General features: G+C 44.2%; 2 protein-coding genes across 3 annotated transcripts in view; both read right to left on the bottom strand.

Moving 5' to 3' along the window:
* Nucleotides 1-3,116: 3,116 nt before the first annotated feature.
* Nucleotides 3,117-49,497, bottom strand: DNAAF11 (dynein axonemal assembly factor 11). Of its 2 annotated transcripts, none has more exons than XM_054985220.1 (12): nucleotides 49,425-49,497; nucleotides 46,048-46,215; nucleotides 43,896-43,973; nucleotides 40,472-40,644; nucleotides 38,047-38,246; nucleotides 37,204-37,395; nucleotides 35,787-35,864; nucleotides 30,563-30,628; nucleotides 28,129-28,198; nucleotides 25,394-25,489; nucleotides 19,798-19,883; nucleotides 3,117-3,488 (listed from the first exon to the last, which is right to left on the bottom strand). In XM_054985220.1, the coding sequence occupies exons 1-12, from the start codon at nucleotides 49,432-49,434 to the stop codon at nucleotides 3,302-3,304; spliced, it is 1,404 nt and encodes a 467-aa protein (XP_054841195.1). In that variant the 5' UTR covers nucleotides 49,435-49,497; the 3' UTR covers nucleotides 3,117-3,301. The 2 variants fall into 2 exon arrangements, 1 of the variants encoding a protein (XP_054841195.1); XR_008597427.1 differs by lacking the exon at nucleotides 3,117-3,488 and adding an exon at nucleotides 22,598-22,683 and having other exon boundaries at nucleotides 19,807-19,883.
* A 9,514-nt stretch (nucleotides 49,498-59,011) lies between these two features.
* TMEM71 (transmembrane protein 71) overlaps nucleotides 59,012-64,635 on the bottom strand; it is a 14,097-nt gene continuing 8,473 nt past the window's right edge. The window contains exons 5-8 of the mRNA XM_054985906.1: nucleotides 62,769-62,864; nucleotides 61,315-61,390; nucleotides 59,681-59,742; nucleotides 59,012-59,112 (exon numbers count right to left, since the gene is read on the bottom strand). Of these exons, the coding sequence (XP_054841881.1) occupies nucleotides 59,012-59,112; nucleotides 59,681-59,742; nucleotides 61,315-61,390; nucleotides 62,769-62,864 (335 nt within the window). The remainder of the gene's footprint in view (nucleotides 59,113-59,680; nucleotides 59,743-61,314; nucleotides 61,391-62,768; nucleotides 62,865-64,635) is intronic.

The raw sequence follows: 64,635 nt of genomic DNA on the forward strand, positions 1-64,635 counted from the left end.
TGGACTGTATGTTTGGTCACCCCAGGCTTGAGGATACAGGATAAGCAAGGCTCCATAAATGGACGTTCCAGAGCATTTCTTAGGGGGTTGTGCCCCCCGCTGAAGAACCACAATTATTGCCCTCCTCTAAGCTGAGAGAGTCCTGCACAGAATGAAAGTGTATCCTAAAGGCCAAGGGCAGACCGGGAAGTAAAAAATGGTCGAAGAGCAAGCCAGAATGTGTGCCACCTGTCACACTACAAGCCAGTTTGGTAGAGGCCACACGGCTCAGCCATGGGTGAGAGCTCGCCCAATTTGCTGCAGCAGAGGAGGAGGAAACAGATCAGCCAATACCCATCGTGTGCCCTGCTGGCCAGGCCTAAGCTGAGGGGTCCCAATAGTGCTGGCAGAGCTGTTAGAGCTTGGCTGTTCCTGTTCCTGGCTGCCAATGAACCTTCAGACCAGCAATTCACCAAGAACTTTCCTTCTAAGTTAGATGTCCTGTCCACTCCTGGAAGGGACACCTTGCACAGTGCTGGGGCCCTACATGTGTCAGGTTGTCTTCTCACTTTGGTAGTCCCGCAGCCCCACCTGACAGGGAAGTGTATCCCAGAGCCCCCTGTGATGGCTTTCCTTTCGGTGGGCCCTTTTAACCAGGTGTTCTTGCCAGTGGCCGGGGCTGATCGTGAACTGAGGGGGGGACAACCTGAGGGATGGGAGTCCCTGCAGCAGGGGCACAGCTGGGCCATAAGCAGCACAGATTTTTCTCCCAATTCTGTGGCTCTCTGTCTAAACCATGACCGTTTATGTTCAATTGCAAAGGTAGTTATTTTAAGTGAAGAATAGTTCAAAGCAAATGTGGACACAATATTGAAATCAAAGCATTGACCCCTGCTTGATCTCGACAGCCAACAGCTGCTTCTCAGCAGGGGTTCTGAGGGAGACTGATGCCAAGGTTATATTTGGGCAGATTCTTACAATTCATTAACAAACAAGGAGCAGTTTGTGGCTGACGGGCCTCACTCCCGAGAGAGCCTTCCTTAGCCTGTGCAAACAGCAGGTACCGGGCATCCCAAAATGAAGATGGTGTCCACAAAAACACATAAAAAACACTGAATGGGTTATAAATGGAACAATTTTTTTTGTTATTATAGAACAAAAAGTTATCTGAGACATATTTGGCAGTTTTTGCCCTAAAAAACTGCCAATATTCCAGAAAACAACAAGATGCAAAGATATAATAGTGATGAGATACCTTCAGTGCCAGCTTGTACTCTTGTAATTTACTGTATGAAGGCCAAACCACGCATTATGTCACACATCTTTGAGTAGTGTACCCTGTGGGCATAGGATGACTGCTTGAATTGGCATTAGAAAACTTTCTGCTTCATTGAGGCTGAAAACCAAGAGCGACTCTTGAGCGGGACTGTCATTCTTTGCAAAGAGGCACCTGGCTACCGCTAATAAGAGATGGCTTTGAGGCTTGCAGTGGGGTTTGGATGCAGTGTGTGTGAATGAACAGAGACGTAGAAATACTAGAATATCAAACTTTGGCCTCCAGTTTTGAGTTGGGAAATCTGTGGACCTCTGCCTGATCTGCCAGCTGGGCACAGCTGATCCTGCTTCAAGCAGCAAAAATAAAAATGACACGGTATCACTGGTGGAGCCAGTGATGATTGGTGGTGCACATTGTAAACTAGGTAGTGCAAGGTCACGAATATTATCTGCCTATGGATCTCTCAACATGGGATCTGGCACACAACAGACAGGGGGCTTAACCCATCCTCTTAATAGCCCTCCTGGGGTGCTTTGGTAAATTAAAAAAGACAGGCACTCATACTGTGCCTGTCTTTTCCCCAGACTGAGGCATAAAACATCCTGGGAAGGGGGGCATTTCAGATTAGGAAAACGGTGCAAGCATTTTCCAGTTAGAGGATTCCAACATCACATGGAATTTGACCCTTTAGTGCATGCATCTCCAGATGTAGTGGTTAAGAGCAGCAGGACTCTAATCTGGAGAACCGGGGTTTGATTCCCCACTCCTCTGCTTGAAGCCAGCTGGGCCGTTTCCACACTACTTACCTTCATCTGGAACGCTGCGGAACGTCGCGAAAAAAATGTGGAAGATAGCGTCTTCTCGCACGAGTTTTGCGCAACATCGTGCAAAACTCGCAAAAGAAGACACTATCTTCCAGGTTTTCTTCGCAACGTTCTGCAGCGTTCCGGATGAAGGTAAGTAGTGTGGAAATGGCCCTGGGTGACCTTGGATCAGTCATAGCTCTCTCAAAGCTCTCTCAGCCCTACCCACCTCACAGGGTGATTGTTGTTGTGGGGATAACAACAACATACTTTGTAAACCGCTCTGAGTGGGAGTTAAGTTGTCCTGAAGGGTGGTATATAAATCAATTATTATTATTATTATTATTAAAAAATGAAACTTGCCATCTGAGCTAGTAAACCTGTGTCTGGCCTATATCATTTTAGGCTGCAGCTGAAGGTTAATGTGACTGCATGCTCCTTTACACAAAAACACTCCTTGCACATAGAAAACTAGTTCATCAGGGAGAACTCTTTTATCTGACATAGGCTGATTCCGCACACATTGGATAATGCACTTTCAATGCACTTTATCAATCGTTTGAGGTGGATTTTTTATTCCGCCCACAAAAAAATCCATTCCAAATGACCTATAAAGAGGATTGGAAGTGCATTATCCAATGTGTGCGGAATCACTCATTGTCTTTTTCTCTGACAATGAGAATCCTATAAAAATATTATTTTTCTTCTAAGAGCCAAGCTACAAATGATGAATTACACGAGGACTGCACATGAAGGGAGTCGCGATGTTACCTGGGAAGCTTGAGTTTTAAAAGACAGATCAGAAGGCTTTGTCAATTTCCCCTCTATATGCTCCTCAGAGGGTTTGTTAATTTCCTCTTCACCTCCTAGAACCCCAGGTGAAAGGGACAGAGTCTTCCGGAGGAAATTAACAAACCCTCTGAGGAGCAATCTCAGTCTCTGTAGAGAGGGGAAACTGACAAAGCCTTTCGATCTTTCTTAAAACTCAGCTTCCCGGCTAACATTGTGACTCCTTTCACGTGCAGTCCTCGGGTAATTTGTCATTTGTAGCTTGGCTCACAGTTACAGGGGACCTCCATCATGCTAGGGATTCAATGATTACCCAAGAAAATTAAGGTTTGTAGGAAAACATTTTTTGTTCTTTATCCAACTGAACATGGCAATGTGGTCATAGGCAAGATATAGATTCTTAGAACCCATCAACAATCTTCAGAAAGTCAATTAACACATATACATTGGTACATCAAATTAAAGGTGGGACCTCCGGGTCATCATCAAAGACTTCTGATGTGCTCTTGGTATCCACAACTCTTTGCCGCTGAAGTTTAATAGGTCCTTGTCCAATGCGCTGTTTTTCCTGGACAATGTTTGTCACATCTGGGAATGAGTACGTACTGGGGTCCACTTCCAGCTTCTCTGTTAGCACGTTCCTGTAATCAGAAATGAACAAGTGATGGCTATGTGCAGCATGTCGCTTTAATACAAAACAGCACAGGGGAATCTTCGTCGGAAAAACACTGGAAGGTTTATCTCTGCTGGCAGGATATCAGAAGGCATCCAAGACAGATGCTCATTAGTGCCGTTTTCACGACTCCCGAGAAGTTTCATAAATCAACCACAAGTCAGGAGAGTTTCCAGTAGCCAACTTGCTGGCACTTGAGCGCCTCACTCATTCCTTCTGCCAAATCGTGGTCATTCCTCTTTTTAGACTGTTCTTTTACATTGGAGACAGATGGCAGGGTTTTTAAGAGCAGTCTCAAGGAGGGATTTATTGACCATGACATGTACTTTCATGTGGGTTTCACAGGTTTTGGTAGTCTCCCAAAAGCGTGTAATGTTTGGTCGGAGGTAACAGAAGGGCATGGGTCTATGAAAAAAATGCTCCAAACTAGTGCCAGCTCCCAAACACAGAGGTGACTATGGCCTTCAAGAAGGGAAGGAGCTTATAGATAGATATTCTTTTTTAAGGGTTTTTGTAAGAATGTAGAAATTCCTTTTTCATAGGACTAGAGATAGTCACAAATTTATAAGCCCTACTAAATATTGCACTGTTGCTAATTGTATTACTCAGTTGTTTGATCTGGCTTCTAGTATCTTTTGAAAAACTAAGCAGTCGTTATACTGCTGGTATAACTTATCTATCAAGTTTAATAGGAACTGATCACTAATATTGTACTATCACAAAATTAATAATCTGTTATTTTTACTGCGTTCACTGTTTAATATGTTGTTTGTTTATGAAAAATTAATAAAAATAATTAAAAAAAAAGAAGGGAAGGAGCTCAGAGGATAGTGGTTTGGAGGTATCTAAAACGGGAGATAGGCCACTCTCCTGCCTTAGATACTCCAAAACTACTATTCAGCTCTGTGCTCCCATTTTTGCTTCCTGAAAGCTACCACCGGTGGTTCAACCAGACAGCTGCCCAGGAGCATGATGCTGATGTGCAACGGACCTCATAGCGCTTCACAGGACTTGAGAGCTAATGTGGTCTAGTGGCTGGCCTAGGGACGGGGAGCCCCAGATTCAAATGCTGATTTGTCTGTGAGGCTCACCTGGGCAGTTTCCAGACGGCTTACCTGGCTCCGGAACGTTGCGCCATCTTGCGGGGAAAACGCGAAATATCGCGTTTTCTCGCGCGAGTTTTGCGCGACATCGCAAAACTCGCGCGAGAAAACGCGATATTTCGCGTTTTCCCCACAAGATGGCGCAATGTTCCGGAGCCAGGTAAGCCGTCTGGAAACGGCCCTGGTATCTTTGGGACAATCACTCTCTCTCTCAGCCTAACTTAACTCTCTGAGCTGTTCTGAAGATAACATTGCAAGGGATCGGATTTTCAATTTTTTTTAAAAAAAACCTTCCCCGGGCCCAATTTGTGTTCTTTGCAAGGAATGCCTTCTTTAAAAAAAAGGTAAGAGGAAAGCCCAAATGGGCTCAAAATGCCATCAGAAGGGGAGGAAGAGCGCCTGTCTTCACTCGCATGTGAAAACAATGCACATTTCGGCTGCTTCGTTTGCACATTCCATGTGAAGCAGCAAAAGTGGGGAAAACTCCCCATGGTGTTTTGGTGTGGGAAAAGAGTTGCGGGAGAGACAGGAGCCCTGCATCGTCCCGCTGCAGCATTACGAGCCCATTCGGGCTCTCCTTTTGTTTAGAAGCCATTCCCTGCAGCAGCTGCGTGGCTGCACAGAACACAATTTGGGTCCAGGGAACCAGACGCAAATGGTTAAAAACACGAATGTGTGCCCTCGGTTCTGTGTGCCATTACTCAAGCATCAAGTTTTTCAAACATTCTGTCAGCTTTGTTGCTCACCCCTGCTGTTTCTCCCCAAATTTGCTGACCTCATCATGGCACGCATAGGTGCTAAATCAAAAAGAAACACAGACACGGAGGCAAGGCAAAGCCTTTGTTCAGATTTCTTTTTAATCCCCAGAAGGCCTGCAAAATACAGATTTTTTAGCTTATGCTGAATAATTTTCAACCAGCAATTTACTTTGCACCAAAAACATGCGTCAAGGTATAACTTGTTATGTGCTGAAGTGGCACGCTTTACCTACTGTCTCCACTGCAGATTTAGCTCTGCTGCCTCTTTTTTTACTATTTTCAATATATTATCTTAATTACACCAAATCGCTCCAAAGCAAAGAGGAAAAAAAAACACCTTTTGTTAGCAAACAAACAAACAGACAAACATTTGTTGCAATTTAAATAGATGAGTGTGTTTTACGTCGGATTATGTTGATACTATTTCTTTTAAATGTATTTTTAGTAGTACAATGAAATATAAAGCCACATCTCCCACGAATTTCCACCTGTACTTCTGTCTACCCCCCCATCCCGACTAAACAGAAAAAAAAAATTACAGTTAAACCTGGAGCCATTGTTGGGAATACCTCTGTGATGCCTTCTTCTTCTCTCCCTTCAAATCCCATCTTATTTAGCAAAACCCATTCACGCCCCTCCCATACTGAAGTTTAAGTCACCCCCTGCGTCTACTCCAGTGGAACTTCCTCTGACACAAGATAGCATAACAGGAAGTAGGAGGGCCATTTCATCCCATTCTCCCCCCTCCTGCATTGAGGTCCCTGTGCCATGCACCTTTCCCCCCCACAAAGACCTCCCAACCGCCAGCTTGCCTTGGGCCAAGTTTTAGGCCATTTTTAAGAGAATCAGCCCCCAGCACAAGCTGTCACTTCCACGTTGCATCAGAAATTATGTGATATCTTTCGAAACAGCAAGTCATGGTTTGTAACAAAGTGGAAATCTTATACTTCCTTTGATATTTCAAAAAGGCCCCTTTATTGAGGTTTCTATAATATGCCAACCACATTTCACTAAGAGTGTGTATTGTGCCATCAAGTCATTTCCGACTTATGGTGACCCTATGAATTAATGACCTCCAAATCGTCCTATCATTGACAGCCCTGCTGAAGTCTTCCAAGCTAAGGCTGTGGCTTCTGCTGTAGAGTCGATCCAACTCATGTTGTGTCCTTCCTCTTTTCCTACTGCCCTCAACTTTTCCTAGCATTATCGTCTTTTTTAGGGAGTCTTGTCTAATCAGGATGATTAGCTCAGCTATAATAATTAATAAAAAATTGTATGCTGATGGACCTAATAGAAGCAGTGATTTCTTATGTTTGCTATAAGCAGTTCACAATTGCTTAGTAACTTTGAAAAACGGTGTTCAGTTACACTGTGTATTGAAAGCAAGAATTCAGAGCTTTGTCTCAGAAAATAATGGTATAATGGCATTGTTTGTTTGCCAGATACTTTCAGCCAGAGTGTAATTCTTAAAAGGTAACATACTCAAGACAATGGCTTATTCTGTAGTGTCACACATGCGCAAATGGGACATGAGCTGACTTTGCACTAAAAGGTGACATGCATACTGAAATTTTTAACTGCAACATATACTATGAACCAATTATATTGTAATTAAGTACACTGATATTGTGATGTCAAAAACTCTATAAAAATGGCTGCTCAAGGGAGGAGACAGAAGGAAAATGGGGGGGGGCGCTTCTAATGCCTGGTTTTCCTCCCACTGTTGCAACAACAAAATAAATCTAACCCTCTTCTTACTCCAGGCCTCCAGTGTTTTATTGGGTGGGGCACTGGAGGAGATAGCCTTTTTCAGACATAACAAGGATATGACCAAAGTACGACAGCCTCTGATTAGTTATTTTAGCTTCTAGGGAGAATTCAGGCTTCTTTTGATCTAGAACCCACATATGTATCTTTTTGGCGATCTGATCACTAGTTAGAAAGCAAATTATGATTCGGCTAAAAAAACCTAAGTTGGCTGATGGCCTCCTTTTGTTTTAGTCCTTCTCAGACTGTCTCATTTTACTAGGAAATGTCTGACTGGGAGTCAACCCTCCTGAAAAGCATGAAGACTCCCAGAAATGGCAGCTTTTCAATCCCCCAACCTATGTATTTAATTTAGCTATTTTAAGCATTTATACCCTGCCTTTCCACATAGTTCAAGGCAGCTTACAAAATGATTGTAAACATTTCCAAATTAAAACGAAGATAAAATCTCTCCCTCCCTCCCTTAAAAAAAAACACCTGCCCTTCTCACGGCCTCAAAAGCCCTGATAAACAAGCAAGTCTTGCAGCAACTCTTAAATATCTCCAAGGAGATACTGGAGCCTGTACCACAAAGCAGGAAGCATTATGGAAAAGTCTCCAGCTCCGATGGGTGCCTGATGGGCCACCCTAATAGCCAACAAATTGCTGGTCGTAGTTGGCGCACTGGGATGTATGGAAGGAGACGGTCCTTCAAATATGTGAGTCCCAGGTCGTGAAGGGCTTTAAAGGTCAGGGCCAGCTCCTTGTATTGAACTCACAAAACCTGGTGGCTGATGTAGCTGTTCCAAAATCTGTACCGCACGTTCCAAGCAGCTACGCCTGACAACAGTCGGGCTTGCTGTATTCTGGACCAGCTGTAGTTTCCAGGTTGACTTCAGGGGCAGCCCCACGTAGAGCACACTGCAGTAATCCAATCGTGAGTAGAGATGGGCATGATTCGCATTACGATTGAAAAAAAACCATGATAACGGCGATCGTGCGATCGTGACCTGGCGGATCATGATCGTCCACGGCCAACAATCCAGCGATCGGGAGAGGCCTGGATCTTTGCGTTCGGGTTCGGATCGGGGATCCAGATACTCAGGCGCCAGCAATCTATTCCCCTGGCAACGGAGCCAGGGGAAAGCCTGAGCTCTGTTTGCCCTCCTTCTCTTGCCCTGGAAACCCAAATGGAAGCCCAGCTTTCCTTGATCAGCAGGGCTTCCTTCCAACCATGGAGCAGCAAAGCAGTCACAAGTTGGGAGAAGACACCCAGGGGAGGGAGGGGGAAGGGGGTGTTCTGTAGCCATGAGCACTCCAATCTCATCCCTGCAAACCCTGATAGGCAGCTCTGACGGCCAAACACAGACCTCCTGTGTTGCTGAATGGGACCTGAGGGGAGGCGGCTCGTCGCCGCCTCCCCGTGCCTGCCAGGCCCAGCGGCCGCCACCACCACCCACCTTCCCACATAGCTGGGAATAGCAGCGCAGCCTGCTTTGGCCTCCATGATCCACGGATCGGGAACGGGAGATGCTCGGTGTGGATCGTTAATTCGGGATCGTCGCTGGCACCGATCAACGATCAGCTGGATCGTTAATTTTTTTTGGATCATGTCCATCTCTAATCGTGAGGTTACAGGGGCATGGATCAGTATGGCCAGATTAGCTGAGTCTAGGTAGCGAGAGAGTTGGCGCACCAGATGCAGCTGATAAAAGAGGCTCTGGGCCATCATGCCAACCTGCTATTCGAAAGACTGTGCAGTAGGGCTTCACAATTACTTGTTCTCTCGATAGGGTTGGCAATTCATCAAACGAAAGTTCAGCAAGAAAGAGACCGAAACAGGGGAAGTTGGGGAGCTGCTGTCCCTTAGCGTTGCAACCTAAACCTGGGCAGTTAAAAGCAATTAGGAAGCAAGATCCTTGTCTGCCTCTGCTTTCTCTTCCTTGTTTCCTGGTCTTCCCATAGGCAGATTGAAGCAGTGCTGATTCTAGTGAGCTGTTGCACTTCCACTCTGGCTAAAGCAACGCATCAGCAGGAAAGCAGCTGGAGAACTAAGGGCCATCACACATTTTTTTAAGCCTTCAGCATCATATTCACATACAAAACTGCAATATACCAAGTTCTACCACTGGCTCATCTAGCTCAGTATTTTCTATTTTGACAGGCATTGGTTTTGGGGCGGCGGGGAGGGTCTCTCTGCAGAGAAAGGATTTTCCCAACACCTGCTTTGCGAGACCGATTTAACTGGAGATGCCAGAGACTAGACTGGAACCAGGGACTGTTGCTGGAGAAGTCAGCAACTGAAATTATGTGCCAAACAGACTGTCTGCCAAGGCTTTTTCCAACATGAACAGCTGGCTTCTCAGGAAAGCACCAAAAAAACCCAGAAGTGTTGTGTATATAGGGTGCAGCTATGTGACTTGCGCAGATGTTGCGAAGCACCCCAAAAGATAGGAAAGTCCAGTTCTTGGCTTCAATTATCTTTGTGTTAACCCTTCAGAGTTATCTAAAGACTAACAGATTCTGCATATATGTTGCAAGCCCAGACATGTGTTTCTGGCTGCTGCTGGAAATCTTGCCCAAGACAAATACAAATGACTAAAAAAAAATGGCAAAATTGAATTTCCTCAGACCCACCTTCCATCCCATAGTGGCCTGCACTGAGAGACAATCCCCTGACCGCAAATGACATCTTGGACTACTATTTTGAGCAAAATAGAAAAGAGTCCAGTAGCACCTTTAAGACTAACCGACTTTACTGTAGCATAAGCTTTCGAGAACCACAGCTCTCTTCGTCAGATACTATTTTGAGGTAATCTGTTGTGAGATTTCAGCTTTCTAGCTGGTCACATGGAGGCTGTTGCGGGAAGGGGAAAGTGGGGAAATTTTTGCTTCCGGGAGAGTGATGCTTCATGTACAAACTTTCTACATTTGGATTTTTCAAGCCACCAGACTGTGTTAACTACGTGTGTACCATATTTAGGTTCTGGACTATGTGGAAACAACTGTTTTTGTAACTCCTTGAGAATTGGTGAGTCAGTCAGTCTAAAGACTGCATACAGATATATCGGATTGTCTTTAGATACAGAGAATTAAGTATTTATTCAGCCAGGTAGATACAGATACGATATCGCAAATCTTTTTACAATGAGAGAAATATGCTCAAAATACCTTTCCCCCCTCTTTTTCGGCTTACTTGAGTTGTGCGGCTAGATCTTTCCTGTGATTAAACATTTTAATGACACTGCAGTGAATTTAATATTACAGCCAACGCACTAAAAATGGTCATCCTTGAGAGACAATAAACCCTTATCATCCTGGCTAATTGGCAAAAGAAAAGTCATGACTTTGAATCACATGATTAGGCACTTGGGGTGGGCTCCAAAGTCACTGCACTTATCATATAATCTAATATTCTTGGAGTTACCCCCACTCCCATCCTAAAATGAGCTAAAAGATAAGAGCATTTGTTAGCCCTGGCAACCGTCATTAAAATATATATATTCCCGTTTAATGATCCCACATAAATGATATCAGGCACTAAATTAGCAGAGCAAAAAAGGCCAGGCTTGGATTCCTTAAAGTAATGGAAATAATAGAAATACACGAGATTGACACAGGCTACAAATCTTTACCTTTTTAGGTAAGGAAGCTCAAGCGCAAATGGCCAAGGACTCTTCCTGAATCCAACCTGAAGCTGTCATAGGTCCTCTCTAAAAAAGTTATGCCTTTGTAGGGAAGCAAGCTTTCTTCACCGCCCTGTGTCTATGCAGACCTGACTTGGACCTCTGTTACTGGTAGTTTTGGGCTCTTGCAGTATTGCACATCATACCTTCAAGCTCATCCCTCTGTCAGATACTAGGACCTATGTCCAACATGCATTAACAGATCAAGTTGTTTGCATTGAGTCCAACACAGAAGCAGAGTCCAAGATGGAGATATCATCAGCATCTTCCTGTTGCAATTACTCGGGCTACTTCCAGATGGGTTCACTGGAGTGTGCAGAGAAGATGCTCAAGAATGAGGCCGCCAGTTACCAATTGCTGGGGGAGTGAGGGGCAAAAAGGCTATTGCTTTCAGCTGGTGGGCTTCCTGCAGGCATCTAGCCCCTTGCCCCTCCTAGCTAACTTAATCTGGTTAGCAGAGACTGGATGTGAGGACAGTGTCCATGAAGGGAAGGTAGTACACTCTCTTAAGGAAGCAATGACTTTTAGGCACAGAGCCAGTGTGGTGCCGTGGTTAGAGTGTAGGACTAGGATCTGGGAGACCCAGGTTCGAATCTCCACTCTGCCACGGAAGCACACTGGGTAACCTTGGACCAGTCACTCATTCTCAGAGTAACCTACTTCACAAGGTGAGGATAATAGGGAAGAGAGGAGAACAATGTCAGGCATACTGGGGAGAAAAGTGGAGTGTAAATGAAGTATGTAAATAAATAATGAGATGTATGCAAGGTTCCCCTTGAAGACTGTTCAGAAGCTGCAGTGGGTCCAAAATGCCATAATCTGCCTACAAAAACTGTCCTTTTTGTGCAGCGCTAGAACTAGTTTAACATTTGTATTCACACACCCTGGCAGCTGCCAATCAAGGTACTCAAGCCTTTTGTCTAACCCAGGAACTAACCGCTGGAGCCTTTGTTCTAACGGCTAGGTGGGCTCATCCACCTCAGGGCACATTTTACCTATAAAGGTAGATCTCTGGCCCCATTCAAATTGTTCACGCTTCTGGATCCATAAGCATTGTTCCCTTGAGGTTTGCCCAAGCCTCTTGCTCCCTTGGTCAAGGATGCTGGCGTTCGAAGCTACCCTCTTCTCCGCGGATTGGACCCCCCCCTCCAGGATGGGACCCCCCCCTCTCTATTCCCAATCTCTGGCTACATTTCCTAGGACTCTCTCTCTCTGTGTAATTATTTTCCCCAGTAATTTGTGTGTATGTGCATGAAGTTCTTGTGTTCAATAAAAGTTATTGTTTGATATTAAGCACCAGACTTGCTTGTTCTATTTCAGAAGCGACCTGGTATACACCAGTGATAGATCCCAGTTACCGCCTCTCACATTGCTGTCTTCCTTGCTTGCTAATTCCCCCACAAATCATATTTATTGCAAGGAGACCACTTCCGGTAACAGATCACCTGATAAGTGTTTGACCGGAAGGTTATTAGTTTGCTGAATAGCTTGATTAGCCTAAGTAGGTTAAGGGGAAGCATGGAAGGGCATTGATGGCATTAAGCTGGGAGACTCCTCAGCAAGCCTCGTTATCTCTACTTCTCTCCAGGAGATGGGGGCCATTCAGCCAGTCATTCTCCTGTGACTCATGTCTTGGTAACTTTCCAGTTTCCAGGCCAGCTGGCATCTACTCTACCTGGGGCCAGGCAGTGTCAGGGACTTCTGGCAAGGGGTTTATGATATTCCATACCAGTAAACTGCTTTTTTAGTATGAGGAAGCATCTGACTACTAACAGGGGGTCCTCCTTTGATTGGTGAAAGCAAGCTGGGGCCCATAGGACCTGCATGGACAAAAGCAACGTGGGACTCCAGGCCAGTAATTGGGTAAGAATAACCAAAAAAAGTTGGCTGAATCCAACCCCTTGAATCGAAAGCTGTAATTGTACCACCCTGGGAAGACACAATAAAATTAATTATTAACCCGTTTTGCCACCAGAAGCTGAATTCAGGAGTGTTGCCAACATATTAACACAGAAATAATTGTACTGTCAAAGGCTTTCACGGCCGGAGAACGATGGCTGTTGTGGATTTTCCGGGCTGTATAGCCGTGGTCTTGGCACTGTAGTTCCTGACATTTCGCCAGCAGCTGTGACTGGCATCTTCAGAGGTGTAGCACCAAAAGACAGAGATCTCTCAGTGTCACAGTGTGGAAAAGAAGTTGGCAGGTCAGAAGTTGGCCAGTCACAGCTGTTGGCGAAACGTCAGGAACTACAATGCCAAGACCACGGCTACACAGCCCGGAAAATCCACAACAACCACAGAAATAATTATTCAACCGTGTTTACTGTGGGCTCTCACATGCCTGGCAAATGAGCTTAAAAAGCCTCTGGAGCTTTGGCCATGGAGTCCCAGCAAATACCTCGTTTGGCCCTGAGAGAAGGTGGGCGTCAGGTGCTCGGTGCTATCATCTTAGCAAAGTGGGGATGCGTGATGCAGCAAAAGAACTGTCCCCGTTCGATTAGGGAAGGAAGCAGGAAATCCACATGTAGGACACAGCTACCAAAAGCCCTGGTATCCATCTTCTCTTTCTTTGCCTTCTGTCTCCCCCATCTCTGACACAGATGATAAAACAAGGTACATATATTCTGAAGTACAGCTGCAAAAGCTGTCTGCTATCTTCAGAAAAACTGAAAGCCTTTTAGCTGAAAATGCGAATGCAGGCCTAAGCAGAGATGATAATGCGTTTGGACCCTTGGGATCTTGAAATAACTTGACTGGTTATGTAGAAGGCCAGATCTGGGTGTTTCCCTGATGAATATAACAACATGAGTGTATGGTCAATCTTGTCCTTTCTGATCTGTTTTTCAGCCCTTTGTCTAGAAGGTGGCCCTAAACTCACTTCTGAGAGCCACCTGTGCCAGACAGAGAAATGCTGGTCTCATCTCCAAGATGGAGGAGAAGAAGGAATGGCCAACAAAGTGGAGGCTTGATAGGAACACTTGGTTAGGATAAGTGGGAGAAAGCTTTGTGAAAAACGAAGGCAGAAGAGTCAAGTTGACAGGCCAAAGAACTTTTCAATAGTGGCAGCAGCACAGGGTCGGCAACCTCCTGCAGCTGATCTCCAGACTACAGAGACTCTAACCCTGGAATGAAATGGTAACGTCGGAGGGTGGGCGCTATGGCATCCCGTTCCTGCTGAGCTCCATCCTTTCTCCAGACTCTGGCCTCTTTGGGCACTGTCTCCAAATCTCCAGGAATTTCCCAAGCCGAAGCTGACAACCCTACCGCAGCCAAACAAAAGCCACCCACCAACTTCTCTCTTTGCTCAATTCCTAATGACTGTTCAGTAACCCTGGAGCGGAAAAGACCCTCACTTCTAAATGCTGCTAAAAGGACTACAGCAACAAAAGAAATAGTACATTCTGTGCCACTTGAAAGTCGGGGAAATGGAATCGGGTTTTCACCTTGTTGTGCACTTGTTATGTTCACTCTCAGTAGACTCCCACCCTCTCTGCTATTAGCTAACATACTCTCTGCAGGCCTGGAGATACTAAATGTGCAGCACCTTCACAAAGCAGACAAGATGAAAAGCAAAAATGTTCATTACCAGCTGCAGTTCACAACTCCAGGCTCAAACACCTCTCTTCAAAAAGACTAGGGTTTTTTTTTTGCCAGATTTATGATGCTGTGACGTTCGGAGCAATATCATGCTATCATGCACTTTTTACAACATCTGGTGCAATGGGAAGATGATGTCTGGCAGAACTAAAACTTTACAACAAACAAGAAGTCTCATTTGAGAAATGTGGAGCCAGCCTTGCATAATCTTTCAACCACCCCCTTCCCGCCTCCCAGGAAAATTCTGGATACGAAAACACTCTAATAGAATTGCCTGGAGGTCTCACGGTGCAGACAGTCTGCTAAATGCCCGGCAGACAAAACTGGCAGGCGAACAGATGAAGATTACAAAAAACAGACAACAGTGCCGGCTCCTGAATTGCAATGCCACCTGAATCCACTGTAGACCTTGTCTGCTTTTAAACCAGCCTGAATTTCTTGCTGCTTTGCCAATGCTGACGGCCCACTGGAACAGCCAGTCTAACATCAGCACTTCGGAGGTGTTATACATCAAAGCACCCGGCACCTCTGAAAGTGCACGGTGTCTGTCTGTGCCAGGTATTTGGGGGCAACAAGCAAAGGCCTCAATAAACCTTTCCACGGAAGGAAACAAGCTGATCCCAAAAGTCTGAAACAAGCTTATACCGTAACCCTGTTTCAATTAGGTCAGACCACACATTTGGCTTCTGTTCCTATGTCTTTGGCATCTTTAGAAAGTATTTTACTACTATTCTCGCACATTCCTACCGTGGAGAAAAGCTGTGTGTGTTTTTTTTTAAAAGAAAGTTTGGGACTTTTTTTTGAGAAAAGAAAATCTCACTGACTCAGAGGAGTTTAAATATCATCTTGTAGCTCTACATTCAATGGTTCTACATCCCCCGTTCGCCCCTGTGAGAAGTCTGATGAAAATTCACTGAAGAAAACCAATTGCCCCCTCAATTTGGGCAGGGCATCCCCTACACCTCTTAGAGCTAAATGTTCTGAAATTAAGATTTTCTTTTTCATTACCATCCTGCAGATGAATGACAAATACGCTTGACTTTGTCTGGCCTGGAACATGGTGAGAATTTAGATATATCAGGAGAATGTTCTTGGCTGATCTTTGAGACTGATTGAACTTTTTTTTTAATGTTCTCTAAATACTGGCTTTGATCCAGTGATGAACAAGTGGAACATAAATGGACAGTTCCACCTGCGCAAGAGCTAGCAATTTCCTCCCTATATATTAGGGTGCTCAGAAATCGGGTGCACAAGACTGTGTGCAAGCAGAAGTGTGTGTGTGGGCGGGGGGGGGGGGATCAGTCTGAGCGCAAGTGGCTTTCATGGTCTTTTCCTTGCTTCTGCTTGTGCAAGGGCTCCAGCACAAACAGGAATTTCGCGCTGGAGCCAGCTTGATGTATCCCCTTCGGGTTGTTGTTGAAGCTCTGCTCCCATGTGCTTTCATTGGCTCACTGCTCTTCACCACGAGAAGTGTGTTGTTGAGCATCAGCGACAGCCTCTTCCTTCAGCAGTGCTATTATCTGAGTAGTGCTCCTTGTGACACTTTATGGCCAGTGGTCTGTTCAGATTTTCAGGTTATGCAGCCCCATTCATAACACCAAGAGCTCTGGAGTCACTCTCATTTGCCCTGATGCTGCAAGATAGTTGCCATTAAATGGCAGTGGTCGCATGACAACATAAAAAGACTATAAGCAAGTAGACCACGCATAAAAAGTTGGGTTCATTTCCAGACTTTATACACACAAAAGCATCCTCTTTCATAAGGGAAGGAACACTACATGGAACGAAGTGGATTAAAAAAAAACCCATTAAAACAAAACTAGAAACAAGCAGGAGGAGAAAAAGACACTCCCTTTTGCAAGATACGGAAGGGTTTTCGCTAATATATGATCTGTAAATCTGACTTCTGTCTTGGCCAGATGGGTGCCTACGATGACTGATGGTATTCCCAGGGATTTTTCAAGTTAATTGCACTGAGTGGGTTGCATCCTATTTCTCTGCTCAGCTCACAGTGGTGTGTTTCTCTGGCGAAAGGAGTCCTTCTCCAACGGGGGAGGATTCTGTCTATGGTAAATGTGCCCAAGGAAGGGCCCGCTATTAATTGAGCCGATAGGCTACATTCCTGTGTCACTACAGCCTTCCTTCAAACATGTCTCGCTTGCTGGGTTTAGTATGGTGCAATGGCATTGCCTTCTCTTGACGCAAAAATGCACCTAGATGTTTTATTGCTCTTGTGATGATGCGAAGTTCCTTGCACTCCATCCTATCCAGTTTTTACCTTTCATAACAGACTACAATTCCAGACTGTTAAGATATGAGCAGTACTCACTATTGTTATAGAGTACTACAATATTATTAATGATTAGAAAAGCTGCTAGTTTGAAAGCATACATGTGTACTGTATATAGGATAGGTAAAGGCAGTCCCCTGTGCAAGCACCGAGTCATTACTGACCCATGGGGGTGTCAGGTTTTCTCCTGGGTGCTGCGGTGTCAGATGCCGCGGTACCTGACTTTGGCACCTGGATGCTGCTAGGGATTATGCAGGGTCCTGATTCGTGGAAGGAGGAGAGGTATACCTCATCCTTGCACCCTCTCAAGCCACCAGCAAGCCCGCTCAACCTAGCCCTGCTCCAGTGTCCATCTTCCTCCTCCAACTCCCTCATCACCGTCCTCCCTCGCTCACTCATTCTCTCCCTCTCTTCAAGCTCCAACCACTCCTCCTCCACTCTCCTAAACAACCCACCACCCCAGTGCCCTTCTGAGCCATCCTTTATAGGGTGGCCCACCCTCCTTACAGGCTCCACCTGCCAGGCCACACCCCTCCCTGGCCTTCCAGCATTGTCCTGGGCTGCCTTAAGCCATTGCAGCTGGGGTAGCTGGTTTGGCTGCATAGGCCAGCAACAGCTGTGTCTCATTGGCTGGCTGCCAGGCCTCTCCGGCTGAGCTGATTGCTGAAGGCAGGCCCAGCTGTGACCCCTTGGCTGGCTGCACAGCTTCTCCACCGAATGCCTCGAGCAGCTCCACCTGGAGGGGCTTTGCTCTTGGCATCTCCTGAGCCAGGTTATTGTCTTCTAGCTGAGGTATAGGCTGGGGCATGGCTCTGAGCTGTTGTGGCTGCTTCTCCTCCTTGGCTGGTAAGGGCCCTTTTTGGGCAGCTGCTGGGTCCCTATTCCCCCTGCCTTTGCCCTCTCCCTAGGGACTAGGGTGGGACTAGCTGGCCTCTCCCTGCCCCTTCTAGCCCTCTGAGACTTTGGACCTTTGTCCCTTCCCCCTGGTGTATGCAGGTTCTGGCCCTGGTTGCCAGCTGGGGTGGCAGGACAGCTGTCTCCTGGCTGCCTCCCACTGCTTCCTCCCGGCGAGGCCAGGGGCTGTGCCTCAGACCCCAGACAGGGGGACATTGCATCACAACGTTTTCTTGGCAGACTTTTTATGGGGTGGTTTGCCATTGCGTTCCCCAGTCATCTACACTTTACCCACAGGAAACTGAGTACTCATTTTACCGACCTTGGAAAGATGGAAGGCTGAGTCAAGTCTTGAGCTGGCTACCTGAACTCGGCTTCTGCCAGGATCAAACTCAGGTCGTGAGCAGAGCTTGGGCTGCAGTACTGCAGCTTACCTCTCTGCGCCACGGGGCTCTTACTGTATATAGACATAAAGCAAAATCTTCATTCATGGTGCAAGCATGAGGCAGGAAGTGTCCAAGGGCCTCTTGGCTCATATAATAAGACAGAAGTCTGATCAACATCCTCTAAATCACAAGCCTAAGGATACAAATAACTTTCAAAGCCAGATCAGGAAAAACATGGAGTAATAAGCATCATTTAGGGGCAGACGTAAATCATTGGGAAAGAAGGTCCCAATCATTTTTGACATTGCCTCGGTCACCTTGTTCCCCAGCTCAATATATGTCATAAACATGATTAATTAAAGCTGTAAAAGAAAAGTCTCTAATGTTCCTCCTTGTACTAACTTTAAATTACTGGGAAACACAAACAAACATTTCAACCATTTCTATGACATTTTCAGGAGCTGTCCTTATTAAAACAAGTTACAGATAATAACGGGGCATAAAAAAGAGAGAAAGACAGAGTGGGGAGCAGAATCATGGAACTGCCAAACAGATGCTCTACCACTGAGCTACAGTCCCGCCACTGAGCCGTGGCCCTCAAATAGGTCCTAGATTCCTCTGCAACAAACAGGGATCTCTACGGCAGATACAGCTGATAAGTATCTGACATATGGTGACCCTATGCAGTTGAGACCTCCAAAATGTCCTATCATTAACAGACTTGCTCAGATCCTGCAAACTGGAGGATGTGGCTTCTTTCACTGAGTCCAGCCATCTCGTTTTAGGTCTTCCTCTTTTCCTATTGCCTTCCACTTTTCCTAGAATTATTGACTTTTCCAGAGAATCTTGTTTTCTCATGATGTGACCTAAATACAATAGCCTCAGTTGTGTCATTGTAGCTTCTAGGGAGATGGCATATAACCAGGGCTTTTTTTTCAGGGGGAACGGAGTTCCAGAACCTCTTGAAAATGGTCACATGACTGGTGGCCCCGCCCCCTGATCTCCAGACAGAGGGTTTAGATTGACAGGCAATCTAAACTCCCCTCTGTCAGGAGATCAGGGGGCGGGGCCACCAGCCATGTGACCATTTTCTCTGAGGGCAACCCACTGAGCTCCACCACCTCTTTTCCCAGAAAAAAAGCCCTGCATATAACTAACACTAACTAACACTAACACACACAGCACACACATGGAAATTTGAAAACACAGCCTGAGGGAATTGTACCACATAATGTGGCAACTCTGACAGTGACACACAGCCTAGGTTGTAGCTTCTCTCACACTGCAGTGAACCCGCTAAGTGAATGCTGACTTGGTTCTAAACGCACGCCTCAGTCCTTCTGTTCAGCTCGACAGAACTTGTTCCGACTTCGTTTCTTTCATCTATAATACATGTTAGAAAATGGGAGGAGGACTGGCCTGTCAAAGCCTGGGCTAGAAGTGATGAGAGGGACTCCAAGCCCATCTACATTGTTGTGGTGCTCAAGGAATATTTGAGCAGAAAATCTGAAGTGGGTGTTCTCAAGGAAGAACTGGAGTTTTAATCTATAACGCTGTGAGAGGCTCAATGACAATTAAAAGAACACAACTTTCCCAAGGTTGTAAGAGCTTTCTTGGCTCTGCCATTGAAGCAGGTAAGTCTATAAGCAAAGCTGGACAAGCCATTAAGCTGACAGCGTTACTTCATATAAATCATTTTTTTTTTACTGTCTACAATTATCTGCTCATTGGGCACCAATATAACTGGCAGATAAATAACACTTTTCCATCCCATATAAAACAATGCTGTGTAAAGAAGGAATGAACTCCAAAGTTACCTTTTAAGATTTGCTTGCAATTGACTGACATCAGACCGCTTCTTTGAAGTGGATACTTTCTGGGTAGCCACAATTGTTTCTTTAGCCTGCAAAGAATAACACATGGGTTTCATCTCTATGAGCCAAGCTACAAGTGACGCCTGACGCAGGTTGGACACTTGTCAGCTTCCCTCAAGTTTTGATGGGAAATGTAGGCATCCTAGTCTTGCAGCTGTAATGGAGAGCCAAGCTGTAAAACCGGGATGCCTACATTTCCCATCAAAACTTGAGGGAAGCTGACACGTGTCCAACCTGTAGCCGGTGGGGTGGGGTTTAGTTGTTAATTTCAGACTAGGAGCTCGGGGTTAAGTCCTCACGCTGCCCCGTGACCTTGGGCCCGTCACAGCCTTCCAGCCTAACCTACCTCGTGTGCGTTTTCTGAAGGTAAAAAATGGAGGAGAGGGCCATGTAAGCTCCCTCGAGCTTTTGGAAGAGGGGTGAAATAGTTATATACTAGACAAAAGAACATTTTGAAGCACAAACATTTCGAGCAAGATTTTTTTAGAAAATATTGTTTGCCAAAATCCTGAGCATGGATCCAATTCTGCAGTAGCTCGGTGGGTTGCTGATCGGTTACTGGGCTCAATTAATAGCACTCGCTGTCACCTACAAAGCCCTTCATGGCCTCGGTCCCTCATATCTGCGAGACCACCTCTTCCCCTATCGTCCACAGCAACAGCTTTACTCATCTGAGCAGGCCTGTAGACAGGCATTCTCCATTGTGCCCCCCTTTTATGGAATAGTCTGCCTGATAACACACACACACCCCATTCCTCCACCAATATATCAATGTTGTCTGCCCGCTCCCATCTCAGGGGATGTTCGGGGGCCAGGGTCGAGCAATATGGATGGCCGCCAAATTTTTATTATGTACACTATTTTTATGCTTTTAATGCTGATTTTATTGTAAACTTATTTATCTATGCTGGTATCCGCTCTGAGCCTGTTTATGGGGAGAGTGGATAATAAATCCAATAAATAAAATTAATAAACAATAAGGTTAGGAGGGCCTCCACTCTCCTGGCTTTCCACAAACTTCAAAACTGAATTATTCAAGTTCTTAGATCACTTATAATGCAACCCTAAGCAGAGTTACTCCAGTCTAAGTGAAAGTGAAATCAATGGGCTTAGACTGGAATAACTCTGTTTAGGATTGTACTGTTAGTATGGAGGTGGAGAGCATTTTCAAGTCATAGCTGACTTATGGCAATCCTGGTGGGATTTTCAAGGCAAGAAATTGACAGAGGTGGTTTTGCCCTTGCCGGCCTCTGCAACCCTGGTCTTCACTGGAGGTCTCTCATCCAATTACCAACCAAGGCCGACCCTGCTTAGCTTCTGAGATTTGACGAGATCAGGCTCACCTGGGCTATCCCGGTCAGGGCAGATCATTTAGTAATGGTTACAAACAGACTAGCTGATGGGATTGTCATTGTCTCCCCTCTTCGCCTATGGGGCAAGAGAAGCGACAAACGGCATCTGGATCCAGCTGAGCCCACGCTAGGGCTGGAGCACATCACAGCTGGAAGCCACACAACAGTTCCAAAAAAATAAGAAGTCAGTCCTGAATCTCCTGTAGCGCACACGGAACTCAATCCAGCCTACTTCCAGCACCTCATTGGGGAGAGGTATGTACGTGATTAATTCTATCTTTTGAAATCAACAGGACCTGAAGGTACTTCAATTGTATGGGTTATGCCCATGGAAAAATCTTAAATTAAAACTCTTTGAACCCGTACTTCAAGCTGAGCAGTATTTTCCAGAACATAATGGTCCTAGAAGCAAACAATATTGGCCTACGCTAATATGAAATGATTTTTACAAATTGTATAATGAAAATTATATTCTTATAAATCAGTTATTGCTCATCAAGTTCAGCTACCATAAATTTCTAAATGTTCTTTCCATTAAATCCAATCAGTTTGCCAATCTTCATTAAAATGTCTTCAAACAACTGCTTTCATTTTTTATTTTCCTCAGCTGCCAGCTGATTACCTGCTACCATGACAAAGAAAGGCAGGGCTTTTTTTATGGGAAAAGAGGTGGTGGAACTCAATGGGTTGCCAGCACAGGGGGAAACTCCTGGCGGGAAGTGGTGCCCCGGTACTACATGCGCACGTGCAAAGTGTGTGCACGCTTCCAGGACCGCACAATGAAGTCACCTTGGATCAGCTGGAACAAGGGGGCGTTTTTTAAAGTTTAAATAGCCCTCAGTGAAAATGGTCACATGGCCAGTGGCCCCGCTCCCTGATCTACAGACAGAAGGGAGTTTAGATCGCCCTCCGTGTTGTGGCGCAGAGGGCGATCTAAACTCCCCTCTGTCTGGAGATCAGGGGGCGGGGCCACCAGCCATGTGACCGTTTTCAAGAGGTGCTGGAACTCTGTTCCACTGCATTCCAGCTGAAAAAAAGCCCTGAAGAAAGGAAAAGCTTAGCTAAGCTGCAAGAGCACCCCCCTCCAATGTGATGGAGTTCCTTGTTAGGAGGTAATTCTTACAACAATGTTCATGTTGAAGTCAAGTACATTGACTCTTTCAGAGAATCGACATGTACTGAACTCATCCCAAGAACGGGGTTGAACGTTTTCAGATCACAACTTGACATGCACTGAAAAATCTTGGCAAAGGAGGGTTGAACCAAAGCATGTTAGGTCACCCTTTGGAGATGTGCTGAGCCATCTACGAGTCCAGCACAAGACCTGCAAAACAGACTTTTGAATAAGTGAGCACAGGCTTAAGACAAACTCAGTGGTTCTGTGAACCCACCCTATTGTTAAAGTTCCTTGGGACTAGTTACATGAAAAAGGCCCCGTTTTCTTCATCTAAAACCTTTTTGCCACTCCGATTAGTCTCTGTAGGAGAAGGAAGAACATTAGTTTTCAGAAGTGTGAGCGGAAACATCAAATTGCTTTCATTTTCTTGATGGAGCCATTTATTCTCTCCAGAAACTTTGTGACAAGGAGAGAGAGAGAGAGCCAAGTTTTTTTGTTCGTTTTCAGGAGATGCCTCTGAAAAGGTGGAAGGTTGAGTACTTTTACCAATCTGATCCAATGAAAGGCTTCCATTGAGCCCCAAAGACCCTAGAACGGAACACACCAGGGCTTCTGCTATATCTAGGCAACACACTGTTTGAGTACCCTGATGGGCCACCACAGATCCAGAGTCCTCCAGCCTTCACAGTGAGCGCCCATCAGATCCTGTGTGTTTCTGAGGGTACTACCCTGGTGGCAATAGCAACAGCAATACCAGTGCAAAGAGAGAAAGAATGGAGATGAGCCAAATGGCAATAAGAAAAGCAATGCTGGCTAAGCAGCAGAATATGCCTTATCCTTTTCCCATCACTACCCACAGTGACTCTTTTCACGTGGAGAACACTTGATTGTTTTCGCAAGTTTTCCTGGGAACTGAAGTCCGAGTGTCCTTCCCCTCTCTGTTAGAATCGCTGCCTGAAGAGCCAGAGAAAGCTGGCGGCAGTAGCAGCTTTTGCAAATGGTTCCTCCAGTCACAAGCCTGCTGGACAAGAGGGCTCTCAACGATCGTTTGGGGGCAGGATTTTGAATGTTTCAAAGCAAAAGGTTTTGGTCAAATGAATCAAATTACAGGAACAAATCCAACCACCGATGAGGCTGCAAACCTGTCCTTACAGATGTACCATCTGAATTAATGAGAGGCCTAGCAAAGGCTTATGCCATCTCTTTCCATGGTCCTGATCTGAGTCAGGTAGGCCTATCATGTGCCCGCTTACGGCAGGCTAGCTCAGATTCGACACAGATTTGTGGTTACTGATCCAGAAATCTTCAAAGAATTCTAAAGTTTTTATAATAAACTGCATACCCCAGATTAAACAGATGATAGAACCTGTGACAGTATCCCAAAACTGGAAACATCACAGGTATCAGATGAGCACTGATCAAGTTGGAATATGCTAATTAGTACACATGAAGTTAGCAAATCAGGTGCTCTTAAAGCCAATATACTGCTAAGTTCTAACTGTTTGCCATCAGAGTTTGATAAATCTTGTTGCGATTCTATATTGGAACCTATAATGCAATTATTTAAATATGAGTTGACGAAGGTCTCTTTAACAGCCATTTCAAAAACATAAAGTCTCTTTAACATTAAATAAGTAAGATCTATCACAGGTGATACTACACCACCCTATTTCACCGATTCAACTAGATTATAAACTGCTAAAGATTATTTTAGCCAGACATTTGGGCAAGCTTATCTCTGAATACATCCATATTGATCAAATGACTCTCCATTCCTCTGCTTGAAGCCAGCTGGGTGACCTTGGGTCAGGTACAGCTCTCCCAGAGCTCTCTCAGCCCCACCTACCTCACAGGGTGTCTGTTGAGGGAATAATAACAACACTGACTTGTTAACCATTCTGAGTGTGGCATTAATCTGTCCTGAAGAGCAGTATATAAGCACAGGGTTGTTGTTGTTGTTGTTGTTATTATTTATTCCTGCAAGATATATGTCTGATAATTTGTAAAGTAACTAATTTATTTAGTGTTTGTTACTGGACAAAAATAACTTAATGTTACGCTGCTTGATTCAATCAAGTCGTCCACTTTGTTGGCTGTGCCTGAAAAGTTTAACTAGGGACCCCATTTTGTATCTTCTGTTAGAACTTTATTTAACAATCCAAGAGGTAGGTTGCATGTAAATAACATTTTGACTAAACCAACAGTGATTCAACGTACTTGCTATTTAAGGGCAAGACAAGGTTGCCCTTAAATATTTGCTATTTTTATTGAAACCCTAGCAATCATTAGAAGATCATGCAATAACATTACGGGACTGATCACAGGGGGAAGAAAATTTAAAATATCCTTATATGCAGAAAATATTGTTTGAACCTTGATGTGTTCTTTAATGTCTATACAAGCTCTTTCTTGAATTAATCAGTGATTCTGGTTCTTTCTTTCAGGACTTTGATGGACCAATGGTCTGACTCAGTGCCAGGCAACTTCATGTCTTTTGCATGTTCATTAACAGAGAGTAACAGAAGTAACCTGGAATCTTGCTGTTAGCGAGAAATGCTACAGCATCTGAAAAGCATAGTGTTAAAAGTATCTTTACTGACAATTGAAACTGTTTGAGTAATGGAGTAATTTACTGAAACTGGGAGCGAATGACAATTTTTACCTGGCCTGAAACATTCATACTAAGTAATGCAGTCCAGGTTTGGACACATCCTTGTCTAGCTGACAAGCCAGCAGCCCCTTCCATGACAGAGGCTAGAGACAATGGAAGAAAAGGGCCCATCCTATGCTTGGCTATTTGGAGGTGAAATCTGGGAAGCAGGAGCATTCCATATGAAACGCATGTCTCACATGTACACGTACGGACCCCTCACAGTATGGGAACAGGGTGCCTCAAAGGACAATGTTATCATGAACTCTGCAATGCCTGATGGGTGCAACATACAGGGAAAGAGAAGGAGGTCTAGCAAAATACATCCATTGTTGTCTACGGTAGAAACCGAGGCCTGTGGGGGCAGCTTTACGGCGCAGGCAAGCACATTTTAACATCCGCGGAGGACACCTTTCCTACCTTTGGCAGGGTGATAACCAAATGTCCAGTTGTCTGAGATCTCCTGGCAGTGCTGCTATCCGGCTTCACTTCTGCAGGAAGCACCAGTTGGAAAGGCTAGAGGGAGGGGGGAGAAAAAGAGAGATGAGGAAATATGTCATTTGACATATGCCTCATTTAAAAACCTTATAGTTTGCCAGACTTATTTGTGTGGATTTACATGGAAATGAAATCGGAAGATGACAGGAAAAAACCCGTGTGTGACATAGACAGAAAATATGCAGTAACATGACTTTGACTTGAGAAGATTTATTGACTTAAATTCTCTCTTGCAGTATATATTCCCTCCAATCCTAATGGGCGATTTGCATCTTAAACATTCTCCATTTACATTGTAAGTATGATGTGTGAATGTCTCTCTCTCTCTCTCTCTCTCTCTCTATATATATATATATATATATATATGAAGATATGCAAGTATAGCATCAGTGTTGCCACTGAAAAATGTGACATTTCTAAAGAAGGTTATGACATGGTGCTTAAGTTATATTAGCAACTAAATGCGCATAATTATGCTACTCCGCTTAAGAATTAAAGTAATTTTAATCTGCATTTAGTAGTATGATTACAAATGGAGTTTCTAATTTTTAGCTCAGCTTAAGAGTACTGCAGCATTTTAGAAACCAAAACTGAAGAAAATGGAAGATGCAGAGGGATTTTCTTTTTTTTTTTTTAAGTATATGTTCAAATCTCTGTTCACTGTAAATTACAGCTCTTAGGAATAATTTTGTTACATAAAAAGGCTTACCTTAATGTCTCCTATATTAAAATGGGGTTTGGTAGGAAAGAAAATGGTGCCCAAGAAGCACTTGACTATATTTGGGGGCTTATTTGAACTGTCAATCAAAATTCCAATTGTGCTTTCACACATATTCCCTTCCCCCCCTTACTTTTTTCACAATATACAGTCTCTGCATTTCATAGGTGAGATGTGGGTAGGGTTTGTCCCAAAGCATGGTTAGATGAACACTCTAGCACAGGAGAGGGAGTGTGTATAAAAATAACATCTTGGAGGAAGACTCTATGCAACAAATGAAGTCCTCCACTCCTCCATAATGATCAAAAGTTCCTCATCAAAATTTTGTGATGTCGATAACCTCATTTCGCTTTCACGTAATTTTGGGAAAGAAGAAATAGCACCATTTACTCCACTTGGTGCTAGCAGACCTACTAAGACATAAAGGAACTGCAGGGGTAAAGAAGACAGGGCAACAGAGAGCCAAGCTACAAGTGATGAATGACACTTGAACGGCAAGTGAACAGACTCATGTGTATTTCTCCCTGTTCATTTGCACTCCACTTGATCACTCACTACATGATCAAGTGGAGCACGAGTGAACAGGGAGGAATACGCGTGAGTCTGTTCACTTGCCGTTCAAGCGTCACTCGTCACTTGTAGCTTGGCCCAGACTTTATTCTTTGACACCTCCCCTTTTTACATTCCCTCACAAATCGATCCTTGATGAATGGCAGGAAAGGTGAAAGGAAGAGAAAATTTCCTTTGATGAGAAGCCCAGCGCACCTCATTTTAGAGGGGAGGGGAAGGAACGGGGCTCGGAGACCATTGCGCCCAAGGGAAATGCTGTGGCTGAGCCAGATTCCATCCTATCCCTCTTCCCTTGTACAGTCACTTTGGTGGTAGAGGGACGGCTCACCCCTTTTTGGTTCCCAAACAGGATGTTGGGCTGAGGGCTCCAAAATGTCCCCAACGTGACTTGGGGGAGGGAACTGGGCCCAGGGACTCCATACCAAACGGTTGTATCTCATTCCAATTCTCCGCTCCTCCAAATGGCTGCTATGGAGCCAAAGGAAGTGAACGAGAGGAGAGAGGGAACTGGGAAAGAGGGAATTGGCACGTGGAAAGACATGGGGGAAATATTAGGGTTACCAATTCTAGGTGGGGCCTGGAGTTTTCCTGGCCTCCAGGCTACAGAGAATCGTTCCTCTAGAGGAAACGGCTACCTCAGAGGGCTGAGCCTACATCATCACATTCTTGCTTCCCCCAAGCTATACCCTCCCAAATCCCCATCTCCGTCTCCAAATCCCCCAAACTTTCCAAAGCCAGAGATAACAACCTGAAGAATGTCTGATCTACCCAGATCAATCCTGCCAGATCAAACCTGAGTTCACTGAACGGGGAAAAGATGCTTGCCTTCAGCCATCACCATTTGCCTGGGCCCCACAGGCCTTGAACTACTGATGCTTTCGCAACAAAAGCAGGGATTTTGCAGCTCAATGCTGCTGATCATGCTTATTTACTTAGCATGTTCTCCCATCCTTGAATGTGGCCCACATGTGGGGGACCTCCGGGACAGGGAAACTCAGCACGTCAAGGGGGAGGCTGGGCTACACACTAGCTTTCTATGGGCTAGGAATTCTCAACAAGCCTTCTCTCCTCCACCAGCGTTCTGACATAGAAAATCCCAGGAAGAGGCCGCCCTGTTCTCTTTTGGAAGTGGTTCTCGTTCCCTCCATTTCCACATATGCTTTCGTCCCCCTTTGCCGCTCTTTCTCATCACACTTCCCCGCTGAACACCATGCCACCCTCTTTCATGATGCCATTTCTCTCTCCTCAAGTCCCATCACACCAATCCCGTCAACAGAGTGAGTCAAGGCCCCAAAATTAGTACACCGAAAATGACTAAAAATTGAATTTAAGTATTAAAGCACAGCGGCAACCACCAGAATGTACTGACCTTGCCCTTGACCATTACTCGGATGTAGGAAGGCTGTACGTCAACATCGAGCAGAGAGGTGTCCAGATGTCTTTAGAATGAATGAGAAAAAGTCTATTTAGCAGAGAGGCTCTCAAAACCTGAGCAAAGAGGGTGAAGTCTCTTCCTAGGGGTGGGTCACATTTACTCCAAGAAGCATAGTGTTTTCTCCATAAACAAGTTCAATTCAGAAGGTTTTGCTTTCCACCCATAGTACTGTTATAGTACTGTTTTGCTAACACTATCCTCTGTTTATTGCAAGGCTTTTTATCTCTAGGAAACTTCTGAACACAGTCGTTTCTCTCCTTTGAACTCTCTCAATTTTTAAAATTTATTTTTACTTCCTTTATACCCCACTTTTCTTCTGATGGGGGCCCATAGTTGCTTACAAAATTCTCCCCTTCTTCATTCTTAACATTTAAGACGAGAAAAAATTCCTGAGGTGTCGTAAAGACCAACAAATTTACATGCTCTTTTTTTGGGCACGGAACCAAAATGGAGGTGGCTGGGGAGAGAACCAAAAAACAAATCAACTCAACAAAAAGTTGAAATAAAGATCATATGGTCTGATGCCAGAAAATGGATTATAATGGTGCCAGAATCAGGGAAAGGGAGAAGGCACTTTAAATCCAGGGGCTGTCACCAAAAAGGCCCTATCCCGTATGGCCACGTGGCTCACCTCTGGAAGTAGGGGTATACAAAGGAAGATGCGAGAGGAAGAGAACAGTATCTGGGCAGGTGATTTTTAATACCAAGGTCCTAGGCCATATGCAGCTTCATAAGTCAAAACCAAAACTGTGGTGGAAGTGAACAAGCAGTCAGTGATAAAATATTGTCAAAGACTTTCACAGCCGGAGAACGATGGTTGTTGTGGATTTTCCAGGCTGTATCGCCATGGCCTTGGCATTGTAGTTCCTGATGTTTCGCCAGCAGCTGTGACTGGCATCTTCAGAGGTGTAGCACCCAAAGACAGAGATCTCTCAGTGTCAAACCTCAGGCCACGGCGATACAGCCCGGAAAATCCACAACAACCAGCCAGTGATAATCTTTCAACACTGGAGTTATACACTGTCTATAGTCTAAGCCAGCCAGCAATCTTGCTATTGCATTCTAAATTAAATTTTCAGACCTTCCTCATGGACAGCCGCACATGAAGGGCAATACAGTAACCAAGGCTGGAGGTAACACGAACATGGATCCTTGTAACTAGATCATGCTTTTCAAGGAAGGGTTGCAAGTGGCAAAGGTGTGATAGACTATAGATTAAACTGGAACACTTATCAGGACATCATGATTTAATAAACACCCATAAACTGCAAAAGCTGCTCCTTCAGAGGAGTGCAACCCTTTCTAGAGCAGGCTGCATCCCAATTCCATGATCAACACCAACCAATGATACTTCAAGTCTTACCTGAATTGAGCGTCATAGTCGATTGGCCTTCCTCCGGCATATTATCGCGCCCAGGTAACAATCTAAAAGCGGGACCCCCCAACCTTTTCTGCGAGCACCTTTGGAATTCTGACATAGTGTGGTGGGTGTGGTCAAAAAAATGGCTGCAGCAGGAGGTGGAGCCAGCCACAAAATAGCTGCCACAACTTACCTTCAGTCAAACGGTAAAGATCCTTATGCAGTCGTGGCAGCTGCTGCCAAAACAACATCTGCGCAGCCAATCAAATCTCCAATGGCCAATCGGCCCTACCTGACCCTGCCCACTTTCTAGAAACACTTGGCGGCCACCACACTGGGGGCTCCGGTCTGGAACATCCACAGGCCCAGTTGAATTAGATGAAAAGAGAGATGGAATTGTATATGCTTGGCATATTGATGGTCATTCACGACATGATTCTGGATTAATCTCTCGGTGGTTTCATGCAGGTAATTAAACAGCACGGAGGGACGACCTGAATTTCATGGGACCCTATGGAACAACTGCTATGATGTTGAACAAAATCCCTCCCAAACTCAGCTTCTGGAAACACTTAGCCAAACAGAACTGGAACATGGTGCATCCAACGGCCATCTCAGCCAAACAGTCCAAATACCATTGTATTTGATTCAGGGGAGATGGAGCTAAGATGGTGAGGAGCCACTTCCTATACCGTCCCAGGCAGCAGGTCCTTAAAGCACTTGCAGGCTAAGATAGTAAGCAGTCTTCTGTGTGGCGGGAACCAAGCTCAAGTCTTCATCAAGGCCTAATGAAACTGAATCAGATCTGCAAATTGGGACCCCAGTTTAGCTGCCTTGCAGTGGGGAGGTGTGTACGGCTAATTTTGACTGTGCTGTGTGACCCATTTTAATACTTGCCATTACGTGTATGGACATGTGGATTTATAAACCAATCACTGACACGTGACTAGACAGTGTCCAACAAAGCAGGCAAAGCACATATCTGAAAATCACATGAATTGTTCTGACCTGTAAACTGCAAGATCCAGAATGAACTGGCTGTTTTCTTCATCGTCTTTCAAGGAGAAAGGAAGCCTAGAAACAGAAAGTATCCACTGTTAGAAGGACTGAATGAAGTTCAGTATTCTGGGACTTCAACTGTTAAAGGATTGAGATTACTGCAGGCATGATTTTGTTAAAAAGACGTATGTTCCTTTCCTGATATAGTGGCAGGAAACCTGTAGAAATCATGAATTATATTCCAGTTTGCAGGGGTGGGGGGTTGAGTAGAGGCATGGAGGAAGGCATGGTCAGTTTAATAGAATGGCAGATCATGCAGGAAGAGGGACATCTGCTGGCAGCAGGAGAGGAAATAGTTGTGTTCCCTGTTATCTGCATGGAACAGAGTTTTATCTTTTTGAGATTTTTTAAATGCACCATTATTTCAAAGAGTATTACAAAGCAATGATTTATTCCTTCAGGAGACCATTCTCTTCAATGATCCAAGTATTTTGGCCATGCCTTGATCTACAGTATCTTCTCAGCTTCGTCTCACATGTTCTCGACACCAGAGACTCCCAATGTGGTGTACATGGGCACCATGGTGCCCACCGACACCTTTCCCGACACCCGCCAAGCAATTTTAGAAAGTGGGTGGGGCCAAGTGGCGCTTTGGCCCAACAGGGCTTCTGATTGGCAGATTCTGGCTATGCAGATTTTTAAAAGGTTGCTTCGATACCAACTACCACAATGGCACAAGGATCTTCACTGCATGAATGAACTAAGATGTGCACACGCAAGAAAATATTTATAATAGTAATAACAACATTCGATTTATATACAGTGACAACTTAACGCCCACTCAGAGCGGTTTACAAAGTATGTTATTATTATTATCCCCACAACAAAACATCTTGTGAGGTGGGTGGGGCTGAGAGAGCTCTGAAAGAGCTGTGACTGACCCAAGGTCACCCAGCTGGCTTCAAGTGGAGGAGTGGGGAATCAAACCCGGCTCTCCAGATTAGAGTCCCACACTCTTAACCACTACACCAAACTGGATCTCCAATATAAACAGTATGTTCATTTTAAAAGGTCTCTCTTAAACACAACTTCTGCCTGAAATGCTGAAGTTACTAGGTGTTATTGTTACCCGTCTCATCACTAACATTTTAATTTTCATAGTGAGAAAGGGAGACTAATAATGGACTAAAATAAATATCTATTTTTTTTAAAAAAATCCTTGTTAAATTGTATTGAGGTGTGAGGAAATTAAATATTATAGATGAATTGCATGACTTTGGCCTGGTTCCAGAGAGCTGCTTTAGGTGTGGATATTTTTTAATCTTGAAAAACAGCACCTTTGCCACACCATAATATAACTCAGTTTCAAAGGCAGTTTGCTCTGTGTTATAGGGGGAAGTTGGGGGTGGGGGGCTGCTGTTTGAGAAACACAAATCAAATGCTGTATTTTATTGTCTAAGGCTTTCACAGCCGGATAACGTTAGTTGTTGTAGATTTTCCAGGCTGTATGGCCGTGGCCTTGGCATTGTAGTTCCTGACGTTTCGCCAGCAGCTGTGGCTGGCATCTTCAGAGGTGTAGCACCAAAAAACAGAGATCTCTCAGTGTCAATGTGTGAAGATGTTAGCAGGTAATTTATATCTACTCAGGAAGGTTGGTTTAAGAATGAATAAGGCATGGTTTCCAGTCCTGAAAAACACCAGACTAACAAAATACTCTACATCTTACAATAGCCCTGCAGATAAGATTAGCATATCAACCACCCATCCATATGCAAAAGAACCTCCTCAGGATACAGTGAAACTTCCCCCCATTAGCATTCCACAACTTGGGAAACTCTTACAGGATGACTCAGCCCAAGCCTACCTTCCTGAGTAGATATAAATTACCTGCTAACATCTTCTCCACACATTGACACTGAGAGATCTCTGTTTTTCGGTGCTACACCTCTGAAGATGCCAGTCACAGCTGCTGGCGAAACGTCAGGAACTACAATGCCAAGACCACGGTCATACAGCCCGGAAAATCGACAACAAATGCTGCATTACTTGAGCAATTTCTGGTCTCTTGGCTGTTACTTTAATGTTGAGATCATCCCTGTAAAGGATTCCCTTGGCTGCCTATATGTAGTAATGTAATCGTGTGATAGATTCTACACACCTGACCTTCTCTGTGGCAATTACGTGAAAGGTTTTTGGAAGCAGTTGCCCTTTCTGAAATGCAGCCATTTATAAGATGGCTGGAAAACAAATTGTTTGCAGAAATCCTCAGCATCCTTTTCTACCTCTCTTTAGCCCAGGGAATCAAGCGCGACAGTTATCTCACATTAGAAAACCAAGTTGGGTGAATAATCCCTTGAGGCCTGCTCATGTAACACATTCCCAACATCTTGAAAAATTTATGGTGGGAATGAGGTGAACATAAGAACTCAAAAATTGGTGACAAGAAAACACAAAGTGAACAATTAGCATAAATTATGCAAATCAATCCAATTAGCAAAAACATACTTTCCTTTCATTTTTAAAAAATAATGATACAACAACAACATTTTATTTATATACCGCCCTTCAGGACACCTTAACACCCACTCAGAGCGGTTTACAAACTGTTATTTTTATACTTGCAACAATCACCCTGTGAGGTGGGTGGGGCTGAGAGAGCTCTGAGAGAGCTGTGACTGACCCAAGGTCACCCAGCTGGCTTCAAGCAGATGAGTGAGGAATCAAACCCGGTTCTCCAGATTAGAGTCCTGCCACTCTTAACCACTACACCAAACTGGCTCTCAGAATCGAATAATAACATTTGATTTATATACCGCCCTTCAGGACAACTTAATTCCCACTCAGAGTGGTTTACAAAGTGTATTATTATTATCCTCACGACAATCACCCTGTGAGGTGGGTGGGGCTGAGAGAGCTCTGAGAGAGCTGTGACTGACCCAACGTGTTCAGATTTCCCTCCCCTTATTATTATTTACTTTATTTATTTACTTCAGCTCTACCCTGCCTTTCTTCTGTTTGGCTTCCATTGTTCTCCTCTCCACCATTTTGTCCTCACAACAACCCTGTGAGGTACACTAGGCTGAGAGTATGTGACTGGCCAAGGTCATCCAGCAAGGTTGCAGGACAGAGTGGGATTCAAACTTGGGCCTCCCAGATGCTAGTCCAACCTTCTAACCACTACATCACACTGGCTCTTTATCATGGGTCATATGCTTGAAAGCAAGCAAGCCTGGGTTATTGGGAGAGGGAAAACAACTCAAGAGACTAACAGTGCAATCCTAAAAACAGTTACTTCAGTCTGAGCTCAATGACTGTCAATGGGGTTAGATGGGAGTAACTCTGCTTAGGATTGCTAGGTAAAAAGCCCTGATGGGCATCATTTTACAAAAGAATAAGGTTTTGGTCCATAAACCATGGCTGCCGCAACTGCACCAAAAGGTCTAGAAACTTGCTTGTCAAATGTGACACTTGAGATTTGAGAGAAGCTATTAGGATTGCAGCCATTGAATCTCCTACTTCATCTGGCTACAGCTAAATAAATCACGGAACACGGTTGCCGCTCATGCTGTTCCCCAATAGTTTATCAAAATCCGGCTGTATTAATCCATTGAGCAAAGAGAATAGTACATCATTCGGTAAGCCTGTAGAGCTTTAGAGGTTTTTTCCCTTCATACGTTTTTAACTCTCAGAACCATCGTTCCAACCTGTCAACGCAACGTTTTAAGGCATTGCATGTTTGTCTTCCCTTGAACAAGAAAACTACTCTAATTTTTGTGCGGCTGTCAACACATTTCTACAACAAAGCCGAGACATCGATACAGCGGTGAGTTTCTTGCAAGACGCTGTTGTCAAACACCGGGATTTCTTTTCAGCCGCTGCAATGCCTTCCCTTCGTAGCTTTCAGGCCTGCTGAAGAGATGTCATTGTTCTCTTTATGATGCTAAACGGGGCCGACCATGGTGAAGATATTTTTCAGTAACTTAATCTGGTCTAAGTAAAAATCAATCAATCAATCAATCAATCAATCAAAAGAGAGACAGAGCCAAATCATCTGTAAGATAGATCTTTCCTAATAGAACAGAAAACTTAAAGAGACCAGGAAGTCCATCCTAAAACAACAACAGGCAAATTATTTCAAAGAATGTTTCTCTTCATCCATGTCTCCTGCATTTGCCCCCTGTTTAACTGAAGTCTGTTTGGCACATTGTATACTTGGTTGAACAGGTTTTTGGTTTCATTTGTTCAAAGACTGACTGCAATGGAATGTCATATGACCTGAAAAATCTGCATTTTTCTCATCTTTTTGGGGGGGTGGAGTAACAACCAGTCTGATGAAGAGTTGTGGTGTGCACAAGATTTTGGGTCATTTTGGTTAGCCCTAATAAAAGGTATTAATGTGGATCTTGGATTTTTATACAAAGGAAGAGACTCAATTTAACTCTTTCCCCTTGAACTGTATGCATGCCCAAAATGGCCACCCCACTGGCTGATTTTATCTCTTCTGTGGGAGAAATAGGTGTTGAGTATCCATAAACTGATCCCAGCAGAAGTAGAAGCAGCTGAAAGGGGGTAATTCTGGGCAGGAAGATGACATGAAGGGAAAGAAATAACCTCTTCCCCATGCACACTGTACCAGTTTCTGCCTCTAAAGCTCCACGACTGCGTTGTTTTGAAAAAAAAAAACAGGAAGAATAATCATAAAAATATGATGAACAGCTGCAGTCCCCCTTACTCATCTAGAATTCTGCTTTGCTGTGCAAGTACCAAACAGGGGTGCTGAACATTGTAGAAGTCAGGGTCCCTTTCCTACCCTCAATTCTCTTGGCAGAGTCGCCCACTTCTGAAATCTCCCCTGTCCCACAATAACCCCACTCAACATGATGGTAACATCTTAATTCTGTCATTCTGGAAACTGGTCATTAATTTAAAAAATCAGGAAAAATCCATAGCTTGAGAAAGATACCGAAAAAAACCCAGGTGATTAGACTTTGGGAGAACAGAAAACAGAAAGCTTTCTTAACAGTTACAGAATCTACCAATCGTGCATTCGTTCTCCAGCTTTGGTGATCGTATTTGACATGTGCACAGGAAAACTTAAATGCAAAGAATTTCTTTTTAAAATCCAACAAAATTATTTTTTTACAAGTGAATTACTGAATTACTTCCTCAGATAACCAAGCACCGCATTCAAAACCAGCTCACTCTCCTAGAGGACAGTTTCTCCCTTACGTACTTGGGAGCGTTCACATTCAGAACTCTTCCTTCTGGAGTGATCAAAGTCCTTGGTGGCTTCTCTTTCTTCTTCTGTTCTCTATCAAAATAAAATGGGGGAGGGAGAATAGCGAGAATGGAAGTTTCAGTTTTTGATTTTGCATTCTGATCTGTTCTGCAAGGCAACAAAGGAAGAAACAGAAAGACGAGAGGAAGATCGTAGAATGCGTAGAAGGTGAGTTCCCCCAATCACATGACTACAAGACAGGTGGGGCATCCATGACCCACGTCGAACAGATCTTGTATTTTGGCCCTCACAGTATTTGGTAGAGAGGGCTGATCTTTCCCTTGTATCCTTCAGGAAGGATGCACTTTATAGACAAATTAGGGAGAGTCAGTGCCTCTCTGCACAAGACATCTTACACGGGGACACTCAAGTGACTTACTTCCTGTGCGGACTTATATTCAAGTGGATTCTGTCTCCCTAGCAGTGTCTGTGTATCCACAAGGGGAGAACAAGGGTAAGATCTTTTGTAAGATGTTTTGTGCAGGGAGACTCTAAGAGATGGTGGCTGCTCCTTTCTGAGTACTACAGCTAGCAAAAACTCAGCAATATGGTTTCTGATTACCTCTCGTGGACAACAGGCTTCCACATAAGTAAGGCCCAAGCTATGTGTTACATATACCATGTGATCACCATGGGGACTCGCCCCATGGCTCCAGCTGCAAGTTCCCCATAGGAACTCAATGTGGGAGTCCCACTGGGACCCAATTTGGATTGGGGACCACTATGTGGAGGGAGGAGGGGCTCCCACCTTCCTCCCATTCCATTTTCTCATCCCAAGGAGGGACGTTATTTGATGGAGTTGGAGGGCTGCATTTCTTTGGAGCCATTTTGGATGGGGTAAGCAGCATGCAGGAGAAGGCAAGAGCCCCTCTCCTGTACCACAATCCTGATTCAAACCGGGCCCCTGCAGCACTTCTAGTTGAGTTTCCATAGGGGACCTGCAGCTGTTGCATGGCTGCCAGTTCCTGTGGTAGACGTAACGGGTAGTTTGGACCTAAGAGAACATCTAAAAAGCACAGGCTCATTATTGAGAGCAGGGCTCATCCAACTGCTGCTCCTGAGGATCAAATCACCTTTTCTTGCACCTTCTTCCACTTTTTTTTTTTACTTTTCTCTCTACCCATGCCTCCCCTTGTAGTCTATAGTAAGAGTCATAGTCAGCCGCGAAAAAGGTGCTATAGATATATATATGGATCTAAGAACATTATAGGTTTCTAAGGCATGTCAAATGTTGGTTTGTCAGGAGGGAAAAACAAAAGGCTATTTAGAGACAATATCCGGTACTGAGGCTGTGAAAAATCAATGCAAATTTTGTATCACATAAAACTATTTATCATCAGTTTGCGAAATGCACAGCAAGAATGACAAATACCTGTTTTCTTTTGCATTCTTTTTTTCTTCAAGGAATCTGTGAGCTTCTAATCTAGCCTCGGGAGTGTGGGGCACAGGATCCTCCCAAAAAGCTCTCTCTTCTTCATCATCCTCTTCCTCTATCACCAATTCACAGTATTTGTTTCCTCCTTCAGACTTTTGGTGGTTCTCTCTCTCATCTAGAGAGTAGGCACTGCACAACCATGCACAAAAGAAATCCCCTTAAATCATGATGACAGTGGCGAATACTAACTACACTGGCAGCAAAGGCGCAACCATTAGAAATTTTGCTTTATAAACAACAGAAATGAAGATATATAACATTCTCACAGCTTTTGGGAGCCACTTATGGCCTACAGACACATGCAATACTCTCTCCTCACGTAACAAATATGCTGAGTGTTTTCTTTCCAGAACAGAAAGACATCTATATTAAAAGAAAGATTTAAGATGGGGACATCGCACATAGGTCACTGGTAAAGTATCCACTTTGTATACAGAAGTTCCCAGATTGAGTCCCTAGAACCGGCACTCCAAAGACCAGAGGTTGGAAACTGAGAGGTGCCATCTTTTTTTCAGTTGTTTTGTGTTCTGTTTTAGGCCGCTTAGATTTTGATTTATGTTATTTTCATGTCTTGGCTTGTTTTTAGCCGCTTGTGCAGTTTTGTTGCTTTTGTTGTGAGACCCCTCAAACCCCCCTCTGGAGAGGCAGCATGTACATTTTCAAAATTAATACAAGAACTCTGCCTCTCTTTTGAAAGAGGCAATGCTGAGGGTCTGGGGGTATAAAGCAGTTTCACATGTTCAAATATGCACATAAATGGTGGCGCCAATGCTTGCATACCATTGGCTATCAAAGCCAGGAGTCCGTTCCTTCTTTTTCTTCTCCCGTTTTTCATGTGCTTGACATTGTGCCTCTTCTTTTTCCTGGGACCTCTTAAGAAGGTAGGCCTGTTCCTGTTCTTTGATTTGTTTTTTTACCTCAGGATAATTCTGTAAAGCTTGTAGCCTCTCAGAATGCCTTATCTCTTGAGAATCCAAAAACTGAAAAGGGGGCAAAACATTAAAATATTATATATATATCGTATCTTCCAGTAACTGCTTACCCTTACATAGGTCAAGGCTATGTGGTGGTTTCAGTTTGGGCTTTAGACTTGGCAATCCCAGAAACCCCTTGGGTGAACCCAATGTTTGGGAAGACTGTGGCCATTTCCACACGTCCTAAAAAGAGTGCTCCATTCACTGAACACTGGCGGCTTTTTTACGGGATTTCTGGTGTCTCTGATTTTAAAACAGAAGCAAACAGTTTTGCTTCCATTTTCGCAGCACCTCTTTTTAGGACATGTGGAAACAGCCCAGATCTCTTGGCCACACTTACCTATAACAACTACTCCAAGCGTGCTGCTTCCATTTCATTAATGGCCGCTTCATGCTGTTTTTAAAATCCATTTAAGCCAAATGTGAATCTAAATGTAAACCAGAGTCTAAAAGGCATGTGAGCTAAATTTGGTGGACCAATTGGCTGCAAGGCCAATGCACACTCAGCTAGATTTGCTCCAGAAGGGAAAATAAACCTTCAGACACAAGCCAGCCATTTGTCAGTCTGAAGATCAGAATCGGCTTCTGTTTACTGCTTCTGTTCAATGTGCCGGGCAAAACTTTTAGCATGAATTTCATTACATGCTAAAAGGACTAATTTATATTTTCCATTAACATTAATATTGGATTAACAAATTCTGGCCCTTGGCACCAAGGACGAATGTTACCCGTTATCTTTCAAGCCGTGACGCTCCGTTCCTCTTGGCCTCCAGGCAGATTTGCCGAGAACTGTTCTTTTTCCCGACAGCATTTGGATAATGAATTTCATGGGCTGGTTACTTCTTCGCTTCTTAAGATTGATAGGTTTCTGGGGGTCGTGTTGTTCCTGTGTCTTCTGGATTGCTAGCAAATCAGCTTTGAGATACTGTACTGATGATTGTCATTGCTTTTTAAGGGATTGTTGAAATTACTGTTTTATGCTTGCTAGATGCTTCATGTGACCTTGGGCCTAACAGCAGTTAGCAAGCATCTTAAATAGTCTGCAGCTTCCATCCACCACTGATCTGCCCAACAGAGGATGGAAGTTGGAGAGTATTTAAGATGTTTGTTATCTGCCATTTGGCCCAAGGCCAATAGAGCTGGCCAACAGAGGATGGGATGGAGCAGAAAAAACACCCCCTACCATGGTGGGTCCTAGCTCCATCTGAAGACCATCTCCTTCCAGCAGTCACTGATGAGGAGGGAAATGGAGGCAACAACCAGGCATCCTCCTCCACCCCCGCACTGCACTGGCTCCAGATCCATTAACAAAAATCGCTATTTGCTATTAGCAGCAGGTCAGGAAACTACTGAAAAAAAGCGGCTGGGTTCCACCATAAGGGGATAAACCCTGTCCTAGGAACAACTGGCTGCTGAGTGAAAGTTTGGTAACTTATGGCTGTGAGTGTGCAGTTTGTAACCCTCTGGCTGTCACAGCTCAAAGGAGGAACAACAAAGTAGGGCAGGAAGAGCATGAGAACTGGGGAGAGGGCACTGAAGCCGCACCTGCCAATTTGTGCATGTGTACAGGGCCTTCTCAGTAGTGGCACAAAAAATCTAGAACTCTCTCTCCCAAGAGAGAGTAAGTCCCCTTCTATGGCCATTTTCCACCAGCAGGTGAAGACTTCCTGACAATGGTCAGGAAGCTGTAACTGGCCTAAGGTCCCAGCTTCTGAGGGCTTCGGTGCTTTGTGTGCTTGAGAGCTGCTCCGGTATCTTGCAGGTGTTTCGGTGGTTACGTGTGCTTCGGCTGTGGAGATTTAGCACTTGTATGCTGCAGTGCCCTGCTGCTACTCAACCATCTGTGTGTGTTGCAGCAAAGTTCCAGCTCAGCTCCAGGTACCTATCGTAACAGCTAAGATAAGGTCGTTTGATTATTTTCTTAAACGTCTGATCTGCTGAGACGTACTGGTTTGATTTTAATTGATTATTCATATTAAGTATTCAAATAAAGATTTATTTTCTGAAGTAGTGTTTATTACTTGTGAGTAACCCAATCTTGGAACTGGAGAGAGGTTACCAGGCGGTTTTGCTGGGGTTTGTGGAGGAGACAAGGAGTTCCTCTGGCTTCCAGGCACAGGGAGTCAAAGGAACAACAACAACCCCCCCTGCCCTTCATAGAAATTTGACCCTACTCAGGAGGCAAGGGGACATTGCAATAAGTAAGTAAGTTTCATATAAATATAACGTACTTTGAGCTGATGAAGTGTAGCAACCACAAATTGTCTATAACCTTCAAAATCAGTGCATGGGTTCCCTACAAGGAAGAGCTCTTTGAGGTGTATATTCTTCTTCAGAGTCTCAATATTGGACAATTCACCTATGAAATTAGCTGTCAGATCGAGCTTCTGTAAGTCTTCACAACCTATTTTGGAAAGGTGAAAAGGTTTTTTTTTCTTAATTAACTTTGCATTTCTTAAGTACACCTACTTAGCCCTCCCTGATCACAGGACACAGTTCTTGCTGAATAATTCTACAAATAAAAATAAAAAACAGCTACTAGAACCGCTGACATTTTAAGAATTATAATAGTTTCCTTGCTTCCAAGATCTTATCCTAAAACAGGAGAGATTTAATTAAATGAGAAGGATTATTTGAAATGCATAAAAAGGGTTGGTGGACCTAAAAAGAATATTTTGGGTAATTATTTCTTGATTTTGCGACATGTGGTCTATAGCAGTTAATCTAAAATTAGGCTACTGATTGTTTGAATCTGGTCCAGGTGGTTAACAGCCATAACAGGAAATAGCTTCTATATGTGCATTCAGGGATGACTGGTCTCTCACATGAATATCAACAGATGGTTGTAGTTGTGCTGATATAATCACCAGGACTTGCAATACCCAGGCTCAAAATCCTGTCCAGTCGCAAAGTTCACTAGACAGCCTGTGCCAGTCACTCATTCAGTCTAACCCACCTCTCAGGACTGTTGTGAAAATAAACTGGAGGAAGAGAAAACCAATATGCCACCCTGAACATCTGCGGGAAGGATGCAACAGATAGGTAACTTGTCCACGTTTTTCTACACTTTCAGTGCAATCCGAAGCAGAGTTACGCCAGTCTAAGCCCGCTGAAATCAATGGGCGTAAACTTGAGTAACTCTGCTTGGGATTGCACCATTTGTTTCTTTAAAAAAGTTAGATTTCACCCACCTCAAGTTAAATCCTTCTAAGTTTCATTGGTTTCAACAGGGCGAAGTAAACACATGGGCTTAACTTCCCCACTGAAAAGAATCAAAGGCGCTCCGCAGGTATTGTACCCATTTTTTCCACAATGCAAATGAAAACCAACTGCTACTCTTATCATTGTATCTCAACAAATATGGAGCTTCAGCTGAGAGTTCTCCTACCTCGATGGATCAGCTCAGAGGGATGAGAAGCCACAGCCTCTCCACTGCGCCTGTGTGATGCAGTAGGTACAGTTTCAGGCTAGGATCTGGGAGACTCGGGTTCCAATCCCCACTCTGCTGTGGAAGTTTGCTGGGTGACCTTGGGCTAGGCATACACTTGCAGCCCAGCCTACCTAACAGGGTTGTTGTTGCAAAGATAAAATGGAGGAGCACAATGTCAACTACTTTTGTTCCCCGCTAGGGAGAAAGATGGGGTATACAAGAAGTTAAGAAAAATATATATCTAGCTCCCCTAAGAATCCCTTATCCAAGGAATAACACATATATTTTTTAAAAAATTTAAATTAAACTTGGATCCACGTGAACAGTCTTGGAAGCCAAATTTAAGCTGAAAAGTGGTATAAAATAAATACTTTATTTTAATAAAGTATTTCATTTATAATGTTGATAGTTCTCAATACATTCTCTCGCTCCTCCTCTTCTCTCCTAACATAAAACGAACATCTATCTCAAATTCTGATTCAGCACTTGTTTAACTTAATAGTCCAAATTTCTAATGGTGTGCTCTTTTAAAAACAAAACAGAATAAAAAAGATGAAGTAACCATGTTCTACATTTACATCTCTATTTAAAATAAACTTTTTTCCTCTGAGTGAGTTGATGTGCTGATAGGAATGTTTGTGCATAGGGAAGAAACTTCAGAACAACCAAAACCAGAGGCTTTCGTTGTTGTTGCGGATTTTAAAACTAAACTGTATCAATGTGAGAATGAGGTTCAAGACAGCAAACAAATATCTTCAGAAATACTCCTTGAAATCTTCAAAGCAGGAGACTCCATTCTTACAGTGCTCAAACCGTAATGACAAGCAGTGTAGTTTAGTGGTTAGACCTCCACACTAGAAACTGGGGAACCCAGGTTCAGAACCCACTCCGCCTTGGAAGTTCATGGGCCAGTCACTCTTTGTCAGCCTCACCTATTCACAGGGTTATTGTTGTGAGGATAAAACAGAGGAGAAAAAAGATGTTTAAAGCCACTCTGAGTCCCCACTGGCAAGAAAAAAGGGTATAAATCTATATATATATAAAGACAAGTGTCCTGACTGACTCAATGCCCAGCCCAAACCCCTGGACCTAGAAGCGTGAAATTTGGGCAGGGCGTTCCTTTTGTGATGTAGGGGCTCACAAAGAAGGGATTTTAAGAAATTCGCCCCCTAAGGGGGTAAAAAGGGGTAAAATGTGTTTTCCCATAGGGATACAGCTTCACTGTGTGGCTGGCAGGGTACTACTACTCCCCCCCCCCCGCCAACTGCCACTCTTCCCTGAGGTCATTTGCATATGAGGCCTTGATTGGTCCTCTCTCCAACATTCTAAAGAGTATATACTTGTATTAAAATGGGAAAATCTATTTCATATACTTAATTGTGCCTACTATTCTGTCAACACGTCTAAATGATTCCAGGCTCCCTTTCCCATGTTACATTTCTGCCAGAAAAAAATTCACAACATCTGCCCATAAGGACTGGAACAGATGTACATTTAAAGAAAACATCATTGTAACCCCAACCGCAAGGGACGTTAGCTTGTAACTTGGCCAATTTCACAGAATAATTAGTTAAAAGAGGTAAATCTCTCTGGGGTATTTATAGCAGGGGATTTAACTAACCATAATTTCTGTCAAATGGACTGCCAACAAATAGCTTTTCCCATTAAATTTTTATTGGCTTAAAAGCAGGAAGGTTTGTTCATAAATTGCGTTAATTGTGATTTAGTTCTCATGCTATCAACTTGCTCAGGCTGCTCTTTAATTAGAGTCCTATGAATGTCCAAATTAAGAGAATTCAAACAGTCCAATGCTATTTGGGGAGTTTCACTCCATGTCTCTAGATACTGGGCATTATCCATTGGAAGTTAGCTAAGCCTGAGATCCAACACAGACAACAGGCTTAAATATTATTTTGTGCACTTTCTTTCATTAATACAAATAGACTTATGCACACCTTATTTTTGCTGGCCCATAACCATGATACTATACCAATGCATTTGGTAGTGCTTTAATTGCATCTCTGTCCAGCAGATATTTCTAGTATGCAAACACTGTTGTCTCTCTTGTTGGATACATGTAGTTACAGGTACACCTTAATTTATTTTCAGTATAGGCTACATGTAATTACAAAAAATCATCTGTTCTGTGTGGGATAGATCCCATCTCAGCAGGGCTAGATAATACATATATAATAGCCAACTATGTTTTAAAATAAAGACTTCACCTTCCAAATTTTCGATTCTTTCAATGTTGTTCAAAGCCAGATTTAAATACTCCAGCTTCTTTAGTTTGCTAACATTTTCTGGAACAGAACAGAAAAGGTACTTTATTAATCTGGCACGGGGATCAATTACACCTCAAAATCAATCATGACACCAGTTCCCAAGGGGGGAAAAAACAGCAAGTCTTCAGGAGAATCACGGAATAGGATCCTAACTAGAACAACACTCCCACCATGATAGGATGAAGTTTTGATGTACCACTTGTTTATAGGTCTGTGTCAAGATTCTTTGAGGGTACATTTGGCACCTACTTGCTTTCTCTTTAATGATTCTTTGATGGTATATATTTGAAACCTGAGTCCATTGAAATGTATGGGCTCAGCCTAGCGTAATCCTACACAAAATTGCACTGATAGTGTATTAAAGTTTTTAGTATCTTTGGTTCCCCCCCCCACTCTTAAATGTAAACAACACTAAGAAGTATATGCTATATTGTCTTTTGATGTTTACAAGTGTTCCAGTAAAAATAGTTTCCATGTACATTTTCCAGTTTGTTTACGTATAACAAACTGTATTCATTTTTTAATCCTAATCAGGTATCTCAGTTCAAGTATTTGTTGCTAGGGGCATAAAATTAGTATGTGGTTACTTTTCAAAAGCTGTTTCATAAATATAACTCAAAATAAATATATTAAATCAGATCAAACTCTTAGCCAGAACCCTGGAAATTTTTCCAATTCAGAAAACCCCCATCACTGATGTGGCTTTTTAAACAAACAATGTATGTTGTTGATTCCTTTTAAAATTTTTAGTAAAACCTTGATCACGAGAGAGAGGGCAGGAAGGGTCACATCAGTGCTTAGTTCTTGTGGCTCCTTCTTACATGCCCAGGGTTAGGCAGTGAATTCCCTGCATTGTGGAAGGGGTTGGACTAGATGACCCGAGAAGTACCTTCCAACCCTGTGATTCTATGAGTCTATGACCTTGTTGTGCAGGCACCTTACAGCACAGTCCTACGCAGGTCTATTCAGAAATAAGCCCCATTGTGAGCAGTGCTGGGGTCTCCCAGATAAGTGTGAACAAGATTGCAGCCTTACAGAATCATCTGATACAGAATTTCACACTTCTGAGTCCACTGAAGTCAACTGGAGGGTGGAAACCTTCTCAGGACTTTACTCTTTATCTCTCGAGCTCTGTTTCTCATCTCACATCTAGCTGCGAGTTAACAGAATCATAGGGTTGGAAAGGACCTCCAGGGTCATCTAGTCCAACCCTATGCACATGCAGGAAATTCACAACTACTTCCCCCCACATCCCCGGTGCCCACTGCTCCATGCCCAGAAGATGGCAAAACACCATCAGGATCCCTAGCCAAACTGGTCTGGGGAAAATTGCCTCCTGACCCCAAAGTGGTGGTTGGCCTTGCCCTGGGCATGTAAGAAGGGGCCACGAGAACTAAGCACTGATGTAACCCTTCCTGGCTGGGTCCTCTAAGAAACCTGTATGGTTATAAAGAAGAGGATGTTAAACGAGGGCACCCAGGAAAAAAACAGGGAGGGGCTGAACGGGGCAGGGGGGGGAGGGTCTCCCTCATGGTACAGTCTACAGCCCAGACTATGACAACTTTATTCAAACAAATTATAGATTATGAATTAAACACAGAAAGCAGCTATGCTAGAGGAATCAAAACACAATAAAGTCCAAACGCTCACTGAAAAAAGGGCCTATTTGTTTCGATAGACCAGCTCACACTATCCCTTTCTGTTTAGAAGATTAGCCACTGAATAATTTCCTTTTGCATGCCTCTTCACACTAACAACCCATAACCAAATTAGCTGCAAACGACAAGTGCGCCCGTTGCTTGCAGCCCTGCCCATTCAAACTTTCGCCAATTAAAAATGTCCCCTGCCAATTACCCACACAAGCCTATGGTTGAACAACTTTTCACAAACTTGAGAACATTAATGCATCTCTGGCTCAGGGAACCAAAAATCCAGCTTCCTGTAAGGCTTTTGTGGGGCATCAACAGTAGATGAAATTCAGCATCGGCCCCAGGCTTCCTCTACTTTAACTCCTTCTCCTCCTTACACAGTCTTAGATCATTTCCAGTCCTTGGCTAGTTGTAAGTAAAAGTTCATAAACAAATGCACTTACCAATTCTGGGAATCAAGTTGTTCTGAAGATAGAGAATTTTTAATTCCCGGCACCATTTGTCAAGATGTTCTAGTTTCTCTAAATTCTCTTGATGTAAGGAAATTTCTTCCAAGGAAAACATTTCACAGTTGTTATGCTCTGCCCGTTTTCTGATAAGTTGTTCTGTGACTGAAAGAAATGTCACCATATACCGGAAAGTTGCTTTTTCAGAAAAGATCGACATATAAAAACTTAAAGGTGCATGAAAACGCAAACCAGGAAACTGGTCACACAAAAGTGTCCTGCTGTGTGGGAAAGCGTGTAACTGGTTTCCGACCATCCTCATAGATAGATCATTTTTGATGCCTGAGATGGAATATTCAAATGGCACCACCTCCCACAACAAAATAGATTACAGTACATCAGGAATTTCTTGCCCCTAATCCTTATCACATGAAGAGAGGCTTTCAGTAGCTATTATTACATTTCAAGCCTTTCAGAGCCTGGAGCCCACATATCTGAAGGACTCTCACCTTCCATATGTCCCTGTGCCCCAACTACAACCTTTAGGCTGCTACCTGTTGGCTGTTCCCACTCTTAGAATGGCACACCTGGCACTGACCAGAGCCCACACCTTTTCCATCATGGCTCCCACACAATGGAACAGGGTCCCTGAAGATGTGAGGGGTGCCCCCTTGTTGAAGATCTTCAGCAGGCACTATAAGGCCTGTCTGTTTGCCAGGGTATCTTTTGCGGGTGGGGGGGGGGAGTATTGGTTTTTTTTTACTTGTAGTGTTTTTTAATTATTATTACTATAAGCCGCCTTGAGCAAAGAGGATGGTTGGGGTTAAAATACTTAATATAAGCTTGCTAGTAGGTCTTGCATGCTCAGAACTGACCCTGGCCCCAGGATCCTCTTCAATGTGCTTTGCCCAAGGATTTCATCCATGGCAGATTCCCAGGGCTTCCTGCACTGAGTCAATGCAAAAAAGCTTCCAGCACAGGCTTTGCCTAGCAGAAGTAAGCAGCCCAGATCATCTTAAACTACGGGCCAAACTAGACATGACGAGTTACACTTGAATGGCAAGTGAACAGACTCACATGTATTCCTCCCTGTTCACTTGTGCTCCACTTGCACTCCACTCAGTCACAGTGATCGAGTGGAGTGCAAGTGAACAGGGAGGAATACATGTGAGTCTGTTCACTTGCCATTCAAGTGTAACTCGTCACTTCTAGCTTGGCCCTAAAACGGTTTGAAAAACAGAGTACAGAGATGTAATGGAAAGCCATCCTTTTCTACTACATGTGGGCTCATCGAGCTAATGTGTTTCTCCCTCCCTTCTTCTGATATGCAAGGCAATCTAACTAAAGACTTCTGCCTTCACTGTCAACCATAGTATGTTGTAATTTCCAAACCTCAATCTATGGACTAGGCTTTTCTCGACAAAGTAGGATTATGAAAAAAAGGTTTAAAGTAAATTTCAGCATATAAGGCTTGAAAAAGATACTTATTTAAAGGATTTTGGAAATATATGGGAAAATGCAAATCATAGTTTGTAATCAGACATACTAACAAACTGCAAATCCCAAAAACCTTTAATCACCAAGCCAATATGAGCAACGACCCTTCACAAAAAAATATATACGGTTGGCTGTTACATCTGAACCCTGCCAGGGTGCTGGGTATCCTATTGTCTAACAGGCCAATCTGCATAAACTACAAAACCTCATTTTCAGAAGCTGAAGCCATTCCATGACCCACCCTTTTAAATAGCAACCCATCATCTGTGCCAAATACATATATTAAACCACAGATGGCAACCTGTTCCAGTATTAATAGGCATCCAAACAGTTTGGAGGGCTGACATTTATTTGATGGTTTAAATGAGGCTACATAAATTATGTGTTTTTCATTTGGAAAGCAAAGGCATTAGGAAAGTCAAAATTAAATCTGTGGATCGCAAGAGCGCTCTCTGGCAACATATGTGTTTGGCTTATTCGGTTTTTGATCTAAACCTTTTCCCTCTGATCAGGAAAAAAAATAAGCAGACAAGTAAATAAAGATGAAAAACATGAAACGTAAACATGGCCTCCACAAAAAAAATAAGAGATTCACAGAAAGGTTTCTGCCCTGCACATTGGGAAATGCACTCTGCATGTGCTTGCAGATCCCTGGCTCTGGGAATGTACTCTGTGCATGCTCTTAGTTCACTGGCTGCAAGAATGTACACAGCACATACTTTCAGCTCACTGGACATAGGAATGCACTCTGCATATGCTCTTGGCTCCTGGCTTTGGGAATGCACTGTGCATTCTCAGCTCAATGGCTACAGAAATGCACTTTGCATGTGCTTGCATCTCTCTTGCTCTGGGCATGCACTCTGCACATATTCTCATCTCCCTTGCTCTGGGAATGCACTCTGTGCATGCTCTTGATTCTATGGCTCTGGGAATGTACTCTGCACATGCTCTTGGTTCACGGGCTGCAAGAATGCACTCTGCACATGCTCTCGGCTCACTGGCTATAGGAATCCACTCTGCACATGCTCTCAGCTCCTGGCTTTGGGAATGCACTGTGCATTCTCAGCCCAATGGCTACAGAAATGAACTTTGCATGTGCTCTCATCTCCCTTGCTCTGGAAATGCACTCTGCACATGATCCAGAGGAGTTAGCCGTGTTAGTCTGTAGTGGCAAAATAGAAAAGAGTTCAGTAGCACCTTTAAGACTAACCAACTTTACTGCCGAAGAGAACTGTGGTTCTCGCAAGCTTATGCTACAGTAAAGCTGGTTAGTCTTAAGGGTGCTACTGGACTCTTTTCTACTTTGCACATGCTTTCATTTCCCTTGCTCTGGGAATGCACTCTGCACATGCTCTCAGTTCACTTGTAGAATTACACTCTGCACATGTTTACATATACTAGCAAAGGAATGTTTTGATTGCTCCCTCCCCCTCCCCCCCTAATTGCCGCCTCTCTTCTCTCTCCTGCTCTTCTGTATTTGACCAGTCTTTGTATCAGGCATCTGACGAAGAGAACTGTGATTCTCGAAAGCTTATGCTACAATAAAATTGGTTAGTCTTAAAGGTGCTACTGGACTCTTTTTGATTTTGCTACCACAGACTAACACGGCTAACTCCTCTGCAACTCTGCACATGGTCTCAGCTCCCAGGCTCCGGGAATGCCCTTTGCACATGCTCTAACGCATCAACGTCCCCGAGTCAGCTGTGCTTCAGAAAAAGGCGCATTTCCTCCTCGTCCCGCACTCAGCCCAGGGAGCCTCGCCTCGCGCAACAGGGAGCGGCAACACCCGGTTCTAGGACGGCTCCAGGGTCCCTGCCCGACCGAGAAGGAGGGAGGGCGAGCCGCAGTGCAACCGGAGAGCGCGAGGCTCCACTCACTGCGCGCCATGGCCGCCTCTCCTCGCGCTCCCTCTTTCCTCCGCCGCCGCCGCCGCCACCACCAACGGACGCCTCGCGCGTAGCCATGGCAACCTGAGGGGGCGGGGTCAAAGCAAGGGCGTTCCTCTCCGCTGCGAAGGACGCAGAACGGAAGTCGTCGCTCTAGGCATTCCCGTCTCTATCACTCTGCCTTTTTCTGATTGAGGGAAATAGCCGCGGGAGGGGAGCTGGCCCGAGTTTGTGCCGGAAATGACGACAGTGAGAAGGGACAGTGGCTTGAGGGAAAGTGTTGAAACCTCCCTTGAGAGTGGTCGTGTTTGCTCTGGTTGCCCTGTTCGCTCTCCTTTCCTTCCCGATCTAAAAATATTTATAGCCTTCCTTTAAATAGGCTTGCCAACCTCCAGGTGGTGGCTGGAAATCTCCCTGAATTACAACTGATTTCCAGGCCACAGAGATTAATTTCCCTGGAGAAAAGGGCTGCTTTGGAGGCTGGACTGTATGGCATTATACCCCGCTGAGGGTCCTTGAAGCCCAGCTCTCCTCAGGCTCCAACAACGTTTACCAGGATATCTGACAAAGGAAGTGTCTCTCATGCTATACCCTGGAAATCTAGTTGTTGTAGCTGGTGGTGGAGAGTGCTGCCAAGTCATAGCTGACTTCTGATGACCCTTGTGGGGTTTTCATGGCAAGAGACTGTTAGAGGTGGTGCGCCATTGCCTGCCTCTGCAACCCTGGTCTTCATTGGAGGTCTCCCATCCAGTTACTAACCAAAACTGACCCTGCTTCTGAGATCTGACAAGATCAGGCTCACCTGGCTACCCTGGTCAGAGCATAACAGATGGGTAGCACTTGTATATTGCAGGGGTGTTTGGGGGAAAAGAGGGAGGTACAGTAGACCTCGCCCGTAAGTATCCCACCTTGTCCCCATGAAGGATCTTTGTCAGTACCAGGAATAGATTTTGCCCTCAATGCAAGAGAGATGTCCCCAATTAGAGCCTTTCACTTGGGTCCACAGCTTTACAATGGGATTTGACAGATTCATGGAGGGGACCATCAATGGCTACTAGCCATGGTGACGAAAGGGAACCTCTACAGTCAGCAGCAATAAAGAACTCAATACCAATGTCAGAAGGCAATATCAGGGAAAGGCCTTGGTGTCTGTGCCCTCTTGGATAGCCCTTCAGGGCAACTTGGCCACTAAATGAAACAGGTTGATGGACTAGGTAGACCAGCAGGCTGATCCAGTGTGGCTCCTCTTATATTCTTATTTACTGAACTTCATATTGGGTGCTTCAGGGGGAGGCTTTATCTCTACCCTGAAACCACTGTCCTCAGTAGCCCCAAGGGAGGAGGGCAGTACCAATAATCATGTTCTAGATGTTGTCATCTGGATATCCTCATGCCAGTTTGAAAGCCTAAGAGCCAAGCTACAAGTGACGCCTGACACGAGTTGGACACTTATCAGCTTCCCTCAAGTTTTGATGAGAAATGTAAGCGTCCTGGTCTTGCAGCTTGGCTCTCCATTTAATTGAAGTTTACAGAACCCCCCCCCCACACACACACACAGCGGAGGGGAAGGGGGGGTGCCCGGCGAGAGCCCAACACCTGCACTCCCGACTGCATGTTCTCCCTCCCATAGACTGCCTCTCTGTAAACTTCAATTAAATGGAGAGCCAAGCTGCAAGACCAGGACGCCTACATTTCCCATCAAAACTTGAGGGAAGCTTACAAGTGTCCAACTCGTGTCAGGCGTCACTTGTAGCTTGGCTCCAAATGATGGAAAGGTAGAATGTAAATCTTTTTGGAAATCAGTAAATGAATATAACAATGTTTTAGTAACCTCATGCCAGGGAATTATGCATCATTCTAATGCCATTTGTCAATCCAGGCTGTGGGATGCATGGGACTCAGAGGGTGGGGTAGAAAGCAGATAAGAGGAATGTTTGATTTAAAGATACTTCATAAGTGGTTGGGATGCAAATTAGCACTCCACTGGTTCGAATCCCACCACTGCATGAGCTCGGCAGGTGATCTTGGGTAAGCTACTCTTCTCAGCCCCAACTCCCAGCTGTATTGTGGGGATAATAATAACACTGACTTGTTCACTGCTCTGGGTGGGGCACTAATCTGTCTAGAAGAGTGGGATATAAGCACAGTTGTTATTATGTAAATAGGCCTGTGAGACAAAAAAACAATTCCATTGCAATATACCACCATCTAGTGGCCTGAGTTGCAGAATTGTCAGATCGCAGCTTCCTCTAGTTAGGAGAAATTTTTCTCCGAGACGTGATTTATTCTGCAGCTGTTCCCATTTCTTTCCCACAATATTTCTCCATGCCCAAGAGACTTACAACCAATTCATTCATTATATTGTTTCCTTGCATGAGCTAAGCTCCGTGTGTGTGAGCGGGGTACATCATCACTTTTGAAGTGATCTTATATCTTGACTTCTGCTATTGAAAACTAACTGGAGGAAACACGTATAGATTCTCTACTAGTATAATATTTTTTCTTTGTATTTTTCTTTTACTTAAAGTGCATAGCGCTATAGTGATATATAAATGTGAATATATTTCTTCCTATTGCAGACTACTATGATCCGTGAAGCTTTGCCAATTTGGTGATATGAGACTGTATGCTTGAAGTTCTTTTACATAAGGAACGACGAGCCTTTGAAAAAGTTTGACTTATGAAACGGGATAATGGGGTTTTTTTTCTGGGAAAAGAGGTGGTGGAACTCAGTGGGTTGCCCTCAGAGAAAATGGTCACATGGCTGGTGGCCCCGCCCCCTGATCTCCAGACAGAGGGGAGTTTCGATTGCCCTCTGCACGGCTCGGCGGCGTGGAGGGCAATCTCAACTCCCCTCTGTCTGGAAATCAAGGGGTGGGACCACCAGCCATGTGACCATTTTCAAGAGGTTCCGGAACTCCGTTCCCCTGTGTTCCTGCTGAAAAAAAAGCCCTGGTGGTTATGCTGGCAATGCCCATTAGGCTCCACCCTATAATAGAAAGACAGTAGTCTGCAATAGGATTATCATTCATTTTGAAGAATTCAGTCTTGACTGTTGAATTATTACCTGGAATAAAAAGGAACAAACACAATAATGAAGAACAGAATGAATATCACTTACCTCCAAGGGTCCTTTTGTAGAAAAAGAGTTGGAGGAACTCATTAGCATAATGTATTAGCATATCTCATTAGCATATGCCATGCCCCTTGACATCACCGGAAATGTACCATTCGCACAACTGATTTGCATATGCCGCACCCCCTGATATCACATATCCTGGCTGTTTTGGACCCAATCCTGGCCATTCAGGGCCGAAATTGGGCTCAAAATGGCAAAAAGGACTGAAAATGGCTGAAAAGGGGGCCAAAATGGTCAGGGTTGGGCTGCTGCTGAGCAGGATTGTGATCCACCGCCTGTCAGAGGCCCAATCCGGGCCATTCGGCCCCAATCCAGGATGAAACAGGCCCAAAATGGCCGAGAGTCAGGTGGGTGAGGCCACCTGATGTGACCTCTTTGGGGAACTGCCGGAACTGCCTTCCTGCGCATTCCCCCTCGAAATGAGCCCTGCTTACCTCAGTGATTATCTTTAAGGACATTTTTCACCAACTGGATCTTTGAACTTTGTGCCAGATATGAATAACATACTTTGAAGTATTAAATTATATATTGTATTTATTGTTATGACAGGAAGGGTTCTTATATGGTATAAGTATTTATTGTAACATTTATTCATATTTATATATCACTATAGCACCGTGCACTTTTAAGTAAAAGAAAAATACAAAAATACAAATAAAAATTATTATACTAGTAGAGAATCTATACTTGTGTTTCCTTTGGATAGTGGTTACAGCTCCTTGTGTTTTTTGTTGAAAACTAGCCAGCATGTTATTGAGTGGTAATATGGTGGTTAGAGTGTCAGATCAGGACCTGGGTTCTAGTCCTCAGTCTGGCATGAAGCTCTCTGCGTGACTGTGAGCCAGTCGCCCTCTCTCAGCATAACCTTCCTTCCTGGATTGTAATGAAGATTTATTTTATTTATAGTCTGCCTTTCTCACTGAGACTCAAGGTGGATTACACCATGTAAGTCAGTGTGATCAACGGCTGGAACGTTCAATGAACGGTACAGTAGGGTATGGATTGCAGAAATTCGAAAATAAGCAGAAATCCAATACAGAGCTGAAGCAATGCTGAAACAAAATAGAAGCAATTTAACATGCCATATTAAATGACATGGAAATTGCTGTTTCCTTACAGCCCTGGGAGGAGGGAAGGAAGATCTATATATGCAGCCGTGATCTCAATGGAAGATAGATGCATCTTGTGGACGTGGCAATTTTGCTTGTTTTACTGCAAAACGACGATCAAAAAAGGGCATGAGTTCACCATGAATATGAGTGAATGGAACATAAGCAAACTTACTCAGTGATGAAAGGTGAGGCAAAGAGAAGGAAAGATGGAGAATAAAAGAAGGACTTTGGTTCAGCTGATCCTAACCTGGATAGCTCAAGGAAGCCTGATCTTGTCAGATTCCAGCTGCTAAGCAGGGCTGGTCTTGCTTAATAATTGGATGGGAGACCTCCAATGAAGACGAGGGTTGCAGAGGCAGAAAGTGGTGAACCACCTTTGTTAGTCTTTTCCCATAAAAACCCTGCCAGTCATTATGACTTGAGAGCACTCTCCACCACTTTCTGTAACTAAGACATACTTGCTGTTTTGCATACAGAAGAATCGTTTAATGGTATGCAAACCTGTAGTGGTCCTTCATTTATTATTTATTTAGATATTTGTACCCCATCTTTCTCTCCAAAGGAGATCCAGAGTGGCTTACAACAGCGTTCTCCCCTCACAACAACCCTGTGAGGTAGGCTAGGCTGAGAGTGACTTGCCCAAGGCTGCCAAACAAGCTTCCATGGCATTGTTGGGCTTCGAATCTGAGTCTCCCATCACACATCACACTGGCCCGCCAACCTTCGGACCAAACAGTTTCTCTCATGCCCAACCAACTTCCCAACATTTGAAATAACACCTCTGCAAGAGAAAACGTTACACTCTAGTCATACTATAATTTGATATTTTTATTGCATTTATTCATGTTAAAAGTTTATATCTTTAGTGCAAGGGAGGTGTTGCAAACTTATCTATGACAGAACTTCAGGATCAGGATTATTTATGATACGTGCTAGCTCAATTCAGCTGTGAGCTTTCTTGGCAGCTTTTTTGGCAGGTATACAGTGTAGCGAAGAACCGACAGGAGACGAAGTCAGGATGCAAGTCTAACCCTCCTTTCGGAGGCAAGTGCTTTATTGAGAAACTTTTCCGGAAGTCCCGGAAGAGAGCAAGAACAATTAAGGCAGTAGCAAAGGTTACAATCTTCTGAGCCAGTCACAGATGACTGGGCAAACATGCTGCAGTCAGCCTTTGTCTTATCTATGAAGCATAGTGAAGCACATTGTGAGCTGATCGCGTAAGTATATGGTGCAGCTCTGTGAAGGAGGAAAGGACATGCTGAGACATGCTGAGAAGGGCCCAAGGCCAGGTTGTACTCACTCCCTTCTAAGTCCTGGTCACGGTGTGCCTATTGACCAGGACCTGCAGAGTGGGGCTGCCAAGGCTGGCTGGTGTGCCAGGTCCAGCCCACAATACAGATCTTCCCCTGCTCCAGGCTATTTATTGTCCAAGGATGCGTAGTGGCAATGCGACCATTCACACAGAAGGCAAAACCTTCCATTCACATAATCAAAAGCGGCGGCTGATATACACCACCTGAGATAACCATTCATAGTCTCTATTCAATCCAAGTCTATCTGAGTCAAATTTACATATGAATTACATATGAATTCCAATTCAGCATCTTCCCATTGGATTTTGTTTTTGAAATTTTTCTGTTGAACTATGGTGACCTTTAAGTCCTTGATGGAAAGTCCTGGTAGATTGAAGTGTTCTCCCACTGGTTTCTGGATATTGCCATTTTTGATGTTAAATTTGTGTCCATTTATTCTTTTGCACAGCGGTTGGCTGGTGTGTCCTATGTACAGAGCAGATGGGCATTGTGGCACATGAGGGTATATATCACGTTGGAGGATGAGCAGCTGTAAGAGCCAGAGATAGTGTAGTTTACGCCACTGGGTCCTGTAATCGTATTTTCTGGGTAGATATGAGGGCAAAGCAGGCATCTGGGTCTGTTGCAGGGCCTGGTACCTGTGCTGGTGACTCTGCTGGCCGATTCATGGTTGTAGGTGAGAAGTTGTTTAAGGTTGGGGGGGCTGTCTGTAGGCAAGGAGAGGTCTCCCACCCAGGGCTTGTGAGAGAGAGGCATCGTTTTCCAGGATGGGCTGGAGATCGCTGATGATACATTGGATAGGTTTGAGCTGGGAACTATAGGTGACAACCAGTGGTGTTCGGATTACATTGTAACATTATACATTGTAGCACCTTAAATACAAACAAGATTTTCAAGGTAGAAGCTTTTAAGGGTCAAAGTCGCCTTCTTGAGATAAAAGTAAGAATGCAGATATATCCCAGTCAGAAGGTGGCAGGGATGTTGCAAAAAAAAAAGCATCAAGATGCAAAAATACAATGAAAATTATAACCAGCTTGATTAGAACAGCGGAGAAATATTAAGGGGCATGAAATACAGAATATTAGTATCTGTAGTGAGAGAAGAATCCTACGTCCCTATTCAGACCAGGAGGGTCCATAGTTCTAAATTTGTGACAGAACCCAAATTCAGCAATCTCACACTATAATCTCTCCTTGAAGCTTCTGTGTTTGAGTATTGCTACTCTGTTTCCCATCTGAAACGCTGTAACAGTGCGATCCTAGGAACAGGTTTCTGGAAGCAAGCCTCATGGAATAGATCTGAGTAGACCTCCTTAGAATTGCTCTCTCAGTCCCCTTTCAGGAAACCACAGCTTGGCCACAGAACGGATCGGCCGCATTGGAGCCCACGTTGTAATCACCACCAAAAGTTGATCTGGCTTATCTCAGGTCTCCACTAGCTCCTAAATCCTGCAAATTATACCTCTTGATAAAATGATCTCGGGACCCCGATAGATTTCACAGCATTTCCTGATTTCATCTCCACGGTGGATCTCCCTCCACGGCGGAGGGAGGGGGGGTTGGTAGATATTCCTAGGTGAGGCTGTGTGAGGTTTCCAGCACTACTGAAATAAAAAGAAGGCGAGTGGTGATGGAGAACACAGGGGTGGAGAAAAGATGACAGCAGCAGGCGCCAACAGTCAAAGAGGCAGCAAACCTGATTGAAGAAGGGCAAAGACAAAATGTATTATGTGATACAAGGCAACAAATAATTGCCAACCAAGCAGCAGTCAATCAACTTGGGAATAAGTTCCTTGGGAAATGTGATCAAACAAAACTTACGTACAGGAAGGGAGGAGAGTATACCACACATGCTTGCTGTCCAATCTAACAGAGAGTTTAGATACACAGGTGCAATGGGGCATAATCCAAGAAAAAGGCTCCAGTGAGGAATTAGGAGGGAGTCAAACAAGGCCCAGAAGATGGATAGCACAAGGCTTTGGGCTCATCGCCTGAAGGTTGTATAGAGGAATTTTTTTTTATGACCCCTAGTCTAAAGACCTACGTATGAGCATTATTGGAGCTGCCCTCTCACACAGAAGGCAAAAGCTTTTTTTTGTAAGCGGATTCCTCCTGACACAGTTTAAAACACTGAACACTGCTGGTCAGGAAGCCCTATAGTAAAGAGACAATATCTCTCTTGTTTTCACTTTGTACTCAATAACTGACCTTGGATAAGCTGTGTCTCAGGAAGATACCCCAAACTCCTGTGTGGCACCAGACATTTAGCCTATTTATATGACAGAGAGATTTTACTGTCTTGTCACTCAGGCCTGTCTCCTGAAGAATTTGATTCTGAAGAATTGCTTGTATTTGGTTTTCTATAACAATTTTATCTTTTATTCTGTAAACAATTAGCTTTGGAAGTATATAAGACTCTCTGCTATGGCTAAGATTGCCGGTTCCAAGTTGGGAAATTCCTGGAGATCTCTCTCTCTCTCTCTCTCTCTCTCTCTCTCTCTCTCTGTGTGTGTGTGTGTGTGTGTGTGTGTGTGTGTGTGTGTGTGTCTCTCTCTTTATGGATATGTCCTAACAAGGCATAGCAACTGGGCTTTATTTATGAAATAAAGCTCATATTTCTTCATTGATCACAGTTTGGTGTCTTAATTAATGGAGAGTTACAGCCGTTAAGGAAAATAAAATTAAAGCAGAGGACTTTACAAAAAAAAATCCGTCACAGGTTGCAACCTAGAGCCGGGCAGATGGACTAGCAGAGAGAGAAGACAATTGGCAATTAGAAACCTCCTCTCTCTTGTTTGTTATGTTGTATTTTTCTTTCTGTATAGTTAGCTGCTTTGGGTTCCCATTTGGGAGAAAACCAGAATATAAATATATTAAATAAAATTATGCAGGTCTTCACCATAACTAGTCTGCAATATCAACCTTGTCCTACAATCACCTGCAACTCTCGATTCCCCCAAAGCCATCGGCTAATTTTCCCCAACCATACTTGTCAAGGGTTATTCAGCTCAAAAAGATACTGACCTTATTTAAAATATTTGTAAAATATCATTCGTGTTGCGGCAATAGATTAGTCACTTGAATATGTTAAGTACTCAATTTACCTGTGAACAAAAAAAAGCAGTCCATTTTGAATTTTTAGAACTGGCATATAAAGGAGTCAATTTCTATTCTCAGATTCCTGTCAAGAAAAATGCTTACATCAGAGGATCTTGGCTATATGTGAAATGAAAGGTGGAGTAGAAACATTAAGACGTCTATATACCCGTACCCGTACCCGTACCCGTACCCGTACCCGTACCCGTACCCGTACCCGTACCCGTACCCGTACCCGTACCCGTACCGTCTGTCTGTCTGTCTGTCTGTCTAAAGATGTTTTATATGCCTTCCTCTTCTTACACTGTCAGATCATTGGCCAGTTCCATGTTTTCCTTCCCTCCCAGAGCAGAGTGTGACTTTCCCCTGTCTACAACTTGCACCTCCCTTTCCCAAGTGTTCTTCTCCTACCCTCTTGCAAGACCTTCCACTGCCCACACACCCTTTCCCTCCCAGCAATGAACAATGCTTGTGGCGTAGAATGCCACCCGCAAGAGCATGGCCACTGTTCACCAGCCTTATGCCCTTCCTGAGGACTTTGGGAAGCATGCATAGTTGGCAGAGCAGACGGTTGAAGGTCAAAAGGTAGAAAGGTCTTTGAGGACAGGCATTGGGGGAGGGGTTCCCAAAAATCCCAGTCCATGAGCAGAAATTATTATGCACACATATATCCATCATTATATTTGGATTATATCATTGACCTGTAACTTTACTGCTTCTCCCTCTCTCTACAGCAAATCATGGCTTCTGATTGGCCATGGAGTATTGATTGGCAGGGCATATTTTTAAAAAGATTGCTTTGGCAGAAACTGCTTTCACAGCACAAGGATCTTCACTGAAGGTAAGCTGTAGCAGCCATTTTGTGTCTGGCTCCATCTAGGCTTGCCATTCCCCTGCCGGGGGTGGGGGATCCCCCTGATCACCAGGGGGGCACGCCCATGGGGCGCCCCCGGCTGTGCAGGCGCACCCCTGGGCACACTCCCGTGTTCCACAACAGGCCCGTTTTGGGCCGAATCAGGTCTGCAGGGGGGCGATTCAGCCGTTTGGGGAGCATGCGCGCTCCCTGGCTGCTCTTTGACCCACATGATGACATCACTTCCCAGAGAGCTCCGAAGCTGGCACAGGGTAAGTGCCAGCATCCCAGTCTCCCGCCGGGGGACTTAAGAGACCTGGCAAGAGACCTAGCTCCATCTCTTGCAGCAGCCGTTTTGTGGCAGCCCTACTGTTGCTGTGCCTGTCACGTGTTAGAATTCCAAATGTGCCCGCAGGCTTAAAAGGCCTGGGGACCCCTACTCTACAGGCTCTCCATGTAACAGCTGCCCACTGCTGAAAGTATTATCTCCCCCTAACCTCCCTTGGTTTGTCAGGACTTTCGAAGGACCACAAATTTCACCCAGCTATTGATGTCTTTGCCTAACACGGTTTAATGGGAAAAGCATATAACTCTTATCTGAAGAGTTAGTCAGTTGAAGCTGATGCTATAAATCATCCATTTATGAATATAAGCATTTTTGCCCCACACTGTTAACCCAAAGAATAGCAATCGTGTGAGCAATAAGTAGTAAGTAGAAAGACTCTTTTTCCTTACAGATTAAAAGGAATAGCAGCAAGCAGCTCAGCAGAGTAGTAAACCATCCTCCCGTGAAGAATCTGAAACCACCGCAACAATATTCATTTGCTTTTTTAACTTAAAAATAAAATTTCACAAGAAGACCGAATCCTGACGATTACCGCATTTAAAGATCTATGACTGTAATATTATTTATCCTCCATCTGCATTGTTAATTCCCTTTGTTACCTCTTGCAATTTGCATTTAATAGGCTAGAAGCACGTTGTCGTGTGCATCATCTTTGCAATTTCTTGCTGTTGTTCACAAAAATAGAAAAGTATAGAGGAAATCACAGTTGGCATGGACTCAAAACCATTGGAGGCTGTATGAAGCTGCAACTAGTTGGAGTAGGGCAGATTTCTTCATTTCCCCCACCTCCCATCAACTCCCGTTATCCCATTTCTTCCTATCTAATTTAGGTAAAGGTTGTCCCCTGTGCAAGCACTGAGTCATTACTGACCCATGGGGGGATGTCACATCACGACATTTTCTTGGCAGACTTTTTGTTACGGGGTGGTATGCAATTGCCTTCCTCGGTCATCTATACTTTACCCCCAGGAAACCAGGTACTCATTTTACCAACCTAAAAAGGCTGGAAGGCTGAGTCAACCTTGAGCCGGCTACCTGAACCTGGATTCTGCTGGGATCGAACACAGGTCGTGAGCAGAGCTTGGACTGCAGTACTGCAGTTTACCAATCTGCGCTACAGGGCTCCTTGCTCTATAATTTAGGAGTATTTATTTTAAAGAACGTGTGTTTTTGATGATAGGACATTTGTCATCATCCCCCCCCCGTCTTCATTTATCCCCCTCTCCTGATTTTGTTTTTTATCTTTTTTTGTAAATCATCACTTTCATATTGCTATATTATACTATTGTAATTTTTATTTTTATTTATTTATGTCATTTATAGTCCGCCTTTCTGAAGGTGGGTTACACAGTATGAGACCAGTACAGTTAATTTCAAGGATATTTCCATAACAATGCCATAGGGTAAATAAACGCAAGTTTACAAAGACGTAGCATTAGCAAGGAACCAATACGGAATTGAGAAATGCTGAAACAGAACATAAGCAATTCCAGGACTGACATTAGACCACATGAAGCACAGGTAGCACACAGGAGCACATATTCAAGACAATAGGTAGTACGTAAGGCAACATAGGGGTGAAGTCTATGGTCCTTAACTCATTAATGAAGCATCTGAGAGCCCCTCCGTACAATACAAAAGCCTTTTTGAAATAATTCGGTTTTGCATCGTTTACGGAAAGCTAGGATGCAGCAGATTCTCTGAATACCTTGCTTTCATTTTGTAAAAGAAGGTAAGTTTCTAGCTCCTATGAAAAAACATAGAAGGGGCTAGAGACTAATAGTGCGATCCTAAGCAGTGTTACCCCAGTCTAAGCCCATTGATTTCAATGGGCTTAGAGTGGAGTAACTCTTCTTAGGATTGCAATGTTCGTTTTTTAAACAAATGAAAGCTGGGAATTCAGAGAACCTACTGCTTAATTAGTCAGAATTTTCTTTGAACTGTGGCCAGTATCTGCTTAGAAGATTCCAGTGTTAGATATTATGCATTAAAGCATGGTTCTTTATGGAGACATTCCATTTACCTTGCACCCAGAGAAATGATGAAACCCATAGACAGCGTGAGCATTTGGCAAATGTCTTTCCTCACTGTACAATATTCTAAACAGGATGAGAGAAAGAGAGAGAAGCAGAAAGCGGTTATTGTTTTTATAGATGGAATGGTTGCAACTTCCGTCAACATCTCTGGTCCTCTTGAGTAACACGGGTTTTGTTAGTGACCTCTGAGAGGCTGGGGCTGGGGCTGGGGTTTGGGCCATTTAAAGGGACCTGCCCCTTGCAAGGCAGGAAAGGGCCCTTTAAACTGTCAAACGCCCCTTTCCCTCCCGCTACTAAGCAGCCGGAAAGCGGCATTTAAACCCCGCGAACCATGAACTGGTTCGTGAACTTGCCCCAGTTCATGCCAGATCATGGTTCCTGGTTCGTGAAAACCCACGAACCTCATGGTTCGGTTTTTTTGTGGTTCGTGCCCATGTCTAATTATAACATCCTCTTACTATCACCAACTGTAAGGTATCCAACCATGCTTTAGTAAATGCTTTCCTATGCTCAGGATCTCTGCCTGATCTCTCCCTAAAGCACCATCACAACACCTTACTTTGATTGCAGTGCTGATTATCTGGGGCAAAAGCAGTTGGAAACTCCTCGAACTGTAGGAAACCTCACGATTAGTAAATGCCGAGGAAGGAAAGTCTGCTGGGGACTGAGGATAGCAGCGGCACATTCATATAAACGAGGTCAAACTATTCAGGACTCTTTAAGTGTTACCATTGACCTAGTAACCAAGTGAAGAATTGGGTCATCAACTGATTGGATCCTTCTGTTTCCAGAGGGGGTGGCAGTATTTGTTGCAGTGAAAATAAGCAGGAGTCTTAAAGATGAAAGAAGTTTACATCAGCAGAATTTATCCTATGCTTCCCCTTCACCCCAATGCACAAGCAGCTGGCACATCGCCTGCCCCCCTCCCAAACTTTTGCAATCCAAAATAGAACAAGAAAGAAGGAAATGAGAATGAATAGAGGAAAAGGCAGGCAGGAAGGGAAAATAAAGGAAAGAAGAGACAGGAAGGTGAGTGACATGAGAAAGAAAGGGGGAAAAGACAAAGGCGGAAGGGGGAATAATGCTTTCTGCCTGCATAATTTCCCTGACTTAAAAAAAATGCTTTCCCATTCCAGTGCTTGTATTATTCCCACTACAGCGACAGTAATAATTGGAGAGGTGGGATTATTAAGAAAGCAGCATAGGAGAAAAGAGTTAATCTCTCCCTGGTCCAGTATCAAGAACCGTATCTCAGTCCCCTCCAACTGCTTTTTAAAGGCTATTTTACACATTGGAGGATTCAAATATAATAGGTAGCCCTCTGAAAGAGATTTTATCCTAACATAAGAATCTGCACTGAGTAATGTTTTGTTCTAATATAAGAACTGGCACAAATAATGTCAATGAAGAGCACTGCGATCACGCAGAAAATCTAACTCACTTGAACAGCTCAAAGATTTTTCATGGGAGAACTCTTCTGCCAACAGACAGGAGCAAGGAGGCGGATGCTCGTGCGCTCTTGATTCCGTGACATCATCTGTTAAAGAAGGTGGTGTGTTTGAGGCTGGATTGTGCTTTCCTTCCATTTGGGTTTTAGGTTCCGAAGAAGTATCAGCTGTACCTGCCAAGCATGATAACTCTAACTCATTGCAGGTAAAGGTAAAGGGAGTCCCCTGTGCAAGCACCGAGTCATTACTGACCCATGGGGGGACGTCGCATCACGACGTTTTCTTGGCAGACTTTTTACGGGGTGGTTTGCCATTGCCTTCTTTAACTCATTGTAGGCACTTTAAAAATATGAAACGATGAGGGATTGTAGGGAGCAGGGAATAATTTGGAAATCTCATCCCACCCACCAAAACCTTCCTCTTCTGGAATTTTATAAGCTCTCAGGAAGTTAAGCAGCCAGATTTCTCCCCATTTCTTTTATTTATACCCCTGCCTTTTTTCCCAATGGAGAACTAAAGCAGCTTTCAATGTCCTCCTCTCCTCCATTTTATCCTTACGACAACCCAGTGAGGTAGGTTAGGTTGAGAGGAAGTGACTGGCCCAAGGTTATCCAGCAAGCTTCCATTGGAGAGTATGAATTCGAACCTGGGTCTCCCAGGTGGCAGTCTGACACTTTAACCACTGTGTCTCACTGGTTGTCCTTTAATGTTCTCAACATTCTCTATCGGCTAGAACATATTCAGTTTTCATCAGACCTTTCTGAAGGGTTCCCTCCTGCCTTTCCTCTTTCGTACCAACCTGCATTTCAAACAGCAAAACTGGGGCTGAGTACTCATAAACTCTTAACCTGCTTTGTGAATGCCAACTGTACTCCATCTACTGCAAGTGGAGCCATTACCTGTCTGGATTCCTCTTCAGCTGCCTCAGCCACTTGACCCTGGCCTCAAAGCACCGGTTCAGAGTCAAGATAGATGCACGGAAGTCTTACATAACAGTGCCTCAATAAATGCAAGGAGATTTGGGGGACAGTGCTTGGGGAGGGCAGAGTTAGGGGAGGATGTGATATAATTTCTGGGTGATTCTCTAGACTGTGTCCCCTAGTCTCTGTGGTCTTTACCACAGAGGCTAGGGGAAATTCCTAGAGAGTCATTATGTGGAGGCTATTTTTCTCCTAATTCTCAATCCCTTGGGGACAGGAAATTGGGGCTGGTAATTCTCTGCCCTAGGGGGGTAAATGGGAGGCTTATGCTTAGAGAATGAAATGTAGAGTTGAGTGTCGTCTGCATATTGATGATAACTATCCCCAAAGATGATCTCATTCAGCGACCTCTTATAAGGATTGAACAGTATGGGTGACAGAATGGACCCCTGAGGGGCTCCACCGAACAAATCGCAACCTGTTTATTTGGCTTCTCCTGTGGAAACTTGTGTTCAATCAGATGAGGAGGATTAAAACTGCCAACTACACATGCCCACCAATTAACAACAACAACAACCGATTTATATACCGCCCTTCAGGACAACAACGCCCACTCAGAGAGATTTACAAAGTATGTTATTATTATCCCCACAACAATAATCACCCTGTGAGGTAGGTGGGGCCGAGAGAGCTCTGAGAGAGCTGTGACTGACCCAAGGTCACCCAGCTGGCTTCAAGTGGAGGAGTGAGGAATCAAACCCGGCACTCTAGATTAGAGTCCCACGTTCTTAACCACTACACCAAACTGGCTCCATTTCTGGATAAGATTGGAGTGGTACCCTGCATCAAAGGCTAACAATAGCAATAGTAATGAAGGCCCCCAAACAGCTTTAAGCACAGATCATCCACCAATGCGACTAAAGTTATCTCAGTGCCAAAC

This window comes from Eublepharis macularius, chromosome 7, assembly GCF_028583425.1.
Source record: "Eublepharis macularius isolate TG4126 chromosome 7, MPM_Emac_v1.0, whole genome shotgun sequence".
Lineage (NCBI taxonomy): Eukaryota > Metazoa > Chordata > Lepidosauria > Squamata > Eublepharidae > Eublepharis > Eublepharis macularius.

Bases quoted from the DNA above. Each gene is read 5' to 3' on its own strand.
- DNAAF11 (XM_054985220.1), bottom strand. The intron at 40,645-43,895 runs GTGAAGTCTTTA...TTTCCAAAATAG, and splicing joins AAGAATCGAAAATTTGGAAG to GTTGTGAAGACTTACAGAAG. The intron at 38,247-40,471 runs GTACGTTATATT...CCCCCTTTTCAG, and splicing joins CTACACTTCATCAGCTCAAA to TTTTTGGATTCTCAAGAGAT.